This window comes from Ictidomys tridecemlineatus, chromosome 10 (genome assembly GCF_052094955.1).
Source record: "Ictidomys tridecemlineatus isolate mIctTri1 chromosome 10, mIctTri1.hap1, whole genome shotgun sequence".
Taxonomy (NCBI): domain Eukaryota; kingdom Metazoa; phylum Chordata; class Mammalia; order Rodentia; family Sciuridae; genus Ictidomys; species Ictidomys tridecemlineatus.
Window position 1 is genome coordinate 691646 of NC_135486.1, and position 70789 is coordinate 762434.

At 53.3% G+C, this 70789-nt stretch overlaps 3 long non-coding RNA genes across 3 annotated transcripts; all 3 read right to left on the reverse strand.

Moving 5' to 3' along the window:
• Nucleotides 1-4594: 4594 nt before the first annotated feature.
• On the reverse strand, nucleotides 4595-13694 carry LOC144367082 (uncharacterized). The gene is made up of 2 exons (XR_013426292.1): nucleotides 8918-13694; nucleotides 4595-8788 (listed from the first exon to the last, which is right to left on the reverse strand). It is a non-coding gene; the product is annotated as an uncharacterized LOC144367082 (long non-coding RNA).
• A 2260-nt stretch (nucleotides 13695-15954) lies between these two features.
• LOC144367083 (uncharacterized) lies at nucleotides 15955-17281 on the reverse strand. The gene is made up of 2 exons (XR_013426293.1): nucleotides 16384-17281; nucleotides 15955-16249 (listed from the first exon to the last, which is right to left on the reverse strand). It is a non-coding gene; the product is annotated as an uncharacterized LOC144367083 (long non-coding RNA).
• A 1266-nt stretch (nucleotides 17282-18547) lies between these two features.
• Nucleotides 18548-24869, reverse strand: LOC144367084 (uncharacterized). The gene is made up of 2 exons (XR_013426294.1): nucleotides 19128-24869; nucleotides 18548-19034 (listed from the first exon to the last, which is right to left on the reverse strand). It is a non-coding gene; the product is annotated as an uncharacterized LOC144367084 (long non-coding RNA).
• Nucleotides 24870-70789: the final 45920 nt, after the last annotated feature.

Genomic DNA, 70789 nt, shown 5'->3' on the forward strand with positions numbered 1-70789 from the left:
AGTAGGCTTAGAGTCAATATTGAAACACACAAAAATTGCAGAAAATAATAGACACCTCTCATAGTAACATTGAATATAACGGTTTCAACTTGCTAATTGAAAAGACAGACTAGGAGAGAGGATTAAAAACAAGACACATTAATATGTTATTTGCAGAAACACACCTCAAAGGTAAATGTAAAAGGACAGAAAATGATATTCCATACAAATGAAGCCAAACACAAGCAGGTACAGCTACTGCCATATCCAACAAAGTAGATTTTAGGCCAAAATTAATCAGAAGAGACCAAAGAAAGTCTATGTACTGGTAAAGGAAAGAAATTCAACAAGATGACACAACAATAGTGAATATGTATGCCCGCAACATGAAGTATCCCGCTCCTTGGGTTTAGGGCGTTCCCGGTTTAGAACAATCTGGGTTTAGGGTGGTTCCAGGTTTAAGGTTATTTCTGCTGGGAATAGGGCGCATCCTGCTGCCTGAGTTCCCGTTGAGTTCTCGTGGAATTCAGAAAGTATTTGGGATTCAAGCCTGGTGGAGTACGTGAATTTTGCGGGCAGAACGTGAATCTCCCCAGAACGTGTTTGTAGAGGGCTGGTGTGAGTTCGGGAATAAAGAATTGCTGTTTGAATCTACAAAGCTGTGAGTGGCTCGTGATCCTGTGCCCAGCCAGACTGCGGCAATGCAGTTTTAGTAGGCACTGAGTATCTAGCATTGTGACTTCATGTTCATTGCCAGAAGAGTTTCCTTCATTCTGCTTCAAACTTCACACTGTCTGGTCACCATTTTGGAACGTCACATGGCTGCAGGAAAGATTTCTTGTGGCATTACAGAAGGGGTCCTTACAGAAAGGCCGCGGTTTGCACATGAGGTTGTCATATTCCAAGCCAAAGCACATAGTCGCAAACATCCCAGGTCTTAACTGTGCCTCTGTTCAGCCTTTCTGCATCGAAACCCATGTGTGTTTTTATACCTGAGGTCTTTATGTTGGAGATGGGGTGATGCTGATTTCTGTGGCTGGTGGGTTGTATTCCCTGTGGCAGGAAAGAGCACTGCCAACAGCCCTGGGAGTAAGTAGGTCATCTAAACACAGTCCTCTTGGCCGAGCAGCAGCCACATTAGACAGGTGAGGCTGCCGGGGGGCTGCTTGGCCCTGGAGGAATGAGGGGTTCTGGGAAACAGTCTCCCTCCTTTTGCCACTTGGTGTCACTTACAGCTGCTATGCACCCAGAAGAGCAAGGGCAGTGTTCTGGGAAGGACTACCAGGCTGGGAAACCCAGCCTTGACCAGCGTGGCCTGCCGTGAGCTTCTCCAGGGGCAGGCAGAGGTGCCCCGCTGTGCAGGGGCAGAACCAGCCTTGCCCCTTTCTCTGCACCGCCTTCAGCAGGGGCCACGCAGATCACTTGTTTTTCCTTTTTTCTTTCTTTTTCTTTTTTTTGTGAGAATGATATCAAAACAAACAGACGCATTTCAGCCGCAAAGGACCCTAAACTCCACAAAGGGGTCGACTTGGCATTCCTCCTGCACGTTGGGTCTCAGTACCTGGGACGTATGTGAACACCATGGCTTCTAAGTAACGTCTCTGTTTTGCAAGTGCGCGTTGGAGAGCACCGGGGACCGTGGTTCCCTAGACCGTGCTGTGTCACCATCACTAGTAGTTCTGTGGGACTAGAGCCTCATGCAATACTGAGCAGCATTCCTCATGATGGTGGCACGATTTGAAATGTGATTTTGATCACTGAACATGGTTAAAAGCCACAGTCAGGTTTCTATGGATCATGGAGTGAGTGACAGGAGCCGGCAGGCGTGAGCCAACAGGCCTCCTAGATTCTGCCTCTGTAACCCCGGTTCCTGCAGGAGGGGCTCCCCAGCCCACGCCAGCCTTGGTGGGCTTCCACTGGAAGTTTATTTTGAAGCTATTTATTATTCAAATGCAAGAAGAATTCAGGCAAATCATGAATCTCGATCATTAATTATTCACTGGGATTAAGGAATCGGTTATAACCATGTCTCCCTTTAATCCTGTTTTATTAATTTATATTCTTGGCAAACTCTCCTGCTAACCGGATTCTAGCTTCCTGTGGGGACCTTGAGAAAGGACGGAAGGTCCCTGGGGTCAAAGAGCAGCCTTGGCTTTAATTTGATAAAATAAATTAGCATGGGATTATGGGGCTATTAGCATAAACCCCACTGCGCACTGGCCTCCAGGAGGAGGTGGAGAGGCTGCCCACTCCGTCCACTGGAGCTTCCTGAGGAGCTGTCCTGCCTGGCCCTGGCTGGGGAGCTGCTGCTCTTGGGAGCGTGTGCAGAGTGTGTGTTCTCAGAGCGTCTGTCCACCCTGGCAGGGGAAGTCGAGGTGGGCCTTGACCTCAGCAAGGCCCCGCCACAGCGCTCCGTGCAGCGTTCCCCCCAGGAGGAGCCGTGCTTCCTGGGGGACTTGCCTCTGCACTCTGGCTGTGCTTCTGCCCGATGCAGCCTTGGGCTTGTCTGAGAGCAGAGGCCCTCCAGCTGCAGCCTCTGCCCCTCAAGGCCTGCGTCCTCCTCCCGAGGTCGGTCAGTGTCTTCCTTTCCTGGACACGCCTGCACCTGCTGCATGTGTGCTCTTCCTCGTCTTCATGTCCTGGTCACCTGGCTTTGGTTTCTCCCAAAGGCAGCGAGCATACAGAGCTTCCCCTTCCCCAGAGAGGGCCATGGGCCCTTTGGTCCCCCCCCCCGCTTAGATTTATAAATCTGCACATGGAACATAAGACCAGCTCACGCTCTTCCAAAGACCAAAGGTGGAAATGTTGATTCCTTATTCCAGAAACGTCTGCCTCTGGGTTTGCAAATCAATAGTGTTCAAAATTAATTGAATCTATTTTTAAATGTTCTTATAGTTTTATATGTAAAAATTATACTGATGGTTTTTATGTTTTGAAAAATCACATTTTCTCAGGCGTATAATTCCAAGTCCACCACCACTGGTTTTTCTTTTTTAAGAAAATGAAATGTTAGTGTTTAGATTCTCTTTCTGCTGTTACTGGGCCTTATCTGATGACATGAAGTGGGGCCGTCCAACAGGTGTGTGGCCTCGCCCACCCTTGGCAGTTCCCAGTTAGATGGGGCAGGGGCTGAAAGTCCTGGTCCGATGCTTCTGTTGGCCAAGGTTTGTTTGCAGTTTGAACATGGCCTACAGAGACTGGAAGAGTTGGGTTTGGACTAATTTTCTTCCCTCTACTATTGAGGTAAATTTGAGCAAAACGAGAACAAGGTGCCTAGAACCTCCAATTTGTACGTCAGCCTAAACATCATCAGGCCTGTGCCTGGTGGTCACCCGAACCCTGAACACAGCACCCCGTGAGCAGCTCCCAAGGCGGGCCCTGTAGGCGTGCAGTACCCTGGCTCTGCCTTGAAGGTGAGGAGTTTCACTTGTGAAATTTACATAGGCTATGCAGAGTTGTTTCCTACTAAAAACATGGACGGAGGCTCCTGGGAGTCTCTGAGCCTGGTTCCAAAGAGCTGGCTTCTCCATGCCCACTGCTCCCTGGGGTCGTTCTCGGCCACCACCACGGTGCCTTAGTCCCAGGCCCTGTACCAGGCCTGGCGAAGCCACCTGATCTGCCGTTGGTTCGACTCTGAGTGCTGGATCTTAGAGTGGCCGAGCCAGCTGCAGGCCTGGACAGAGGGGGGGAGCCTGAGGGCGGCTACCCCAGCTCTCCCTCGGATCCCGCTGGAGGATGGTCTCTTCATTCACGCTCCTAGAGCTGGCAAAGCTCCCAGTGGCCAGCGAGAGCCAGGAATGCTCTTTCCTTTCTTTCTCTGGCTCCTCAGGGTGCTTCTTGTGGGAGCAAGCGGTTGGCTTTAAGGACCACTCCCGCTGTCAGCAGTCGGCATCGATCTCTCAGATTCTTGTCTGAGAAACCCAGAGTCGAACGGCTGCTGGTCTGAATCCAAAGAAGATGGCCTGAACCCAGGGAGGCTGGCTGGCCCTGCTCCTCATGAAGGTGTCCGGCTGGCAGCGGGTCTTGCTGGCCCTGCCCCACCCGCTGTGTGTCCCTGTGCGGGGTGTGTGCCAGGAGAGGGCTCACAGGAAGCAGGGGGAGCAGGGAGGAGCTCCGGCATGGGAGCCCAAGCAGCAGGCCCTACGCAGGGTCCTGGGCTCTCCGAGTGCCCAGCATCCCCTCCTGAGCGGCCGGGGGACTTCATGCAGCATCTCCATGCAGCAAACCTTGCCACGGGTGGTCAAGATGGGTCCTTCAGGGGTACTGCCGCACTGAGGCGTGTCCTTCCAAGGCTCCACCCAGCACAACAAATCACACTGCTATCTCCTTAAGAAGAATCCAAGAAGGCTTTACTTTTTCATTATGTGGGTGTGACCCTGGAAAAACAGAGAGCTTGGGAGACTCTGGAGTAGAGGAGCTCCGCATCTCTGGAGTTCTAAAACGTCGGGACTCCGTGGGGCACTGCAGCCCGTGCAGCACTGGGATGGAATGAAGTAAATGAAGCAATTTGCTGTAACTGTGCAGGTTTAGATTTGCAGAACTGAAGTTGGAGTTTATTGCCGTACAAACCTCGTGTTTCTGAACTGTACCTACAACATACACAATGGCACTTGGCTCTGTTCATTTTATGTTTTTATTTCAGGCATGATTTCTCTCTGAAACATTAAAGTGGCACAAGTATTGACTTATTAGTGGGAAGGCAGGAGATTTGGAGCAAGAGATGAAGGAAGGAAAACCATCGTCCAGGGCAGGCGTCTGCTCCGGTCTCCTGGGACCCCGGGCACTATGTCATTTAACTTTCTTTTTCGCCCTAATTCTTTTCCAAGAAAATCGTACGTAACTGCTGTCCACTCAATTTTTATTTTGCAGGACACAAGGTCAGTTCTGAAGATGTGCAGAGGCTTAGATTTTACAGAGCTGCCCCCAACGTTGTGGGTCATAAGAGCTAACTGCCGCTTGATGGGCAGCCTGGCTAGAAGACACTGATTTAATTTCACACACATCAATTTCCAATCACCTCTCCAAGTACTCACCACATCCTCTCCTCTGCTCCTTCTCCGTGGAAGGAAAGGCGGTTTTCTTTCCTGACTGTGCCCGCCAGTGCGTCCCAGTCCCACGTCCTAGTCCCGCGTCCTAGTTCCACGTCCCAGTCCCGCGTCCTAGTCCCGCATCCCAGTCACACATCCTAGTCACACGTCCTAGTCCCACATCTCAGTCCCACGTCCTAGTCCCGCATCCCAGTCCCACGTCCTAGTCCCACGTCCTAATCACGGAGGCTCATTTTGACATCCTCAAACATTCATGCAACACCGCGTGCTCCACTCCAGGCCCAGAGCTCCTCCTCCTGCCCCCTGCCCCTCCCCTGCGCTGCAGGACTTCCTGCTGTTTACTTACTTCTTCACTTTAAGTCTGTGCTCTGCTGACCTCTATAAAGGTGGCACTCACGTGGGTGCTCATACATCACAGCGCGTAATTGGATCAGTTCATCCCAGCGTCCCTCCCTTTCCCATCCCCCACCTTTCCCCTCAGTCCCTTCCTCTACTCCAGGGACTGTCCTCCTGTGTTCATGGTCCCCCACCTTTCCCCCTTATTTTTCTCTAGCTTCCACATATGAGAGAAAGCACCCGACCCTTGACTTTCTGAACTGACTGACTTCACTTGACATAATATTCCCCAGTTCCATCCATTTATCAGAAAATGACATGATTTAATTCTTCTTCAAGGCTGAGTAAAACTCCAGTGTGTCTGGACACTACATCTTGTTTACCCATTGTCTGTTGATGAACACCTGGGCCATTCTTTAGCTTGGCATAGTAAATCGTGGCGATGTAAAAACAGATGTGCCTAAATGGTTGCAGTATGCTGATCTTGGGTTTTGCTTTGTTTTGTTGGCTTTTGTATGAATATGGAGGAGTGGGATAGCTGGGTGATTTCGTGGATCTACTCTGACTCGCTTGAAGAATCTCCATCCTGCTTTCCCAAGTTGTAGGGATTTGCAGCCCACAGCAATTTATGATGGAACGTCTCCCCCCACATCCTAGCCAGCATAGATCATCATGTGCATTTTGGTGATTGCCATTCTGACAGGAGTGACGTGAAATCTCAGTGTATTGGTGACTTGCACTTCCCTGATTGCCAAGAATGTTGAACTTTTCTTCATAGCTGTAGGATATTTATATTTCCTGTTTTGATAAATTTCTGCTTAGTCCTTTAGCCCATGTATTGTGTTATTTGTGGGTTTTTTCCCCTGGGGGGGTGATTTTGAGATCCTGGATATTAATCCTGGGTTTGAGGAGCAGATCTTCTCCCATCTGTAGGTTCTCTCTAAACGCTCTTAACTACTTTATTTGCTGTGCAGAAAGAAGCCTTTCAGTTTAATGGTATCCCACTTACTGATTCTCAGTCTGATTTCTTGAGCTTTAGGGATCTTGTTAAGGAAGTTGGTACCTGCTCGTTTTCCTCCGGTGGCTGGAGGGTTTCTGGTCTAACTTCTAGGTCTGGATGCTCTAGAGTTGATTTTTGTGCAGGGTGGGGATGGGGATCGGCTTCATTCTTCTACAGATGGATATCCGGTTTTCCCCACACCCTTAGTCACAGGCCGTCTGAATGTGTTCAGCACAAGGACCAGATGGCTGTGACCATGTGCCTTGGTCTCTGCGTCTTCTCTTCTGTCCCATTGGTCTCCGTGTCTTTTTGGTGCCATTACCCTGCAGTTCTGTGACGACAGCTCTGTAATGTGATCTGAGAGCAGGTTTGTGGTGCCTCCAGGAACTGTCTTCTTTAGCTAATTTTGGTCTTCCACTTTTCCAAATAAATTTCCAAGTTGCTGTTCTTATTTCTGTGAGGAACACGTTGGTGTTTTGACGGGGATTGCGTTGAGTCTGTGTAATGCTTTGGGTGGTGTGGCCATTTAGGCAGCATGAATCCTGTCTACCCAAGACCACGGGAGGCTTTCTGTATTCTGAGATGCCCCATTTCTTTCTTCATTGTTCTACACTTTTCATCACAGACACCTTTGACCTCCTTGGTCGGATCTCTCCCCAGGTGTTTCTAGTTTTTTGAGGCTACTGTGAGTGGGAGCGCTTTCCTGATGTCTTTCTCAGCAGATTCATGACTGGAGAGTAGGAAGACGTTGGTTTCCGATGTCGGACTTGCATTGTGCTACGTTCCTGAATGTGCTTGTCAGCTCCGGAAGTTTCTGGTGGGGGGTGAGCAGTTTTCTTGAGTGAAGTGGAACGGAGGAAAGGGGTGCCAGGAAGACAGAGTGACGTCGTGGCACCACACCCCTGATGGTGGGACTCTGCCGGTCGGTGAGTCTCAGGTATGCACTCGCAGCTCAGCGCCGAAGTGACCTGAGAACCACCCAGATGCCCGTGACAGGGCTTCTCAGTGACGGCCGCTGCTATGTTAAATGTTGTGCACCTGCTTCAGTCTCTCCCTGTTGGCTTCAGTACAAGAGAAAGACCCCTGGCTTCTCTTCCTTCGTCACAGCCTCTGAGTCCTTCACTAATCAGCAAACGTCTCTCTCCCCACTACCTAGAATAAACCACAGCTTCCTTCCACTGCTCCAAGGCTCTCCACGTGTCTTTAGACTGAGCCTTGCGGGTCGATGGGGTCCCTCCTTTCCCCAGAACGTCTCGGTGAGCACTATCCAGAGTGAAGGCTGAGTGATCTGCCTGTGTCTCGGCCCCTTCAGCTGCAGCTCAGAGCGTAAGAGGAAGCCTGGAGCCGCAGTGGGCCCAGGAGGCCAGGGTGGCCGGCTCTTGGGCTAGCACTCTCACACCGAGTCAGCTCGAGTTCCCTCCACTTCTAGAACCTTCTGCAGTCGCCCGCACCTCACTTCCTGTCATCTAAGTCTGCCTGCCTCAGGCTGTTGCCCCGTACCCCCACGGAGCCTGGCCTCAGCTACATCTGGATGAGGTGGTTGCGGTGTTTGAAGCTCCTATGAACACAGGCACTTTATGGACTGATGGCCGTGTTGGGCCTGGTGGTCAGACTCAGCGCAGGGTTGACCTTCGCAGCAAGCCTGCCCTGGACAGGACACCTCTGTGTTGCATGCTCACCACTGAGGGAGACGATGCTCGCCGCTGTCCCTCCCGGGTGAGTCTGCAGACCGCCTTCACAGCAGGACGGATGGCTGGGTCTCAGGCACTGGGGAGGGTAGCCTGGCTCGGGGACTCTCACTCACCCTCTGAGGAGTGGACGGCTCCTTTACCTGGGCGCTGCTCTGCACAGGGCTCTGCCTGCTGCCCCTGAGGCGGCACCTGCAGTCAGATGGCACCTAAGCTGGGAAAGCCTTCCTTTGGCTCCCCCTGGCTTTGACCAGAGATGAAGAAGCAAGGCCTGGTCACGTGGGAGCCTGGGACTCTCTGGTCCCGCTGGGTTGCTCCAGTGGAAATTAACAGAGGCACAGAGGCGTCCTGGCTGGGGACCGGGGCCAACACGCAGGGTTCCTCCCGGGACTCTGGTTCTGACTCAGGCCAAGCGAGGGGCACAGAGACCAGTGAGGGACTCGAAGCTGACTTTACGTAAATAAAGGATCCAAGTCTCGTGGAAGATGGCTGAGAAGCTCTGGGTGGATTTTCTGCTTAATGGCCAGTTCCGTTTTTATGTAGGTTCAGAAACACCTCCCAAAGGCCATGAGATTGAGCTTAGGTCAAGCGTGGGCGCTTCCCAATGATCCACCTGAGTCAACTGCTTGCAGTCAGTGTACCTGTAACCCGCGATCACATCCTGTATCGGCGTGGGGAAGGTCCCCCCCACATCAAATCTCACACGTTCCAGAGAGAATTTCTTTCCATGCATGTACCTAAACAAACAGAATGCAGTTGTAAATATGGAATTAATAAAACTGCAGCCTCATGTGATTATAACAATCATTAAATGATTTATAAAACTGTGTTCGAATCACAGAGGTAGGTTGTGGTTAGTGGCTCACCAAAGGCTCTCGCTCCTCCTTCCACGGTGACAGATCATGACAGGGAATCATCTGCTCCCAATGAGACGCTGCTCTCAGGTCTCCTCCTGCCCAGCTCAGATGGTGTGGCCGGTTGTTGTGGCTGGATCTGGAGGGTCGCCCAGAGGCTCTGTGTTGATGTCCCCAGGGCCACGTTCAGGGTGGGGCTTGGGGAAGCCATGGGATCAGCAGCAGAAAGGTGAGACACACTAGTTCTAGTGAGTGTGAAGGAAGGTGAGGGGTGTCACTCCAGGGCAGGATCCGTCTGCCCGCTGTCTCACCCACTGCCTGAGTACAGAGTGCTCCCGGCCCTGGAGAGTGGCCGTCCTGAGAGACACTGAGAGAGCCCTGAATCCTGAGTCTCCACATGGAAGAGAGCCGATTCCAACTAGGGCTGCCCTGGTCAGATGTCACGGGCAGAGAAATCAGGCCATCGGGCAAGGCCTGACATGAAAAATCTGTGCACTACAGACCCAGAGTCCTCCCGGCTCAGGAGTCAGAGTGACCAGAGTTGACCTCAAGAGACTGAGCTTCAGAGGGAAGACAGAGTTCCAGAGGAGACGCCCCGTGACTCCCAGGGCTGTGGGTACCAGGCCCAGCGTGGTAGATCTCATCCTGCAGACTCTCGGAGTCCTGAACTGAGGGTGGTAATTGAAAGGTCAGATTGATGAGACCAGCTGGGAGATAAGATTCCTATGACAGGTTGATGGATACCCCACTATCAAGGTGTACTTTTAATCATAATCTCATTACTTTACCTCTGATGGCCGGACTCACCTTGCAAGAGGAATTTGGTTCTGAGAACAGCCGCTGGGGCCAATGGAGGGTGAGTGAAGTTGCAGAGAGAGGGCTCCAGGTAAGAAGGTGAGCAGGAGACTCTCGGCAGAGTCCAGGGGGCAGGGCAGGGGCCTGAAACCTGACACCGCGGCTGCAGCCCCCTCGCTGTAGGACCAGGAGGAAGTCATCCGTAGCCCTGAGTGTCATGGCGAGAAATGAGGATTTAAACTTAATAGCAAATAGATCCAGCAGCGCAGCCTTGTAGAGCCGTGGGGGAGTTTGGTTCTTAGCCCAGAGAGAGCTTAATAGAAGTCACTAATGAAATCGTCAAGATGCAGACATTAAACACTTAAATGGGCCGCTTTGCCTCGATTACAAAGGGCTCTGTCTCTCTCCAAGCACCACCTCCAGGTACACAGCCGAATCTTCACTCCAGAGGACGCGCAGCACGCTCTAAAGAGCAAGGCCACGGTCTGAGTTCATCCTCTCTCCCTTCCTGGAGGGAAAACCACAAACAAGGAACACAGGATGGAGAAAGGGAAGGCCTGGATGGACTTGAGGTGGGTGCTTCAGCAGCTGCTCCCCACAGCCGTCACCATGACAGGGTCCCGCCGTCCTAGAAGCCAGCAGCAGGAGCATCCTCAGAGCATCCTCAAGCCAGGGGGCTCCCAGCTCCCCAAGGCCTGCCTGTGGCCTGCCCCACTGCAGCCAGGGAGCGGCAGCTCCGCTCTCAGAGCCAGTGCCCAGCGGCTCTCCACCCACCTCAACTGCAGGAAGCCCGGCCCAGAGCTGGCGACATTCTCCAAGAGAGGATCTCACTCTACAGGTGAAGACACTGACATCGGGACTCTGGGGACACCGGAAGAGCCACTCTTATGATCACTATGATGATGATGATATTTGAGTGACACACAGGAAAGTGTCTTTGCCCACGTGTGCCTCTACACCTCCACTCAGTCACCCCGAGCACACCCAGAATCTGCTCCGAGTCCTCCACCGTTCTGTGTGCCGTGGTCTAAAAGTGAATCTGGCACATCCCTGACATTAAGAGGGTCAGATAGAATCATTTTACTCTTTTCTTGAACTAAATTTCTAAATTAAAAATGGAGAAGAGGAGATATCAAAATCACCCAGAAATCCACAGAGTTCCTCAGTGTAGAAACGCTGGATTTCTCAGTGAACCCTCCGTCTTTCTGTTTTTAAAATCTACACAAAGAAAACAAGGTGGCTCCAGGCTGTTTCCTTTCCACAGTTTGAAAAGAACACTCCTTTGAGTCTGGGGATGGGATTTAGGCTCTGCCTTCCCCTCCGCGGGTCCCTGCCTGCCTCCCCTCTGACTGCAGGAAGGAAAGTGGATTGGGCTTCAGCCGAGGACAGCGTCCGGGGAGTCACCACAGGGTGAGCGGCTGTGGTGCCCACTGCCCGCTTCCTGGTCCCAGACAGGCTCCAAGGACAACTCCTGGGCTCCGAATTGGGCACCCACACGACCCAAGCTTTGGCCTCCTCCGAGAGCTGGGCAGTGAGGGGCTGCCACCTGAGGCCAGGCAGTGGACATCACGCCTGGGGTCATGGTCACCACTGAGCGCAGCACTGAGAGGGCATCGGATCCGAACCGGTGCTGTGAAGAAATGCGAAATCCAAAGAACAAAGACGCGTCTTCTGTCTTCCTTTCTGCATTTCAGGATCTTTCAGGGCCAGCATTAAGGACGCTCTCTTTCCTTACCAGCCCTCCTGCAGCCTGTCGAGTCCATTGTGTGACAGCCTGTCCTTGGTCTGACCAAGACACCTGACCAGGGCAGCTGAGAGGAGGACAGGTTCACTTGGGTTCTTGGTTCCAGAGGTCTCGGTCCACGGTCGGCCAGCTCCATTGTTCTGGGCCTGGGGTGAGGCAGCACACCCTGGTGGAGGGAGCTCTCAGCTCCCAGCAGCATGGAGCAGGGGAGAGAGGAGGGAGGGGCTGGGAGACCACCTCCCAGGGCACATCCTGGTGGAGGGAGCTCTCAGCTCCCAGCAGCATGGAGCAGGGGAGAGAGGAGGGAGGGGCTGGGAGACCACCTCCCAGGGCAAGTCCTGGTGGAGGGAGCTATCAGCTCCTGGAGGCTGGGAGCAGGGGAGAGAGGAGGGAGGGGCTGGGAGACCACCTCCCAGGGCATGTCCTGGTGGAGGGAGCTATCAGCTCCTGGAGGCTGGGAGCAGGGGAGAGAGGAGGGAGGGGCTGGGAGACCACCTCCCAGGGCAAGTCCTGGTGGAGGGAGCTATCAGCTCCTGGAGGCTGGGAGCAGGGGAGAGAGGAGGGAGGGGCTGGGAGACCACCTCCCAGGGCAAGTCCTGGTGGAGGGAGCTATCAGCTCCTGGGCTGGGAGCAGGGGAGAGAGGAGGGGAGGGCCGGGAGACCACCTCCCAGGGCAAGTCCTGGTGGAGGGAGCTCTCAGCTCCTGGAGGCTGGGAGCAGGGGAGAGAGGAGGGAGGGGCTGGGAGACCACCTCCCAGGGCATGTCCTGGTGGAGGGAGCTCTCAGCTCCTGGGCTGGGAGCAGGGGAGAGAGGAGGGAGGGGCTGGGAGACCACCTCCCAGGGCATGTCCTGGTGGAGGGAGCTATCAGCTCCTGGAGGCTGGGAGCAGGGGAGAGAGGAGGGAGGGGCTGGGAGACCACCTCCCAGGGCAAGTCCTGGTGGAGGGAGCTATCAGCTCCTGGGCTGGGAGCAGGGGAGAGAGGAGGGGAGGGCCGGGAGACCACCTCCCAGGGCAAGTCCTGGTGGAGGGAGCTCTCAGCTCCTGGAGGCTGGGAGCAGGGGAGAGAGGAGGGAGGGGCTGGGAGACCACCTCCCAGGGCATGTCCTGGTGGAGGGAGCTCTCAGCTCCTGGGCTGGGAGCAGGGGAGAGAGGAGGGAGGGGCTGGGAGACCACCTCCCAGGGCAAGTCCTGGTGGAGGGAGCTCTCAGCTCCTGGAGGCTGGGAGCAGGGGAGAGAGGAGGGAGGGGCTGGGAGACCACCTCCCAGGGCAAGTCCTGGTGGAGGGAGCTCTCAGCTCCTGGAGGCTGGAGCAGGGGAGAGAGGAGGGAGGGGCTGGGAGACCACCTCCCAGGGCATGTCCTGGTGGAGGGAGCTCTCAGCTCCTGGGCTGGGAGCAGGGGAGAGAGGAGGGAGGGGCTGGGAGACCACCTCCCAGGGCATGTCCTGGTGGAGGGAGCTCTCAGGTCCTGGGCTGGGAGCAGGGGAGAGAGGAGGGGAGGGCCGGGAGACCACCTCCCAGGGCACGTCCTGGTGGAGGGAGCTCTCAGCTCCTGGAGGCTGGAGCAGGGGAGAGAAGAGTGGGTGGCACTGTCTGGAGGTGCAGCGTCACCCACCACCAGGCAGCAGCACAGTTGTGCCCATCAGGGCATGCCAAGAGAAGGCCCTGGGCTGCCCATGGCCACCATGAATAGGCTTCCTGACCAGGTGGCCACCCCAGGCCCAGAGCAATGGAGCTGGCTGACCCTGAACAGAGACCTCTGAAACCAAGAACCCAAATGGACCTGTCCTCCTCTGAGCTGCCCTGGTCAGGTGTCTTGGTCGGAGCAAGGACAAGCTGTCATTCACAGACACCCAGGCCTGGCTCTGAAGGGTGCAGTGTGCGGCGTTGGCCACGCGGTGCTCCCGTGATCCCCAGGCAGACCGCCACTCCTGGGAGTCCCTCTCATGATGACAGCCTCTGCTGTCGGAGCCCTCCTCCTCCTCCTGAATCACCTGTGCCAGGACCAGCCACAGATGCCATCAGGCCACCCAGGCCATCTCGGGCCTGGCCTCATTCATTCAGCTTGAGGTCCCTCAGTGCTGGGTTCACCTGTGGGTGACACTGGGTGGCCTCGTCATTCTGCTGCTATGGGCACATTAGATGTGGAAATCTGTGCCCCGGTCGGTGCATGGGTCACACTGCCGCCCCTGGAGTGCAGCACTGGCCCTGGGCTGGATTCCAGTGCCACCCTGTAGTAACTGCCGCTCCCCCAAGGGGCCACTGTCCAGCAGCCCCCGCCCACCCCACCCCCGTGCAAAACCCCCTCCCTTGCGCAGCCTTCAGTCGGCGGACCCAAGCTGGCATCTCGCCGAGGTGTTGGTCGGCGATTTCTCCATGGTTGGTGTTGCAGAGGACTACCCACGTGCTCCATGACCAAGGCTGTCAGGAAGCCAAGCTCAAGCTCTGCCAGTTCTTGGCGGGCTGTCGCCTGGTTGCTAATTCGCAGTGTTTTTCTAGATCCAGACGTGCGCTCTCTGTCAGCGTGTCTTGCAAATGCATTTCGTCCCAGCTAGTAGCTTGTTCACACCTTCTCCTAGTTACTGTGCTCTGACGGATGTTGTTCTGATGAATTAAAGTTATACGTTCTGTACGTGTGTGCCCATTTCTTTTTATGTCCTAAGAAACGTTTGCTTACTTTCAGGTCACACACAGATTCACTGATGTTCTCTTCTTAAAGCTCTAAATGGGTCATCTCCAGTTACTTCTGGGTGTGGTCTGGGGCAGCGTCAAGGTGGTCGGTGTGGAGCATCTGTGTGTTTCTTCACATGCACGTAACACGCTCACAGACATTCATAGGTGTGTGCCTTTGCAAACTGGGGTGACATCTTGCTCTCTTTAGCTCTGCAAGTTAAAAGCACACTTGATTCCTCTTAACTGATGGATTTTCAGGAGCACAGGTGGGATCGGGCCAGGGCTCCTTCTTTCAAGGCATCAAAGAATAAGCAAACAGGGCTAAGGAGCAGTCTGGAAAGTTTTTGGAGCTTTGGTAAAAATCAATTCTACCAATCAGTAATTTCAGAAACTAGAGGAATGGCCGCAGGTGACAGTATGAAGCTGTCCTCGTGTTAGGGCGTTTGACTTAAGAAGTATCCCGTTATTCTTCAGGAGTCTTTGGAGGTAGTAGGGAGAGAGGGGTTATGTGTAGGGGAAAACACGTTACGTGTGGTGACTACGTGAAGCTTGTAAACCAGAAGCTTCCTCACGTGGACACGCAGCCAGGGAGAACCAGTCGCCCCTCGCCCTGGGCTCATAACTTGGAGGGAGAGAGAGACAGGTACAATCCTGTCCATGCCGACGACCTTTTAGAGAAAACTGTTTAAATCAGAAGTGGTTTGTGGACATGGGTGATGATGCAGTATCTGAGTTCGCCTCAGGTGACTGCAGTGCAAGGACGATTTTGATTTTGTTCTCAACAAATTTGAATCTATTAATTTGGGGGGAGCTTCCGGAGGGGCCCTTGCCACGTTCAGTCCTGGCTCATCTGCACCAGCTGCCCTGCGACCAGGCCCCGCGGCGGTTTCTAGCTTTTCTTCATCTCCTCGGGGTGGAGTCATGGCAGAAGAAGTGGGTGGGAGGCCTCCGGTGGCTAAGCCACACCCAGGAAGAACCTGGAGGACCTGGTGGGTCTCCCACGTGGGATTCTCTACTTGCTATGCAGCAGGGTGTCTGTGCTTAGATGAGGTTGAGAAGCCTCTTCAACGCGGGGAAGAGGTTTCGCCTCAGAACGTCTCAGTCTCCAACCTGGTGAAGGTCTGTGAGAACAGCCACCTCTCAAATGCGCAGGATCGCAGAGCGTCCTGACGTCTTCCGGCACAGTGGTCCTGAACGGTCAGGCGAGGGACGCTACTCGGGGCCCACCTGTTAGGCCGTCTGGGGCCACCTCCCACCACCACCTCCCACCAACCCCGTGCCCTCAGGAGCTTGGCTCTGCTCTGAAAGCCATTCTCTGTCCTGACACCACAGCTGTGAGGACAGACCCAGTGGCCCCCATGGAGAGGCCTCTGCCAGACCCCCTGCAGCCCCCACCTGCACACCCACCGGCTCGCCAAGTAATCCGCTCCTCTCCCCGAACCTGCAGGAAGAGCCAGTATGTAAATTCCAACCTATTTTTAAGGGTTATTTTCACTCGAGTGAGATCTATCAAGGAAGGAGGGTTATTTTTACAGCACACAGCAACTGCTGATCACCATGGCAACCGGCCTGGCGAAATGCAATAAAGCATCCCTCTGTTATCGTAAACACAAAGGGAAACACTGAAACCTAAAGAAAGGCAATTATTGCAGGGAAGGCAGCAGCTCGCCGTGGAGCGTCTGCCTCTCCAGGCTGGACGCGCGTCCTGCCAGCCCGTCCAGCCCTGGGTCCGCTGGTCTAGGCCCGGCCAGGGCTGGGATGAGGGCGCTCCAGCAGAAGCCAAGTGGCTTTCGCCCCTCACTGGCAAAGCCACGCATTACTTCAAACCCATGTGAACTTTTTCCTTTTTCTCATTTCTTAACTCGTGAAATGGGCTTAGAAAACAGAGACATTAGGGGAGGAAGCGTCCCTTCAGCCTGGTTTTCTTTAGGGGAACATTGGAAGAGCAGAGCAGTCTGCAGAGATGACAGGGTGGCTCCGTGTCTTCTCCTCTCTTCATCGTCCTCACCAGGGAAGCGGTGGGTTCCGAGCTCAGCGGCGGACTCCGTCAGCGCCAAGACTCACAAACCCGGGCAGCAGAGAGCACTGGGAGACTGGCCCCGACTGCGTTCAGCGTGGTTTTGAGGCCCAGGCTGTAGATGAAACCAAGGCCCACGAAGGCTCAAGTTAACCATGAGCTGAGCAGAGTTGTAGGAAGCGCTGGGCCGAGAGTTAAATGCCTGGGGAATCTTGGCGAGCGATTTTAAATTGAGGGCTTGTGCCTCACCTTCCTCTCCCACCTGGAGAAGGAGCTTTCCTTCCCTGACAGAATCTCCTCCAGCTAGACGGTCCATCTGCAGCCCTCTGCAGCCATGATCCCTGCCTCATGCTCCGCGGGGCCGGTCCACGGGCAGGTCTGCTCTCCACCAGGCCTGTCCCTCGGAGACTCCCTGCCGACTAGGCTCAGGGACCTTCCTGGTTTGCGTGAGACTGGAGGGAATGACACCACTTGAGAGGAGACGGTGAAGACCCACAGGTCACACATGACATCTGTGGTCCCAGGGGCACGTGCCCAGGCTGAGCACTCACAGGGACACTGCAGTGACAGAGCCAGCCTTCTGGTCTGCAGCCCTTGCTCAGAAGTACCTTCCTCCTCTTTGACTTCCGGGTTCCCGTGTGTGTGTGTGTGTGTGTGTGTGTGTGTGTGTGTGTGTGTGTGTGTGTGTGTCCACCGCCTTGGGGGCAGTCCTCACCCCCAGAGGGTTGGGCTTACTCCAGGACCGACCTCTGCCAACAGTGTACTCCATTGTGCTCAATACTTGTTCATCAAGGCTCGCTGTGTGCCGTGGTGACAGCAGAGAAGACAGCACACGTGTCCTGCGCCCTGTGCTCCTGGACTTGGGCTGCGGGAAGGGTAGACAGGGAACCAGCCCAGCATGAGGGCCGCAGGGCAGGGTGTGGCTCTGAGAAGGACCCCAGGCAGGAGGAAGCCAGGCACAGGATGCAGGGAGGGAGCGGGGTGGAGGGAGGTGGTGGCTCACTGTGCCTGGCTGGACGGAAGAAGGCAGGATGCAGGGTACGAAAGAAAAGCAGAGTAAACCCCGCTAGGCTCCTGGTGGGCAGTCCCCCCACACCCCGTGGCCTGGCTCCTGGTGGGTGGTTTCCCTACACCCCTTCCCCACCAAAGCCCGGCTCCTGGTGGGAGTCCCCCCACCCCGTGGCCTGGCTCCTGGTGGGAATCCCCCCCACCCCGTGGCCTGGCTCCTGGTGGGAATCCCCCCCACCCCGTGGCCTGGCTCCTGGTGGGAGTGCCCCCCCCACCCCGTGGCCTGGCTCCTGGTGGGAGTGCCCCCCCCACCCCGTGGCCTGGCTCCTGGTGGGAGTGCCCCCCCCACCCCGTGGCCTGGCTCCTGGTGGGAGTCCCCCCACCCCGTGGCCTGGCTCCTGGTGGGAGTCCCCCCACCCCGTGGCCTGGCTCCTGGTGGGAGTGCCCCCCCCACCCCGTGGCCTGGCTCCTGGTGGGAGTGCCCCCCCCACCCCGTGGCCTGGCTCCTGGTGGGAGTGCCCCCCCCACCCCGTGGCCTGGCTCCTGGTGGGAGTGCCCCCCCCACCCCGTGGCCTGGCTCCTGGTGGGAGTGCCCCCCCACCCCGTGGCCTGGCTCCTGGTGGGAGTCCCCCCACCCCGTGGCCTGGCTCCTGGTGGGAGTGCCCCCCCACCCCGTGGCCTGGCTCCTGGTGGGAATCCCCCCCCACCCCGTGGCCTGGCTCCTGGTGGGAGTCCCCCCACCCCGTGGCCTGGCTCCTGGTGGGAATCCCCCCACCCCGTGGCCTGGCTCCTGGTGGGAGTCCCCCCACCCCGTGGCCTGGCTCCTGGTGGGAATCCCCCCCCACCCCGTGGCCTGGCTCCTGGTGGGAGTGCCCCCCCCACCCCGTGGCCTGGCTCCTGGTGGGCAGTCCCCCCACAGCCTGGCTCCTGGCTCTGGAGAAGGAGGTGCTTGCTGCCCTCCCCACCACTGTCGGGGCCACCTCACTTATGTATCTGCTCTTCTTGGTCAGCTCTGGAAGTAGGGTGCTTGCCCCTGGTCCACCTCAGCTCTGACCCACGTGGTCAGACGTCTGGGTGTCTCTCACACAGTCCCACCCAGGGCTCCCCTCCCTCCCTGGCTGGACAGCTGGGTCCCCTCTTCCTGGGAGCCTCAGGCCACCTTCTGGGGAGGAGAGAGGAGTGAGCCAGCCTATCCTGCAGCCCTCGTAGGCTTGGAGGAGGTGACTCAGGGCCCCCAGATTGGGTGGGTTTAACTGGCCTCGGTTGGCACCGCCTCCTGCCCCCCAAGGTCAGCCAGAAATAGTGACGTGTTGACAAAAAGAAAAATGACAAGACAGAAAAGGAAGTATTGAATCTATGTGTGTATCTGGGTGTGTACCAATCAGCAAGTATCAGCAGAGCAACCAAGAGAGAGAGTGTGTGTGTGTGTGTGTGTGTGTGTGTGTGTGTGTGAGAGAGAGAGAGAGAGAGAGAGGCAGAGAGAGAGAGAGAGAGTTAAAAAGAAACAGAAAGATCCTTGACTGATGTGCCTAAGGCTCTCCTCGGGTGGTGGGGTTGTGGGTGCGCCCTCTCCCTGCCCCTCACGTCCGGGCTCAGCACTCCCGGGAGAGAGGAGGAACCCCAGCTCTTTGGTGACTGCCCCCCTGGAGCAGACTGGAAGCCACCCAGTGGAAACCGCTCTCAGCTTGTCTGCGTGTCCGTTCTGGGTCCTGGAGCTGGAGGAACCTGCCTGCGTGCCCCGGGCTGCTGCTCTTCCTGGTGGGAAGAGGTGCCCAGAGCTTCTGGGGCATCTGGCTGCTGGACCTTGGTCTGGGCATGTGCTGTGAAGCAATCACACCCTTGGCCCTGGAGCTGAGGTGAGGCCAGTCTTGGCCGGGCGTCTGGGTCTTTGCCTGTGGGGTGGGTGACAGACCACCAGGGTGGAGGGTGACACCAGGTTTCCTGCAGCCCACACCAAAGGTCAACCTCCACGCCGCTCGCCTCACCCGTGTCCCCTGTCCTCCGCTGGTCCTTTGCTCCTCAGGGCTCAAAGCAGGAGTAGCGGAGCCCTCTGTTCCTGTCTCGACCCCCGTCCACGATTCTCCAACCGCCTGCGAGGGTTCTTGGCGGCTCCTCAGGTCCTGCAGCAGCACAGGCTGGGCTGAGGCTTTGCCAGGGTGGACGCCTCGCGCTGGACCTCCCCCAGTTCTGCGCTCGTTCCCACCCAGCTCTCTGTGCAGCCTCTGGACCGGCGGGGTTCCGCCTGCCCACAGGGCCTGTGTGCCCGCGCCGTCCACCCTCTGTGGTGACAGCAGCATGCTGCAGCTGTTGGCTGATGGCAGCACCTCCCGGCTTCCGCAGGGCCTGGCAGACAAATGATGATTCATCAGGGTTTTCTTCAGACACCCACCTCATTAGGAAGCCATATCCCTGACTTTCCAATTCCAAACGCTCAGCCAGTGGGAAGAGCCTCCTTCCCTACCCCACATCACACCGTCCTTGCCGTGACGTTCTGAGCTCCTGAATTCGCAGCATTGTGACAGCAGCAGTGGGGAGTTCTGCCGACGTGTTTCTCAGATATGCTCCCAGCTGTGACTCTGTGCTACCCCGGGGCTGTAGCTCAGAGGCAGAATGCTTGCCTCACATGCCCATGGCCAAGCTCAGTCCCCAGCACTGCTGTTGTCACCAGATCTGTGGTCTGCCTCCTTTATGTTCTTCTTTTCATCCACCAACATGGTGGCCTCATGAGCAGAGAAGGCAGCTGTGGGTTACTTTAGTTTACAAACACTGTCATTAACCTCCAAAATTTAATTCAGGACTGTCTTAATCAGTTTCCTATTGCTATAACAAAGTACCCAAGGCTAGGTGCGTTCTAGGAAAAGAGGTTCACTGGCTCTCGATTTTGAAGGTCGATAGCCCCAACACCATGACCCCAGCTCTAGAGCAGCCCTGCCTAGATCTGTCACGTCGTCACGGCTGGCCGTCTGTCAGGAGCACATGGAGGGAAGATCACATGAGACAGGCAGCCAGGGCAGAGGGAGGGGCCATCTTGCTCTTTTCTAACAGAACTCACCGGGGTCCCCTGGTGAGAGAGGCCCCCCACCTCTTAAAGGCCCCACTTCTCAGCCCCACCCACTGGGGACCCAGCCTCCACCCTGAATCTGGGGGTGACAAGCCTCCCTTGGCTATGGCCCCCTGCGCTGGTGGCCCTCCTGACCCGTTCCTCCCTGCGCTGCGCCTGCCCTGCTCGCAGCACCTGTCTCAGCCACTGTGGGGAGAGGAGCCGCCTGGAGCCCAGGCGTCCGCGGGCAGTGCGGGGGTCCCCCAGGCCAGGAAGCACAGGGGCGGTCCTCAGAGACACCTGTGCACGCCTCCGCCCAACAGGGACCCTGAGGGGGCCTCCCCTCCCCCTCACTGCGGAGCCTCTCACGCCCCAGCCTCTCCGTGGAAACCCCTGCCAGGTCCTGGGGTCTTCCTGAGCAGGACCTCAAACTGGCAGGACACTTTTTCCTCCTGGGGACAGGTTTTCCTCGGAAAACCCTCTTGTCACAGCCTCCTGTTTTGGACAGGCACGTCCCCTTCTGGCCACTCACCTGGGCTTTCTGCATGTAAGTTTCACTTTAAACATTTTTTTTAAGAGAGAGGGAGAGAGAGAGAGAGAGAGAGAGAGAGAGAGAGAGAGAGAGAGAGAGAGAATTTTTTAACACTTATTTTCCAGTTTTCAGTGGCCACAACATCTTTATTTTATGTGGTGCTGAGGATCGAGTGCGCTACCTGAGCCACATCCCCGGCCCCTCACTTTAAACATCTCCTACGATTTCACATGGTCCCTCTCCCTGAATCCCCAACCCCACAGCTCCACAGACTGTGGGGCCACCAGCCTCCTGAGTAGTTAGTTCTCCAGCCAGTCCACGGTGGGTCTCCCCTCGGGACCCCTGCAGGTTCTCCCGCCTCATTCTCCACCGATGGCGGGAGGAGAACCTCCACACACCGGCAGCAAAGGGCCCAGCCGGCGGCCTCTGTCCTCAGTGCACCGCGGCCCAGCCCAAAGCCCGTCCTCCACTCAAGCTCCAGACCTCCACTGGCCTGTGTCTTGGGGACCTCTCCTTGGCTCCCACCTCTCTCCTGTGCCCCAGCGTCCCTCTGGCTCGGTTCCTATCTGTGCAGAGACATGCCCCTTCCACCCTCAGGAGCTGCTCATTTTACCCTTTACAGAAAGTCTCCTTCAAGTCCGGTCCCCAGGCTCTCCACCTCCACCCTAGTCCTCCCCTCTTTCTTGAATCAGCTCAACTGGGATGTTATCATTCTGTTTCAATAGAGAACGTCACCAGGTCTGCCTCTGAGTCATTTGACTTGACTCCAGAGCATTTGACACAGATTTCCTGGTCACTTATGAATCGGTCACCTTCCTGGACCCCGGGACACCACTGTCCCCACTCTCCTTCTTTCCCACCACAGCTCCTCTTCCACTGCCACCTTGTGCCAATTTCTTCATTTATAAAGTGGGGTTAGTAGCAGTACCTGCCCAGGAGTATTGTGAACACTCAGTGAATTAACATATTTAAGTACTTAGAACACTGTCCACTCTAAGGTAAGTACTATGTAGGTGCTATCATCACTGCCACCTCCATGATCACACTGTCACCACCACCTCATCACCATCACTCTCATTATCACCACCTTATCACAATTGTCACCACCACCACCAACATCACTATCATCATCACCATCATCACCACCTCCTCACCATTGTCACCACCACCGCCATCATCACTATCATCATCACCATCATCACCATAAACATAATTATCACCACCATCATCACCATTGTCACCACCACCACCAACATCACTATCATCATCACCACCATCACCATCATAAACATCATTATCACCATCACCACCACCTCATCACCATCACTATCATTATCAGCACCATCATCACCATTGTCACCACCACCACCAACATCACTATCATCATCACTGTCATTATCACCACCCTCACCACCACCTCATCAACATTGTCACCACCACCACATCATAACTATCATCATCACCATCATAAACATAATTATCACCACCATCTCCACCACCATCACCATCACCATTGTAATCATTACCACCACCTCTATCACCACCACCACCATCATCATCACCTCCCTGGCCACTTAAATATATGCTGAAGTGTCCCTGGGTCAGCCTCCAGAACCTCTTCTTCCTATCTGCCTTCATCTCTTCTGGAATAATTTCTTCAGTTCTATGACTAACTACCAGGATTTGCTTAATAATCCCCAATTTCACATTCTTGTCTGTTTCCCTTATGAGCTCCAGACTCATATATTTAACTTTTCTACTAGAAATCGTCTCTAGATGATCAAGACCCATTTCAGACTTTCCCGTCAAGCTGTATTTCCCATGATCTATAACTTCTCAGTCGACTACAACTCTGTCCCATTGCTGAGGCCAAAGCCTCGAAGTCTCTTCGTGCCTCTCTGTCCTGTGTGTTGAGATCCATACGTTACCAGAGCGTGTTAACTGTGACCAATAGGATAGTGCAAATACTCAGGTAGGTGGTGAGCGAACGCAGGGTCAAAATCTGGGTCCTGGCATGGCTGGCCGGCATTCCCTCAGCACTCACTCGGGTGGCCACTGCCAGCCCTTCTGTTATTCCTGTCTCCGCTGACAACCAGCGTTTGCTGCTTAGCATGCGGATGTCAAATGTGATTTTATTGGTGAAACGAGCAACCTATTAATTAGCATGATGGATGTTAGAAATGGGCTGTCTTTGTGAAATTAAAGCATTTAAGATGCAAGGATTGGCTTTCAGATTCCCCCACTGTAGCCGTCAAAGATCCCTGAGAGGCCTACACTCGGCAGCCTGGGATGCACCCCTTAGGTCTCTGTCCAGCCAGTGATTCTGAGTGCTGTGAGTCCCGCCCCTGCGTGGAAAGGCCGCCGTGCCCGCCTGGTCATTGTCCACAACGGCAAGAGCTCCACCTAGTCGGCGGGTCTAAGTCAGTCCGTGATGCACTTGGTGCCTGTTGCCAAAGGACTGTGGCCAGCCAATGACTGTCTATGCCACAGTGTGGCCTCAGATCTTTGTTTATTATAAGCAGATATTTCGCTCTGCGGTTCTAAGGAATTAGCATCCCGAGCTCCAGCGGTCTTCCGTGGTTACAATCACCCACGTTGCACGGGTCACGCGGGGATCAGCTCAGGCCGCCTGTCTCCTACCCCTCCGTCTATCAGTGAATCCCCCTGGGGCTCCAAGCAGCGGGAAGGTCTGGTTCACAGCTGTGATCCTAGTGCCTAGGCCTGGTCTGACAGGGTCAGCAAGTGAGTAAATAAGAGAAGATGTTGCTAGATAAGCACTTCTCCCTCCTACAAAATAAAATCCAACACTTGGGCTTTGCTTTCTTCTCATGGATTTGAAGCCCTCTCTGGTGTCTTCACTCCAGGTGTGTCCCCAGCGGCCTGTGGGCAGCCCTTGGGAACCCTGGCTTCAGGAGCGCTCACCTGGTACCCAAGTCGGGGACGGAGCCCCTGGATGAGCTGCGTGGCCCTCCAGCTCCTTCAGTTAGGACCTGACGTGGCCTGTTGACCCTGCACCTCAGGGAACGCGGACAGCCCTGCAGCTGGGCCCCGCAGCGGCCCAGGGACGGCCGCCCTGGGTCCTGGGGCCCTGGTGGTCTTAGGAGGCCGCGGCTGGTTTCTTTTCTGCGTTTCTCTCACTCGTGTCCATCGGCTCCTTCCTCACTGGCTGCCCCAGGTCCTGGGAGACGATGTGGCCCAGCTCATCACCGCCAGGCCACCCAACCACTGCACAGCACTGCTGGCTCTTGTCAGGAATCCACCCGGATCCCGCCAGCTGTGGAGAGCAGAGGAGAGCGCAGCCGCAGAGGGCGCCGTGGACACCCTAGACCCTGGGCTGCAGGGTCCCGGTAAGAGTTGTGCGCAGCCGGCCCTGTGGGCAGTCCCTCCAGCACCTTCAGCTCCTTCAACTCCTGCTTAACAGAGGTCCGGCTGGACCTGGGGACAGGAGGCAGAATGACCAGATGCACACGTGACCCTGCCCGCCTAGAGCTTGCACCCTGCGGAGAACAGGACAGTGAACAACCAAGGACAGGACAATGAAGCCACAGCAGCATGTGGGTGGCCAGTCTCCTGCAGGAGGAGGCAATGCAGAACAGAGCTTCCACTTAGAGGTGGACAGCCAGGCTGGAGGACGCGGGTGTGGGTCCCGCAGTTTCCGAAGGGAGGGTCAGGAAAAGCATTCCAGGCCACCTTCAGCAGGCAGTGCAAAGACCCTGAGGCAGGAGCCTCCGGGAAGTCCAGCCATGGGCAGGGAGGTCACGGAGAGTGTGAGCAGCGTCACTGGCCACGGGTCAGAGGTGATGGGTCCAGCTCTCTGAAGCTCTGTGGGTGTCATAAGGGCCCTGGTGTCTGTCCGGCAGGGCGTGGTGAGTCTCTGGAGGATTCTGTAGAGTGGAGAATACAATGATGACCTTGTGGAGAGGAAGCAGAGGTTAAGCCAAGGAGCCAGGAAACCAGCGCAGAGGCTCCTGCAGGGAGAAAGGCTGGAGGCTTGGAAGCAGCCAGGACTGGACCAGGGAGAGTAGGGGGTCCACCTGGAAGGGCCCCCTGTTGGGGTCCAGCAGCCTAATCCTGCCCCACCCACAGAGACTCCCAGCTCTCCAGAGAGTTCTCCAGGACAGTCTCTCACGCCAGACCTGGGGTGCAAGGGGCCAGCCCTCGGCACCAGAGTGGAAATGACTCACACGGGAGTGGCTGGCTATTCCAAGGCCAAGGACAGCCTCTTCCAAGCCTGAGGTCGGGGGGGGGGGGGCGCTGCTGCTGGTGCTTCCTCTCAGTGAGCCCTCCCTTGGGGTCTGGTCGAGCCAGGCAGAGACACTGCCCAGCCAGGAGGAGTGCACTCAGTGCTCGCCACGCCCTGCTGTCCACAGAGCACGTCTGCTCCGGCCAGGTGGCTGAGGAAGCTCTCTACGAGAGCCCCAGAGCCCAGGCGTCTGAGCAGCCCAGGGACGAGGACGGGCTCCGCGTCCATCAGGAAGCCTGGACTCTGTCCCCTCATCTCTTGCAGGGAAGGCGAGGACCTGTGCCTTACTCCAGCAAAGACCAGAGACCTGGGAGGGGTTAGGGCAGAACTGGCTCTGGCTGGAGCGGGCAAACAGTGAAGAGGACAGTTCCTCGGGGTGAGAGCAGGCTCCTCGGCCATGGCAGGGGAACAGGTGGCCTCGGGTGTGGTGATGACAAGTGGGGACTCTGGGCCCCAGGCAGCAGGCCAGTGCCAGAGCTCTGGGGAGGCAGGGTGCCAGGACCTCTTGATTGGGCAGAAAAAACACACCCATAACACCCTTCTTGTGTGTCTCTGTGTTACCAAGAGACTCCCAGGGGACTGCAGAGATCGAGGACCTCTTCCAAGACGCAGCGGGGACCTGTCTCCCTTTCCACCTGCTCACCAGCCTTTCCTGGTTTCCCCCCATATCGGCCCCACTGTTCCTCCACCCCCTGTGACTGCAACAGAAATGCCATGCGGAGGGCACAATGAGACCAATAACCTGCTGAAAACCAAGCACTGAAACTCGTCCTCCTGCCTGTTTGATGCCCATCAGGGTCAGGTCTCCACAAAAGCCGCTTGGAGGCTCTCCTGAGTCCAGGCGACTCTGTAGGCGACGATGGGCCAGTGCCCCTTTACCCCATCTGTAGACTACGATGGGCCAGTGCCCCTTTACCCCATCTGTAGACTAGGATGGGCCAGTCCCCCTTTACCCCGTCTGTAGACTACGATGGGCCAGTCCCCCTTTACCCCGTCTGTAGACTAGGATGGGCCAGTGCCCCTTTACCCCGTCTGTAGACTAGGATGGGCCAGTCCCCCTTTACCCCGTCTATAGACTACTATGGCCAGTGCCCCTTTACCCCGTCTGTAGACTACGATGGGCCAGTCCCCCTTTACCCCGTCTGTAGACTAGGATGGGCCAGTCCCCCTTTACCCCGTCTGTAGACTAGGATGGGCCAGTGCCCCTTTACCCCGTCTGTAGACTAGGATGGGCCAGTCCCCCTTTACCCCGTCTGTAGACTAGGATGGGCCAGTGTCCCTTTACCCCGTCTGTAGACTAGGATGGGCCAGTGCCCCTTTACCCCGTCTGTAGACTAGGATGGGCCAGTGCCCCTTTACCCCGTCTGTAGACTACGATGGGCCAGTCCCCCTTTACCCCATCTGTAGACTAGGATGGGCCAGTGCCCCTTTACCCCGTCTGTAGACTAGGATGGGCCAGTGCCCCTTTACCCCGTCTGTAGACTACGATGGGCCAGTCCCCCTTTACCCCATCTGTAGACTAGGATGGGCCAGTGCCCCTTTACCCCGTCTGTAGACTAGGATGGGCCAGTGCCCCTTTACCCCGTCTGTAGACTACGATGGGCCAGTCCCCCTTTACCCCATCTGTAGACTAGGATGGGCCAGTGCCCCTTTACCCCGTCTGTAGACTAGGATGGGCCAGTCCCCCTTTACCCCGTCTGTAGACTAGGATGGGCCAGTGCCCCTTTACCCCGTCTGTAGACTAGGATGGGCCAGTGCCCCTTTACCCCGTCTGTAGACTACGATGGGCCAGTCCCCCTTTACCCCGTCTGTAGACTACGATGGGCCAGTGCCCCTTTACCCCGTCTGTAGACTAGGATGGGCCAGTGCCCCTTTACCCCCTCTGTAGACTACGATGGGCCAGTGCCCCTTTACCCCGTCTGTAGACTAGGATGGGCCAGTCCCCCTTTACCCCGTCTGTAGACTACGATGGGCCAGTCCCCCTTTACCCCATCTGTAGACTAGGATGGGCCAGTGCCCCTTTACCCCGTCTGTAGACTAGGATGGGCCAGTCCCCCTTTACCCCGTCTGTAGACTACGATGGGCCAGTCCCCCTTTACCCCATCTGTAGACTAGGATGGGCCAGTGCCCCTTTACCCCGTCTGTAGACTAGGATGGGCCAGTCCCCCTTTACCCCGTCTGTAGACTAGGATGGGCCAGTGCCCCTTTACCCCGTCTGTAGACTAGGATGGGCCAGTGCCCCTTTACCCCGTCTGTAGACTAGGATGGGCCAGTCCCCCTTTACCCCGTCTGTAGACTACGATGGGCCAGTGCCCCTTTACCCCGTCTGTAGACTAGGATGGGCCAGTGCCCCTTTACCCCGTCTGTAGACTAGGATGGGCCAGTCCCCCTTTACCCCGTCTGTAGACTACGATGGGCCAGTCCCCCTTTACCCCGTCTGTAGACTAGGATGGGCCAGTCCTCCTGTACCCCGTCTGTAGACTAGGATGGGCCAGTCCCCCTTTACCCCGTCTGTAGACTACGATGGGCCAGTCCCCCTTTACCCGGTCTGTAGACTACGATGGGCCAGTGCCCCTTTACCCCGTCTGTAGACTAGGATGGGCCAGTCCCCCTTTACCCCGTCTGTAGACTACGATGGGCCAGTCCCCCTTTACCCCGTCTGTAGACTAGGATGGGCCAGTGCCCCTTTACCCCGTCTGTAGACTAGGATGGGCCAGTGCCCCTTTACCCCGTCTGTAGACTAGGATGGGCCAGTCCCCCTTTACCCCGTCTGTAGACTAGGATGGGCCAGTGCCCCTTTACCCCGTCTGTAGACTACGATGGGCCAGTGCCCCTTTACCCCATCTGTAGACTAGGATGGGCCAGTCCCCCTTTACCCCGTCTGTAGACTACGATGGGCCAGTGCCCCTTTACCCCGTCTGTAGACTAGGATAGGCCAGTCCCCCTTTACCCCGTCTGTAGACTAGGATGGGCCAGTCCCCCTTTACCCCGTCTGTAGACTAGGATGGGCCAGTCCCCCTTTACCCCGTCTGTAGACTACGATGGGCCAGTGCCCCTTTACCCCGTCTGTAGACTAGGATGGGCCAGTCCCCCTTTACCCCGTCTGTAGACTAGGATGGGCCAGTGCCCCTTTACCCCGTCTGTAGACTACGATGGGCCAGTGCCCCTTTACCCCGTCTGTAGGCTACGATGGGCCAGTGCCCCTTTACCCCGTCTGTAGTCTAGGATGGGCCAGTGCCCCTTTACCCCGTCTGTAGACTAGGATGGGCCAGTGCCCCTTTACCCCGTCTGTAGACTAGGATGGGCCAGTCCCCCTTTACCCCGTCTGTAGACTAGGATGGGCCAGTCCCCCTTTACCCCGTCTGTAGACTAGGATGGGCCAGTGCCCCTTTACCCCGTCTGTAGACTAGGATGGGCCAGTCCCCCTTTACCCCGTCTGTAGACTAAGATGGGCCAGTCCCCTTTACCCCGTCTGTAGACTACGATGGGCCAGTGCCCCTTTACCCCGTCTGAGGGCTACGATGGGCCAGTGCCCCTTTACCCCGTCTGTAGACTAGGATGGGCCAGTGCCCCTTTACCCCGTCTGTAGACTACGATGGCCAGTCCCCCTTTACCCCGTCTGTAGACTAGGATGGGCCAGTCCCCCTTTACCCCGTCTGTAGACTACGATGGGCCAGTGCCCCTTTACCCCGTCTGTAGACTACGATGGGCCAGTCCCCCTTTACCCCGTCTGTAGACTAGGATGGGCCAGTCCCCCTTTACCCCGTCTGTAGACTACGATGGGCCAGTGCCCCTTTACCCCGTTTGTAGACTAGGATGGGCCAGTCCCCCTTTACCCCGTCTGTAGACTACGATGGGCCAGTCCCCCTTTACCCCGTCTGTAGACTAGGATGGGCCAGTGCCCCTTTACCCCGTCTGTAGACTAGGATGGGCCAGTCCCCCTTTACCCTGTCTGTAGACTACGATGGGCCAGTCCCCCTTTAACCCGTCCAGGAAAATGTACCTGAAGTTAAACCTCCAGAAATGGCTCTTCCCTTTGCAGATACAGTGTCTACAAGACTACATGCTCTTTCCCCTATGTCAAGAGAGTTTTCTGGGGGAGAAATTCTGGGGGTTTTTTTGTTGTTATTGTTGTTTTGTTTTGTTTTACTTATTATGATCATTTCCGTCTTCACCACTGAAGACAGTGCTCCTGTAACAATCAGTCATTTCATGGTTACCATCAGGCGTTGGGCAAAGCCACAGGGTCAGTCACTGGGTCAGTCTGGTAGGGGCTGTAGGTGGGTGTTCCTCGCAGCACCCTGGGAGAGGGGAGCTGCTGTGCCCTGGCCTGGTCCCCACCAGCTTTGGGCACTGAGGCAGTGCACCATCTTCTGGGTACTTGCTTCTCAGGGTAAATGAAGCTCCGGGTTCAACCCCGCCTGACCGTTCTTCAGAGCCCAGACCCAGTGGCAATCGCTCCAGCAGCGACTCTCCAGCGGTGGCTTTCCTAGCTGCAGGGCACCCACGGCTAGCTGCAGGGCACCAACGGCTAGCTGGTGAAGCACATCCCAAACACACCTGCCCGTTTGACTTCCCACGGCAGCTCGCTGTGCACAAGTCTGGCCATGATAAGAGACATCAGTAATTTTTTGATCATTTATCAGCTCCCATAAGTAAGCTCTATAAATCACCAAGCATGAATTCCCATTCATTCAGATGATGGTTTTGAAAAGCTCATAAAGGGTAAAAAGGGAGGGGTGGAGAGATGGGCGATAGGGAACTTGAGATCCAAAAGGACATGCTCCTTGCCTCGGTTCTAAGTTGGCTTTTCGTAATTCGTCCTAATGTTCCATCCAAGCACTGAAAGGTCACAGATTCTTATCTCTCAGCCAGGTGACATGTCGTTCATCACACACCTGCTAATGTAAATGCTTTGGGTGATTCCAAACAGAGCAGGGAGGGATCCTTCATCCCAGCCTCTCTTTTCTTTCTTCTTTCTTTGCAATTTTTTTGTTAATACATTTTTTTAAAAGAGGAGTGTATGTTCGTGCACATCTTGAATTGCAAGTAGTTGAAAAGGGTTTCTAATGATCCTTTCCGTATTACAGCGTGGTTCATGAACACGGCCTAGTGACGTCCACACCTGTGGAAGGAGAGGAACTGTGAGCTGGTCTGCAGGTAGATGAGATCAGCTGGTTCACTGAGTCAATTGGGCCCCTCAATTTTTGAAAAGAAATCAATGATATTTTCTCCAAATAATTTTTCCTACCTGTTCCCACAGAATTCTTTGGCAGGATTTTCTCTTGCTGTAACTGGCATTCCTCAGGCCCACGTCATGATGACTCTCAGAGATTTGGGGGTTTCTAGAACACAGGGATCCCAGGGATGATTTTAAAATCAGCTTGCCTTTTCTTTGAGAGCGTTTTCAAAGCACATGACCATCTCAAACTTAGTTAAATAGATTATTGATTACAGATCTTTTTTTCCCCATGACCTTTTTTAAACCACAAGTTTTTGTTAGATTGTCCATGTTTTCTTAAGCCAACAGGAAAAAAGGCGGGGGGCGGGGAGATTTCTGTAGGCAGAAGGTGCCTGTCTGATTCTTTTACATTTCCTCTTTGGCAGAATGATTTTTGTCTATCTAACCAGACAGCCTACATGTTCACTGAGCACCTGGCTTTGAATCCAGTCCTCACCTGAACACTGTAATAATCTTCAAATAATAGCATCACTACTTATGAGTATTTTTTATGTACCAGGATGGCGCTAAGCACTTAACACACAATAATCCTGAGAACTATTGTCTGCCAGAGGTGCTATTATCCCAGTTTTATAAATGAGGAAACTAAGGCTCAGAAGACCTAAGATGTCAGCCGAGATTACCAGTAGAGCTTGGAGTTTAGTCGAGGTGTCTGACTCCAAAAGTGCTGGTCTCTGTCTGTGCTCTTCAACACAGGGTGTGGGGCCAAGTTCTGTGTATCAGAAAGCATCCCACGTAGTAAGCATCGTGCTGTCTTAAGGAACACCAGGCCTTCCAGCCTGTACGCGGTGCGTGGGGGTGTGGAGAGCCACACATCTCACCTGAAAGCCGCTGTGTCCGACTGTGCTTTTCTCTTTCAGGAACTCGGCAGTGCCCACTGTCCTGGCCATGCTCGTAGCTGACATTGGCACGCAGGTTTGTGATGTGGAAGTCACGTCTATTCTGTAATCAGAACATCTCCGTGAGTCAATCTGTGGGCAGCAGGTGCAGTTTTGCAATGTGCCTTCTCACCTGCCGGGGAAGCCATGGGGCACCAGAAGCACCGAGGACGTGGACTCATGTGGTGTAGACTGTGAAGGAGTTAAAGGTGCACACTTGCTCTAAGCCAGGCATCCTGCAGCCTTCACTCGGAGGCCAGCCTTCACTTGGGGGTGAGGAAGCGTAACCCAGGCAGGAACTCGGGGCAGGTCAGAGGGTGCTGGCCCCGTGGGAAAGGCGCACACACCCCAGGCAGGGCAGTCAGGGGGGCTCGGAGCCCTCAGAGCAAGCCCCGTCCTTCATCAACTGTTGATGACTCTTTTCTTCTCTGCCTTCGGGTGACTCTCCTGTCACCCCTGGTCCACCTCTGGAAATTTCCAAGAATTTCAACTCTGTGCTCGGGGCGAGGGAAGGGAAGGAAGAAATGGTTCCCATTGTTGGTTTTCAAAATAGCACCAATTGTTTCTTTTCCTGTTAGCGTGTTCTTGGTGAAAAATCTATAAAACGCAGAAAAGTACACAGAACACAAGGAATGACAGAATCTGCACATTCAGAGGGGAGGGCCGTTGGCGTGCGGCTGCTCATCTGCAGGGGCTTCCCTCCTCGCGTGGAGAGACTCTGCCTGTGGTGAGGCACCCAGCTGTGGGCGTGATGTGAGGGCAGGTCACACCACCCCGAGTGGCCACACCACAGTCCCCTGGGCAAGCCCACTGCCTCGCACGGGTTGCTCTCGGGTGTAAGGGAAGGACTTGGTGGGTCCCTACTCTGTTCACACTCACACCTACACATGCGCTTCTGTCCAGCTCTGGTTGGTGGTGCTGGTTGGCCCCGGGGCTGGAAGCACGGGAGGCCAGCCCCTGCACTGGGCAGCACCTGCACCCTCCTCTCTCCCTGGGACTCTGTCCCTTCATTTGGGCCCAAGGCCAGCCCCTCTTGCCAGCTCTGGGGGACCACTGTGGCAACACTCCACTGACCCTCAGCTGTCTCCTGAGCTGGCCCCTGTAGCCAGGAACGAGCCTGTGAAATGTGACGATGACATCCTCCGACGTGGAGGTGGTGGCTCAGTGAAGGGCAGATGGCCATCTCCTCCCGCTCTGCTGCCCCTCTTCCCCAGACAGCGGTCGGCCTGTGCTGCGTCAGGGCCATCTCCTCCACGTAGACACTTGAAGCAACACCATCCACCGGAGCTGGCTGGGCCCGTGTCCTCTCCAGGCTCAGTCACATATCTGTGTCGGCTGGCTGGCCAGAGAGCTGCTGACAGGTCACGGTGGACCCAAGCTGGGTCTGCCCGCCTGGAGCAGGCTTTGACCGGGCACCTGATTCTTCCTAAGAGCTTCTCACCTCCAAGAGGTTGGTGTGCACTTTTTCATGTATCAAGGTTCTAAGCACAAGGTTTTGTGCCTCTGGGATAAGCCATATTGTCAGCCAGGTGTGACGTCACCTGACGCAGCCCTGCCCTGGAGAGGCAGGCTGCCCAGGCAGGGGCAGGGGTGGGCCAGAGAGGCTCCGGCTGATCCCGGGCAGTGGACCTCGTGCAGTGCCAGTGTCTGGGAGCAGGTGTCATCTGAAGCCAGCTTCAGGTTAGGTTCTGGCCCAGGCTCAGGGGTGTGGCCATCGCCTCCCACCAGCAGTCTGCATGAAGCCCAGGGCTGATGCAGGGAGGGCCAGGGCAGCACCAGCAAGAGGAAGAGCAGGCTGTGGAGGAAAGAAGAAAACCGCGCCCAGGAGGCTTGGCGGCTCTCGGTCCTGAGGTTACAATGGTGAGGATTCGCAAGGAGAGGTTTGCAGCTAGCACTGGGCCCCGCCTGTGGGATGGCCCCAGGAGGTGAGGGCAGGGGCCAAGGGGTCGAGCCCATTCAGGGAGGCTCAGGTGAGGCGGGGAACTGGGCAGGAGAGGGGCTGGGAGCTCACTACGCAGTCCTTCCGCTAGGGCTGAAAGCTGGAGGGACAGGGCCTTGGGATAATGTCCCAAGCTTGCTTGTGTAGCCCAGGTGTCTTCCTCTCCTTTGGGGACATCTAACTGCCCAGTGCCCTTCCTGTCCCCTTAGCAGAGTCACTGGGCTCTGGGTGAGAGGTGCTGAAGATACAGCGAGGATGGCCTGGGTCTGAGCCTGGGTATTAACTAACGCTTCTTCGCACTCCGCCCCTTTCCTAACAAAAAAAAGCACCAACACACACTTGACCGGGTAAATATGATGTTTAAGTGAGAATATTGACGCAAAGGGTTTCCGTAAGGAATACTGTCAGAGATCCTGGATCCGCGCTGTCTCAGTCACCTATTTTGTAACTTGGGCAAATTAGAAATGTCTTTGGACCTCAGTTTCCTCTTCTATGAAATCAGGATTCTGTCAACTTGTGAGGTTCAGAGAGTCCAAAAATAAATCACCTCTAAACATAATTGGGGTCCACAGCCCGTCTTTTCTGGTGCCCTGGAGAAGTCTGGCTGTTAAGGCGTAAGGGTTATTAATGAGCCGTGCACTCCTGACCTCCTGGGGGACAGTTCCACCTGAGGTCGGCAGGCGCCTTTGCCCGGTGGGGAAGGCGCCATGTGCAGCTCTAGGCTCCGCAGCACAGCACCTGCCCTGGTGACTTCGCGCCTCCCTTCTACAGATGCCTCTGCTTCCAGAGGGGAAAGGAATCGTCCTTCGGTCTGTCTTTCTGTATCACTGCACACGAGCTTCGCAGAGCTCCTCCCCAGGTCTCTAACACATGCCCCCAGTCCCTCATCACAAGAGGGAGCCCTCACCGTCTGCACTGAGTCACCTTGGCCCGGCTGCCTTAGGACTGTTTCCCAGGCATTTACACCATCCTCTCCTGACAGGAGGCAGGGCAGCCGGCGGGAAGTGCTTTCCAGGTTTCATGCTGGACCCGGGAGTCTTTTTATTTTTCCTGCTTCTCTTCTTGTTTGCAACTGGTAATTCAGGGGTGGCGAGATCCGCCAGGCTGAGAGCCGAGGGTCTGAAATGCCCTTCCCAGAGGACCGGCGGATGAGAACCTCTCCTTCGCAGCCACCACCAAGCCCAGCCTCCCCGGTGCCCTGGTGCGGTTTCCTGGCAACCATCAGATCTGGAGCCTCCCTGAAAGCCCTGCACAGTTGCCACGGAAACCCCAGGGCTTCCCTAATGAGCTACAGGTTGAGCTGCAGCTGGGGGGTGCAGTGGATGCACTTCCTGTGGGACCCCCGTGAAAGGCAAACCAGAGCATCCTTATCCATTCGCCTTCTGCCTCCGGGCCTGGTGGGTCTGGGAGCACTGGGTTTTCCTCATTCTGTGGATGAGCCACCGTGGGCCCCGGAGCATTGGAATGTCTTTGAAATCCTTAGGGGAACGCCGAGTCTCACAGCCAGAGAAAATGGAGCTACCCAGATGTTCTGGGACAAGCCCAGTTTCAGATACTCTGTCCCTGTCTCCACGGGTATAGTTATATTTGACAGTTTATTGTGTGACCTGATTTCCATTTGTTATCAGGGTGGTGACAGTGTGGGATGTTCAGGGAGCTAGTTGGCTATTAAAGGAGACAAGGTTTGACTGGAAACTATTTGTTAAAGTACAGCCCACATGAGTGGAAACTCTTCTTCTCACAAGTCAACATCTGTTCATTCATTGCTCCATCCATTCATTTGTTCATCCATCTTTCCATTCATTCATTCACCCATCCATCCATTCATTTGTTCATCCATCCATCCATTCATTTGTTCCTCCACCCATCCATTCATTTGTTCCTCCACCCATCCATTCATTTGTTCCTCCACCCATCCATTCATTTGTTCCTCCATCCATCCATTCATTTGTTCCTCCACCCATCCATTCATTTGTTCCTCCACCCATCCATTCATTTGTTCCTCCACCCATCCATTCATTTGTTCCTCCACCCATCCATTCATTTGTTCATTCAACTGTCCATTCACTCACCCATTCATCCACTCATTCGCTCACCCATCCATTCGCTCACCCATCCATCCATTCATTTGTTCCTCCACCCATCCATTCATTTGTTCCTCCATCCATCCATTCATTTGTTCCTCCATCCATCCATTCATTTGTTCCTCCATCCATCCACTCATTCGCTCACCCATCCATCCACTCATTCGCTCACCCATCCATCCACTCATTCACTCACCCATCCATCCACTCATTCGCTCACCCATCCATTCGCTCACCCATCCGTCCATTCCTCTGTTCCTCCACTCATCAGTTCTGCACACTCACCACCTTCACCACTTGAGTGCTCTGCACAGTTCTTCCACCAGGGAATGAAGCAAAGAGCTCCACTTTGCCGGAGCCTGCGTCCCTGGAAGACAGCTTCTCAGTGCACACACAAGACAAGGGCTTGCCTCCAGAACACATAGAGCTCAGCACAGCACTTAAAAAGGTGTGTGGCTCCATTAGAGAGACACTCCAGGAAGAAAACTCACAAACGTCAGCCAGCACAGGAAGCCTCAGGAGCCATCAAAGGAACCAAATGACAGCGCCAATGATGCATCAGGATAGCGCACTAGAAAGGCTAAAATAGAGACCAGCGGCATCAGGTGCTGGCAGGATGCAGAGGCCCTGCCACTCTGATGTCCTGCTGGTGGACGCCGTGGGGCGGGAGCACCTTGAAGCCTTTGGGTAGTTCCCTAGAGTATGGGCAGCACCCACCCCTCCTCCAAGTGGCCCCCGCTGGGCCTCCTGATTTGTGTGTGGATTTCAGATGCAGGTAAACTGGTCACAAATCGTCACTGAAGAGCCCCCTTGGGACCTGCACATTTCCCTAATGTGAAACATCCATCAGTGAAAAAGAAAAGGTCGACACAAAGAAGGGAAAGGGTCTGGGGTCTCAGAGATGGTGCAGTGCCCTAGCCCTGGGCCTCTTGGGTCTCCTGAGAGGAAAACAGCTGGCCGTTTCCTGGCAGGAGACCCGCCAGGCATGGCGGAGGCGTGGGAGTCCTCATCACCTGCTTCCCCACGCCCAGCATTAGGAGAAACGCACGCGATGGGGTGAAATTGACGGCCTACGCACAGGTGGCACCAGGCCTTCCCAGAGGGTCGCCACCCCAGGCCTCGGTGCCCGGCCCCTGCCGTTTGACTGAGATCAGCAAGACGAATGGCTCAGGAAAGTCCCGACGCTGTGGCCGGTGACAGCTGGGTCCCTTTCAACGTGACCTGTTTTGTGTAATTCTAGACGAGTGTCTATTTTTTTTTTTCAGGGAGGAGGGAAAAATTGGGAACATGTTTTCCCCCTTGAGGAAATGTGACAACATCCTGTCTACGCCACCAGGAAGGGAGGCTCTGGAAGCGTGATGTATGGCACATTGTTACATTTTGGAAGAGTTCACCACCTCCCCAGGGTATTTCTGTCCAATGACAAACCTGCCAGCCGTCTCCCCAGGGGTGTGGGTCCCAGGGCAGTCAGTGCCTGGCCCCCAGCTGTGCTCGGTCCTTCCCTGCGTCTGAGCCTCCCTCCCCCAAGGAGAACACTGCAGGAGCAGCACCCCAAGGGGGAGGGGAGGGGAGCCCCACACAGCCCCAGGAGGGAGTGGGGGTCCCCAGCCCGGCCACCAGGCCACAGGAGAGAACGTGAGCTGGAAAGGTGCCTTTGCTTTGGGTGACAACAGGCCATCTCAAGACAAGGCCGCCCTCTGTGAGCAGGAATAACACAAGGGTGTGGTGGGAAAGCAGACCCAAGACCCCAGGAGGGAGGGGCAGAAGCCAGAACGCAGCACTCACCACCTCTCCTGACGTCTGAAAGGTCTATCAGAGCCCGCCTTTGTCCTGGGAGCTTGCTCACTTGTCCTCTTCTGTGTTTTACTTAGTTCTCTGCTTGCTCCGATCTAGCCCACGCTGCTTCCTTCATGATACGTCACGATGCTGGTGCTCCTATCCTACCTAGCATGGATGAGGTTGTGAGATATGGCTTAGATACAGATTAGTGAGTTGATGGAGTTGACTCTAAAATATACTCCCTCACAGTACACAGCAGCCTCCGTCTCTGTTCAGATGTTTTTTTTTCTTGTTTGTGTCTTTTACCCTGGCTATCAAGGAGTGGTCCCTGGTCAACAGAGATCACTTATTGTAAATTCTCCTGCTTAATCCTCCTTAGCCATTTGATTTTCAATTTCACTTTCTACCAGTGGGTCTGAGAATGGCTTGGGACCTCTTCTGTAACTTAGGGAGTTCACTGTTTGCCGTTAATTAGCCTGGGACGCGTGCCTGGATGTCCTTCTCAGAACACTCTTGGTAGCACACATGGCTTTTGACAGGAGAAGTCTTCCAGAACGCCAGATAGGTGTGACTCGACTTCCCGGTTGGCTCTCGGAGGGTCTCCCTGATCTGAACAACTTGCTGTTTGACTGGAGGTGGTTCAGAGGGTACTCCTGGTTGCCTCTGCTCTTCGTTCATTGTTCTGTGGGTAACATGGGGAGTGCGTGTAAGTCTTTCTCATGGCCTCCTCTGACTGTTCCTTAGGGGAGTACTCCCTGCTCTTGTTGTTCCTATTCTTTGTGCACATCCTGCCCAACCCCAGAGTCACTCGGGTCTAGAAGGGTCTATCTTGAGTCTCTCCTGGGTCCTCTGATAAACTTTTGGTTGCTCTCATATTCTGATTGTTGCTGATTTCATCATGAAGCTATGAAAACCCTCTGAAGGGCTCTCTACCAGTATCTCCACGTCTTTGAGTCAGCCTTCACCCATGGAATCTCCTGTGGTTTGCTCCAGAGTCATCATTTCGCACAGGCAGAGCTGTGACACTCGTCTCCTTCTGGGCAGAACCTGGTGGAGGCGAGCCTCGTCCTGTGGCTGTGCTGCCTAGAATACTGCTCCTTTCTCTCCGGGCTGAGGGGTCAGCACCAGTGTTTACTCCAAGACAAGGCACTGTCAAGAGGGCACGCTGTTCCTTACCAGGCCCACGGGATCAGAGTTGTCTGAGCAGCTTCCTCCTGGCAGTAGCTTAGAAAAGAGCTTGCTAAGTGGGCCATGGCTCAAATGCCAGACTCTTACATTCTAACAGAGATAGAAGAGGCTTTCTGTAATCAACATTTCTCTGCTTATTTATGACCTTAGGACACACCCCCAAGTCCTTAAATTCTTAGGGACATGGGGGGGGTGTCACATGGTTTTGTTGTTGAGAAGCGAGTCCTCTGCGCCCCTCTCTTCCCTTCCCATTCTTGAAGACATGCGAGTGTGTTCTTTCAGGATAGTCTACCCCACTCCAAGTCCTTGGACTGCCACTCCACCGTGACCCTGACCCCTGCTGCACACTCCAAGTCAATTCAGGCTTATCTCCCTGGGAGTCTTTCCGACATTTCTTTCTGGATATCTATTTCCCTGTCAAAATAACATCACAAAGATTAGGCTCTTCATCTTGCCACTATAAACCATTGCTGAACCTTTTTTTTCCTGTTTTATTTTAATCCCATTAATCTCTGTTTTCCTAAAATGTAGTTTTGACATAGAAATCAATTCAAAATGATATTTTTAATGTTCATATGTCCCACTGTGGCAGATATTTGGGTAGCAAAGTTGAATAAGATTTGTTCACTACATTTGATAAATTCACAGTAAAGTGTAGACTTTTAAAGAAATTATGATGTTTTTGTGTGTTTACGACCAAAAGATGTCATAGGAATATGAACAAGGGAGCAGTTGTGAATGCACAGGGCCTTTATTGAAAATAAGGACGACAAATCCTTTCTAAACCCAGGACTCCTTTGACCATCTCTGTCCTTCCCTTCCAAGACTTCAGATCTGCCCTTCTTGATTCTGAGTTCCGTTCGCTGACCACATGGCTCCAGCCTCGGTCTTCACCCAGGGCCACCTGCTCCTGCCTCCCCACCACTCGTGGTCCCTGGGGGAGTCGTGAGCCATGTGCTCTGGGGGGGCTCCCCAGGCCCCTGCAAGGACCCAGGAACAGGACGCTCGTGTCATCAAGTCACGTCCCTCTCTTGGGCTGGGATCCTGCTGACCCCTTTCATGAGGGGGGAAACACTGGAACACCTGCTCCCCTCCCGTTGCCACTGTGAGCTCCTGCAGCCTGGACAACCACTTCCTTCAACAGTCCGTCCCTGGCCCTGGCTTTCCGTCTCCTTGACCAAGTCCTCCTGGTGACCAGTAGTGCTATCTCTGAATCCTGAGTTTCCCTCCCTCTCTTTCCTGCCTCTGCTGACGGCTCTGCCTTGTAAGTCCTGTCCAGCGGTGTCCTCCTCACCTCAAGCCGGCCCTTCCCTGAGACGCCTTCGTCACCTGTCATTCCACCTGGTGTCGTAACCTAGCAAGTGCCACCCCCTGGTTCCGTCTTGCTCCGTACGCTCTGGGGGCTAGTTTAAAGCAGTCTCTAACCTGGGCAAACCCAACTGTGCACCTGATTTTCACTGGCCCTCGAGCAACGTGATATGGCTCCTCCTCGCTTTCCTCAAATCTTCAAAAACCTTCTCATTCTTAGTCCCTCACTGACAATTTCTCTTCTAATTTTTTGAGAAAATGATAGAAATAAGCAGGAAACGGCTTCATTTGATCGCCATCGTGTTGACTAGCCCACTGGGTGTCGAGAACAGCTCCTAGGGCACCCCGTCCCGTCATGGACAGGGCCAAACACAAGTCAGGTCATGCTGCTGCCTACCTTGAGACCTTCCCCTGGGGTCTCGTTCCCTCAGGAGAAAGTGGATTCCCTCACTGGGGCCCAGGAGTGCCTGTGTCCGGTCCTTGCTCCGTGTGTGACCCCAAGGCCTCACCTCCCAGCACCACCCTGCTCGCGGCTTCAGCCACACGCACTCTGCTTCTGGGGGTGCCAAGTGCAGCGCCCGCAGAGCCCCGTCACTGCCCGGTTCCTCTGCCTGGAAGCAGGTCCCCAGGCCTCCCAGAGCTGCCTGCCCCTCGTCCGTCAGCGGCAGGATGTCTTCTTAGGGAGACTTGTGGGCCACCTAACGTGTCCTCTAACCTCCCGCCACCCTTCACCACACCCTGCCCTCTCCTCCTGCCCCTCCGGGCTCTTCCACTTGTGACTCCAACAGCTCAGCACCAGAGTCGCCGTGTCATGCATCGGTGGCTTGTCTCCTTGTTATCTCAACGTGAGCTTGAACTGCTTTGTTAGCCAAACATGGGAGGTAAAGCAGGCCAGAGGACAGCGGGCACCAGCTCCGGCCCACGCCTGATCTAGGCACTGGAGACGCAGTGGAGACCAAGGGCCTTGACCCAAAGGACAGTCCTAAAAGTGCCACCCGCCTCTGTCTGTGGGACGTCCTATGGGAACCTCGGCTCCTCCTGTCCCTCACCCCCACATCGGACACTGTCCTGGGAAGGCTGCCTCCAACAGCCGCTGGCTCTTGCTGATTCTCTGCCTCGCAGCTGCTCCCCCGTGGGCACCCACAGCCTCTCTCCCTGGATCCCAGCAGCCGTTGGCACAGGTCTCCACCCTGGCTCTCCCACGTCTAGCTCAGGCTCCATGAGGAAAAGGAGCTCTTCATAGAACAGAAACAAGTCACTTCCACTAAACCACGCAGACAACTCTTCTTTACCCCAGTAAGGAGCACAAAGCCTACACGTCTTGGAGAATTCTCTTTGTTGTGCTCAGTAACGTTCTCTCCAACTACTTCCTCTGTGTCACTCTGCACCTGGCGGCTCTTGTCACATGGCCTCCGCCAACAGATATTCAATAAACAAGTCAATACATGCACACGCGGTGGCACAAATGGCAGTCGATGACATGTACATACTTTTTGCCAGTTGACGGAAGTATTGGCCCTTTAGTAAATACTTTGAATTATGATGATAAGGCTTGAAAAGTCATCTTCCACAGCCCGGTGACTCTGCTAATGCCAACGCTGGGCCATTGTCCTTATGCTGTTCATCTCCTGAGCCATTTCAACGTCTGTAGCCCTGAGATCTTTCCCTTCTCTTTCTGAGAACAATGGCCTATGAAGGCTCCTGGTGCCGCTGCTCTGGTAGCGGGTCTCTGCCCGTCCAGCGGTGCTGGACATCGTGCAGGCCACCTCCCACTGCTCTGCACCCAGGTCCCCAGGCCTCTGACCCAGGGCTTGCTGCCTTCAGATGCCTGGACCTAGAGCTGCATGGCCTCCTCCTTCCCCAGCTCTCAGGGAAATGATTCCACTGCAAAATCTATCTTTATGTTTCAATCGAATACACTGTTTCTACAACACCTCATCTGCAATAGTAGACGCCATCCGTTTACCCTGACCCCCAAGCTGAGGTAGAGTGGGGCCTGGTTACAGGGTTGGCAGCTGCTGCCAAGGTGTCGTTTCCTAAGCAACCTGGAAACTTAACCACATCCAAATAACAAGGAAGGGGTTTAGAGGGAAAGGGAGGTAGAGATGAGAAAACACAACTTGGTGATGAGTTATCACAGAGATTTAAAACCATAGTTATGCACTTTAGACTTTAGAACCTATTGAATCTGCTGGACGGGCCTCGGGTTTCGGCAGGAGAGGAGGCCACAGACCTTAGGCAGCCTGCTGGGCCAGCGGCCGGGAGTCCAGGAGTGTGCCCCTTCTGAGCACGTCCTTGAACTGGAGCTCGAGGCGGGCAGTCTGGAAGTGAAGCCTCGTGTGCATCAGGCGGCTTATAGCCACACTCAGGAGTGCTCGGGAACTGTGCAGAGTCGGGCCTGCGGCTGCGTCACATTCTGAGCACAGACTTGAACCGCTGAGTTTTCCTGTTGGGAGTCTCAAGATCCAAAGGACCAGGAATCCGATGCCAAAGTCGCCCAGATGACCGGCAGGCCCTTCGTGAGGAGGGACGAGGTGTGGCTCCTGCCCTGCCTGGAAGAGCTGCCGTGGTGCTCGTCCTGGGCAGCGCTGACCAGTCCTGGTGTGGAGCCCGAGCTGCCAGCCTGTGGGCTCCACCGTCCACCTCCACCTTCATCTTCTTGTTCACTTTTCCAGAATGATCATCTGTGTTTCTCCCCATCAGTTTCCAGTTCCTGAAGAAGAGACCTGAGCGTGGGAGGCGTGTTTCCCCGGCCGGGATCCGCTCTCCTGACTTCGCCTCTTCCCTGCGTGCCTCCCGTGTGGACTGTGGGCTGCTGTGTTCACTCACCAGACGCCGGGATGAGCAAGTCCTCCTTGTCCCCACACTTGACAGTGAAGGCCGCAGTCTTGACTGTCCTCTGACCACTCCCCCTGAGACAGGAGGGGAGCCCTGGCCTGGGGGGCACAGGCCACAGCCGCCCGCACTGGGAGCCTCTCCAGCGCTCAGGCGTGGGAACAGCAGAATGTGCTGCTCACCTGGAGCCCCCTTACTGGAGACGGCAGAGTGCGCCAGCCCAGCACTACCCACGCACGCCTATGGCCACGTGCTCACCTTCCCACAGCACGCCTGCGGCCACGTGCTCACCTTCCCTTGAGCACGCCTGCGGCCACGTGCTCACCTTCCCTCAGCATACCTGTGGCCACGTGCTCACCTACCCTCCAGCACGCCTGTGGCCACGTGCTCACCTTCCCTCAGCAGCCTGCGGCCACGTGCTCACCTTCCCTCAGCACGCCTGTGGCCACGTGCTCACCTTCCCTTAGCACGCCTGTGGCCACATGCTCATCTTCCCTTGAGCACGTCCTGTGGCCACGTGCTCACCTTCCCTCAGCACGCCTGTGGCCACGTGCTCACCTTCCCTTAGCACGCCTGAGGCTACGTGTTCACCTTCCCTCAGCACGCCTGTGGCCACGTGCTCACCTTCCCTTAGCACGCCTGTGGCCACGTGCTCACCTACCCTCAGCACGCCTGTGGCCACGTGCTTACCTTCCCTTAGCACGCCTGTGGCCACGTGCTCACTTTCCCTCGATCACGTTCTGTGGCCACCGCATCGTGGACTTTGAATTTCCAGGTTCTCATCTGGGAGCTCATTTTCTGCTTCCTTTTGTGGAAATTCATCTTTATTTCCTTAGTGGGAATTCTTAGAGACATACAACCATTACTGTCACATTGTCACTTTGAAATTGTCCCCGGGTGCATGGGGCTGTCCTTAGAGCCACTGAAGAGGAGCAAGCACCCCTCCTTCCCAGGGGAGGGTTCAGAGCACTCTCCCTTTTATCTGTCCAAGCAGAGTAGACGTTCCTCCAAAGTGCGGTTTTCTTCATATTTCCCCTTTTCAGCCCCAATTCAAGCCTGGTTTGGAATTCCAGGTGCCTATCACGTGTTTGAAGAGAAGAAAGAGCTGAGAACTTTTCCAACTATTGAACAATATTCCTGAATCAAATTCAGTAGAAGATCTCCATAGCTGTATTTATGGTAAAAATATCTGCAGAAGCCTACGGTAAACACGTACAGCTAAACATGACCCAGACAGAACGGTGCGCTTAGGTCTGGTATTGGGGAGCGCATTCGAAATGAGGAAGCTAAGGCTACCACACAGACCCCAGGAGCTGGGCATTAAGAGAGGGCCTTCTGACCCAGGGGCCCAGGAGAGGAGACACAGCGCGAGGTGCCGACCCAGCCAGGCACCTCAGGGTGACTTTCCTTGTTGGGCCTGCTCTCTCCTCTCCCTCCCACCCATTGCCCACCTCATCCTCTTTACTCCCTCTACAACACACGGACATAGTTCATCTCTAATTGTTTCAAGATAATCAGAAACAAGCTGTGAAGTTATTGAGGTTTGTGGCCATGCGTCCAAAAGCCCACTCCGCCCACCGCTATAATGGAGTTCAAACTGTGGCCACGTGGGAGCCGTCTTCCGCTGGGCATCGGCCCCGGGGGAGCCTCTGGTTAGGCCTGGCAAGCACCCAAGCACTGAGACTGGACACATCAGTGACGTCACAGGAAAAGATGGGTCGAGGTGGAACCTGTGCACAAGACCGCATTGGCTTTACCACTGCAGAAGTCAGAGCAGCCAACCCTGTCTGTATCCCACAATTTCTCTCATTTCCTCTTTAGTCAATGTGGCTCTCGGTTCAGATCCCATCACATCCCTTACAGTCTCAGGTCTGTTGAGGCACTTCTTCAAGCTACAGCTTCCTAGTTTATAAAGTAGGGAGAATACCCGCCTTATAAGCTAATACACATAATGGTTTCAGCAGTGTCTATCACATAATAAGTGCTCAAGAAAGGTTAGCCATATTAGCTATTAAAAGTAACACACACTTGCTGTAGAAAATGTGGGAAGTCTAGGAAAGGTGGTACACCATTAAGATGGCTAGTAACAACTCAGTTTAAAGGTCTCCACTGTTAATACACACAGAGACACACAAAAAATATGCCAGGCACTTATATATTTAAACCTATATTTGTGTGTTATTGTTTTGTGCAGAATAATTCACAAAATGCAGCAACACTGATCTGCTAAATGTGCATTGATTTGCAGCTGGTTACCAACTGGTTAGTTTCTAGAGTCATCTTCAGACTGAAGAATCTAAAATGATTTGGGGAAATGCAAGCTTTGTGGGTTTGTGTCAATTTCAGGCTGAAAACCAATTACAGGAAATATTAAGTAATAGTCACTCAGTTTAAACTGTACTTCTTGTAAAGATTTCCAAACCCTCTAGAATCACGTGTCCGACCTCTCAAAGAGAACTGTGTGTAGCTGGATCCCTACCAGACCTTACCATCAGGCTGACTCAGGAAGAGCAGCCGAGTTCCCGTGTCCAGCTGGACAAGGGGGAGCGCTGGAGGTGGGGAGAGGTAGCTGTGCCGAGACCCTTCTCGGGTGGCGTCCCCTGGGCCTGGTTCCTGGACACAGGGCCTGGTCTCATCAGTCTTTGCTGACCCCACCTGTCCATGCAGCCCTCTAGTTATTCTGTGCTCAATGAGCACCTACTTACTACAAGCCCCACATATGTCAAAGGCCCGGGGCGACTGACACCAGCATGGCGTCTCTGCTTCAAGGCAGCTTCAAGGAGCTGAGCTGAGAGCAGAGGAGAGAGCTCATGGTGCTGTGAACTGCACCCCGAGGGGAGGGCGCTGTGGAAACCCGTAGGTCAGAGGTCTCCCTTCACCCAGGGCAGGACGGCAAGCGGGACGGAGCCTGAAGGGACTTTGGAAATGCACCGCACCCACAGCCATCGGGGCCACCTGTGGGCTCACACGGGACCCAGACGCTGGGCCTCGGGTTCTACACAGCTGTGCTGCTGGGGTTCACGTGATGCCTGTCGATAGCGGACATTCAGTGAAGTCGGCTCTTCTTGACTGGTGCAGCTCTGTCACCTGATTCTGTGTCCGGGAGCACTTTCTCTTCTGTGCCCAAGGGCAGGTGCCGTGCTCTCAAGAGACTGTTATCGTAACTCTATCCCTGCAAGGGCCGTCTGCCCTGGGCACAGCCAAGGACTTGTGAGTGCCCGGGAACCCCACAGGGAGGCAGACCGTGGGCCACCCTCCACAGGCACCTGCAGGAGGCAGGCAGCCGTCACGTGCCTTCGCCACACCTCCTGCGAGTTCACAGAAACGGTTCTGTTTTCTTTTCAAGGCCTCCTCCTCTTAGCGGTCCCTGACCTCTCTGCTGTTCTGAGCCATGTGTCACACGTGGTCATAGAAGTAGCACCGTCACAGGTAGGGACGTGAAGTGAGAAGCCACCAACCCGAGAAATAGAAGAAATCTGTAAAGGGGCACAGAGAATCCCCGTCCAGTGGGACGCGATCTCCATCTCAGCAATGGTTGTTCCAAGTCCTGTTCCAAAATGGTGCCAGGCTGTCACGGCGGCCGTCAGTCCTGCCTCTCACTGACGCAGTCACTGATGGCTGCCACCCGTGCCCCGACTGTGGGGTCAGATTAGAGCCCCAGTCATTGGGAATTTCCCACTATTTCCATGAAACACTCAAAGCCCATCACTACGATCGTCAGCCACAGTGAATTCAAAAGCAGTGGCAACCTGTGCCTTCCCGATGCCACCAGACGAGAGGCCAGCTGTCGGAGCTCAGTGTTCTCCTGCAGGCACCACACGTCAGAGGTGGTGGCCCGGAAAACCAGGGGCCGACATGCTGAGTGGACAGGAACTCAGGGAACCAGACAGACAGGTGAGCATTTGGTGGCACTAGGTGCCTTTACAAAGGTGTCCTGTTTCTTTCTTGTTTCTATTTATAAGCCAAAAGAAGTGGCAAAGCAATGGTGGCAAAGGCCACTTTCACCCTGACATGTTAGTCACAACAGAAGGTGGCCGTCACGACATTCTTGGGATGAGCACTGTCAACTCTTGACTTTCAATGAGCGCATGAGATGGAAGGCTGCGGGCTGAGAGAAGCCAGGTGCGGCCTGGAGCCCCAGCCTCCTGTTAGGTCAGCAGAGACCAGAGCTGAGGGGCAAGGACGCTGAGCCACCAGCCTCTGTGGAGCTGCCTTCGGTCCTGCACCGTCACACACCAAGAACAGGGCAGGACACTGCAGGTGCGAGGAGTGTGAAAGAGAAGGGTCTTCCCCTCGGCACACCTGGACAGCTCCGGAATGTTCTTTATGTTTCAACAGGTGACACCAACTCGGGGACTATCTCAGGCATTTTAGTAAAATCCTAGATGTGGATGCAGTGGCAAGTGTGCACCGGTCCCCTTAGCCGACAGGTGATCTTCCCAGGCATGTCCCACACTAATGCCACACGCGTGAAGGCACACACAACAGCGTGCTTCATACTCGCTCTCCTCACTCCATTCAGGTCCTATTTCACATGAGGATTTCACAGCATTTCTAGTTCATGAACAAATATGAAATTAAATCACACTCTACAGACTTTTCTATCATTAAATTGTCTTCTGTGGCACCCATGGTGCATTAAATGTTCTTGTATATTTATCTGCTTGTTGACTTTCGGGCTAAGCCTCCAGAACAGCATGCATCTTCAAAAGTCCACGTATTTTTATATCATCTCCATATCTGTATCTTATCGAACTATTCAAATCGCCTTCTAAAACGTGTGGTCCACTTTACATTCCCAGTGCTATATAACAGAGCATTACCAAGGTTTTGAATCCTGGCAAATAGATGAAAAATGACATTTTATCTTGATTTTTAAAATCATGAGTGTGGCTTGCTGTCCTCATATACAAGCTTTAGCAACTTACATTTTTTCATTCATCTGCTTTGGATTCCAAACTCTTTTTTTTTTTCCAATTGTGTGGATGGCTTCCTCTTCTCCTTCCTCTTCATCTTCTTCCTCGTCTCCTCCTCTTCTCCCTCTTCCTCTCCCTCACCTCCACCGATACCTCCCTCTTCTCCTCTTCTTCCTCTCCCTTTCCCTTCCCTCTCCTCCTCCCCCTCCTTCCCCTTGTGCGGTTTTACATTTCACACATCATAGAATCCCCCCATTTAATGTATTTAATAGTCATGGGTATATTCACAGATGATGGCATCATCACCATCTAATTTTAGAACATTTCAACACCCAAAGAATCACACACACATCAGAGCCATTCCCCACTCCTCTCCACCCACCCCTGCCCCACGTGCAGGGGAGCAGCCCACTCCCTGTGTGGGGACATGGCACAGTCTGCACAGATCGCACAGCGGAATCTCACCGTGTGTGGTCGTTCATGGCTTCTTCCACTTAGCACCACGTTCCAAGGTTCATGCGCGTAGTATTTAACTTTCTTCTTGGCTGAATTACGCCCCACGTGTTCTCTGTGCTTTATTACCGCTGATGTCCCTGGTGGATGCTCATTGGTAGACACTGGGTCCTTTCCTCTTGGGGGCTCTTGTGAATAAAGTTGTTGTAAACCCCGAGAGTTTCTATACGGATGTATTTTCCTTTCTTTTGAGTCTGTGCCCAGCAGTAGAGTGGTCAGACTGTACGGTCAGCGTGGGGGAGGGGAGGAGTGCCTGCAGACTCTTTTCCAAAGCAGCTGTGCACTTTGCACTACTGTGATGTCTGAGGGCTCCAAAGTGCTCACGCTGCTGTCACTGTGCCTGTCCTTCCTTGTCCTCCTAAGTTTGTTCCCTGGAGGCTGAGGGTAGCACCTTTTCACATGTTGATGGGCTGTTTCTGCATTTTCATTAGGTGACTGCCTATTCAAATCTCTGCCCATTTTAACACAACAGTTATTAGTCCTTCATTGTCCGGTTCTAAGTGTGACTGATGTGTTCTGGACACAAGATCACTTCAGATACAGGATTTGCAAGTGTTTTGTCCCATTTTGTGTTTTCACACCCCCAATAGTGTCCCTTAACAAAAGGACTTTAATTCTGTTGAAAAGCAGTTACTGTGTTCTTCTCCCACTGCATCCTGGGTGCCACATCTGAGGAACATTCTCACCCAGCATAATAAAATTCCCATGTTTTCCTCTAAGAATGTCCGAGTTTTTGTTGCACTAACATCTCTGATCTGTTGGGTTAACTATCGTGTATGGTAGAAGGTAAGGAACAAAATCTCTTGCATGCAGATAGCCGGTTGCCTGAATACTACCATTTTTTATAAACACTGCTATTTCCCCACTGGATTGTTTTGACACCCTGGTTGAAAATCAATTGATATTAAATGTGAGGGTTTATTTCTACTCTCAATTATACATCACTCATCTGAAGGTTTTTCTTATGCCTGTACCACTGGGTCTTATTTTCGTTTGTAGTACATTTGAAATTCAGAAGCATGAAACATTTTTACTCTCTTTAAAAATTACTTCCATTCTGTTAAGTCCTTTGCATTTCCACATGAACTTTAACATCAGCCTGTCAATTTCTGTAGAAGAACAAGATGGTTGAAATTTTAAGAAGTTTTTCACTGAATGTGTAGATCAATTTTGGGAGTGTTTTCATCTTAACATAATCCAACACGAGATAGAATACCATGTATCGAAGACCTCTATAATTTACTTCAAAAGGCTCTTTGTTTTTCAGTGTATAAGTCTTGCATTTCTTTTTCTAAACTTATTAAAATTCTTTCTTTCAGTGTTACTGTAAATGGAGTTCTTGATCTTTCTTTTGGATTGTTTAATAATCAAGTTCAGAAAGAAAACCAACCTTTGTATTCTGATCTGACGTCTGATCACCTTGATGAATTCCTGGAGATGGTTTTTGTGGAATGTCACATTGTCTGGTATTCAAGGTCATGCAGTCTCTGCCTAGAGACGGTTCACAGCCTTTCAATACTGATGCTATGTCCCTTTCTTCCTTTTATTTGCCCTCCTTTTCTCTCCTCTTCTTCCTTTCTTCACCCTTTTTGGCCTCGACTAGAAATCTCACTTTGGGGTATGTGCATTGTGCATGTGAACGTTGCTGAGAAGGGGGAGTCTCATGCCGAGTGTCGTGACCACAATTCAGAAATGCACACCATTAAGAGTGATGGAAGAATCACTTGCAATGCATATATTAAAATAAGACCCACGAATCAACAGAAGATAGAAGGGTTCTAACAGAAGACGTCCTAGTGACTAGTTATATATGGAAAAGTTTTGAATTCCATTAGACATCAGAGAAAGGCAAACTAAACTCACAGTGAGTCCAGTTCACCCCAACAGAGTGGCTGAAGTCAAAGCACCAGCAGACACACAGCCCCGTAGGAGGTGGGTGGGAGTGAGGCCTGTTGGTGGACCTTGCAGAGCAGGCACCCTGGGGGCCATCACTGCAGGCCAGAGGCTGGGTCAGGACACCATGGACAGGCTCCTCTCTGTCCTGGGGCTGGAGGCTGAGATCAAGGTCAGCCGAGTGGTGCCCGTGAGGCTCCTTCAGGGGCTGCCCACGGCCACTGTGTTGTGCGCTCGCGGGGCAGGGGCGTCCTCGTGCCTGCTCTGCTGCATTCCTGGGACAGGCTCCCTGGTGCTGGGTGTGTTCACTTTGATGTGTCAGCACACTCAACTTGCCAGCTGTCCATCGGGGCCAGTGTGCACGCTCACCAGGGGTAGCGTGCATCCTCCCCCAGAGAAGGCCTCCGCTGCCCTCGTCTGGACCATCCTGATCACCCAGAGAGAGCTGAACTCGGCCCCGCCTCTTCTGTTGTCTGGAGGGTTTGCGAAGCGTTGGTGCTGATTCCTTGAACACTTGGAAGAAATCAGAACTCACGGCATCTTCAGCTTTCCTTGGTCGGAGGTTTTAAACACTGACCCAGCCTGTGGACAAGGGTCCACTAAGATGCCCAGTGTTTTCCTGAGTCGTCTCCACTGGTCCCCACCTTTCCAGACGCGGGCCACCCATCTGTTTTCTGGAAGTGGGCCTGGAGTGTCCTTGTGCCTCACCCTGCTTTGTCATTTCTGGGAATGAGGACGCTGCTCATTTCTATGCTCCCCATGCTTGAATTCTGAGACTGGAACCCTTTTGTTTTTTCTTTATCACAACATTAAATCAATGCTGCTAATTATACAGATTTTATTGAAGAATTGTTGTGAACTGTAGGCAATTAGAGTTCAGGCATAAAACAACTTCAATTTGAATTTCGGATAGTCTTCCTATAAATTCTCGGATTGGGATATCTCAGTTTAGAAGCTGGTTCTGTCACTTGTGAGGGGTGTTAAATAATAATGAGGTCGGAGAGGCTCTTCTGGGGTCCTTCTTCTCCATCCAGCCACCCTAGAGGAGGGCTGGTGGGTGCTTATTTGGTGTGCTATCAGGTTTGGGGCTTCTCAGTTGTTGTCTTCCAGGACTTTAGTTGATGTTGCTTTTCTTTCTTGGTCCTTGAGTCTTCAGTAGTCCCTCAAACTTGCTGCTCCTGCAATCCTGCCTCCTGTGTGTCACATCACACCTCGGATCCTTTCTTTATTTCACCTAAAAAATAGGATGTAAAAAGAACGGGCGCTCCATTTTCTCTTAATCACAGCACTCCGTGCCTTGATGCTGTGGCTCTGTTCTCTGCTGCCTTCCTAAATCGTGCCGCACAGCACTCGGTCTCCTCTGCCCCACGTCCAGCACCACTGGGTCCTCCCCAGGTGCTCTCCATTTCCACGGGTCCCCTCCCCGCCTGCCTGCTGACTTTCTCCTTCCCTCTCTCCTTCTTCTCTCTGCTTTCTCTTTCCTTTTCCTCCAACAAGGCATTTAAAGAACTTCTCCTGTCCTATTTCTCAGCTTATCTACATTTCTTCTTGGAATGAGAAATATTTTCATAGTCTGTCACCTGATGTGAAATTCAGGTTTTCTCAGTGATTCTGATAAACGTGTCTTCAACTTACTTAGGAGGTCTCCCTCACCACGCTTGCTCTGCAGGACTGGCACCAGACGCCTGGGCAGCAGACTGTGCCCACTCACCAGTGGAGATGGCCGGGATGGGGGTCAGCTCCTGCTCAGCTCCGAGAGGCCGTTTAACCGACCCTGCCCAGCTCCCCACGGTGAGGAGGCCCAGGGCTCCCTGGAGGGGGTCCCTGGGCCCTGAGGTCCCTGTGCTGCTCTGCCCTGCAGGTCCTCTCGGCTGTGCACCTCCTGGTTTGGAGGACTCTGCCGGAGCTGTCTGCTGTGCACTTCTTTCCCAGTGTCTCACGCCAGGCCTTTGCTCATCTTGGTGAGGGACGGTGGTGCCTGGAGAGCCAGGAAACCCTCTCCACTAACCTCCCTCCAGCTGCTTTTCTCTGGGGTGCTGAGGGGTGTGCCCTGCTTCTCGGGCACCTGCGCTTCTGACCCTGGGGACACCTGTTTCCAGCACTCCCAAGGACCGTCATTGCGCAGGTGGCCCACGCCCCTCTGACCTGGTGCAGGGACCACCGGCCCAGTCAGCAGCTGGCGCAGGCCGGTGACCACGCCTTGGTTTGCCGTGCGCTCCCAGGCAGGTGCTCTTCTGGCCTCGTTGGCAAACTCAGCCATGTCTTCTTTTTTACAGATTTTTATTTTTCTGTGGAGTAAATTTTAGGAGGTGGTGTAGAATAAACATTTTTCTCCTCCATCTTTTACCAGCAGCCTTGAAAACGGACACGTTAATCTAACGTTACACAGAAGGACGAGCATCCTGCTTCCTGGATCGCCAAGTGGAAACTGAGATAGATTTTAGAGTTCACTTAAAAAGAGCAAACTTCTAGTCTTGAGTGCCACTTGGGAAGGGGAATTTTCCAAAGGAGAGTCCCTGGTAGTAAGGGTCCTCCGTGCCTCTCTGGCTGAGCTGGTGCACCCCTAGGGTGTTCTGGGCCGTGTGCGGAGGTGCCAGGCCACACAGCACACACACACAGTCTCCCACCTGCCCCGGACATCTGCCGTTCAGCTTTGACATAAAGCGAGCCCAGGGTCTCTGAGGACAGGCCTGCTTGGTCACCTGAGGGCCGCTGTCCTTGGGTTAACCTGCGGCCCGGCCTGGCTCCCGACAGGAGGCTTCACCCTGGACCTCTCTGTCTGCACCAGCCTCCTGGGTCCTCTGGGGAGTCGGGCCTGTCTTCCCTGAGGCCTCCTGCCCTTGTCAGCCCGTCCCCTTCACTCGGTGTTCCCTGTGACATCCTGGAGGCAGGGCCAGCCGTCCAAGCCTCGTCTGTCTGACCCAGCCAGAGGTTGTCAGGTCCGGGAGAACAGCCGCAGCCCTGCCACTGCTCCGGTCACGAGCTCACAGTGCAGGCCTGGCTGCGTGAAGGACCGCCGGCACAGGCTGCTTCCAGGGTCATAAATTTGCACTGTGATGAGACATCACCAGCTGCTGCCGACGTGGATGGACTCGCTAAGCTGCTGCGCCCGCTCTGACTTTCTCCTGGCTCAGAGGAGTGGGGTCCACTCAGCTTTCCACTCGTGGTGAGGACGTGCTAGTCCAGATGGGAGGTGCTCTTTTGGGGGGCAATTATGTTTCCACCTGAGCAAGCAGCGGTCACTGTCCCCAGGCTCAGGTGCCCTCTGCCGCATGGCTTCATTGACACCTGGGACGCACTTGTTCCTCCCTGAGCAGCTGCAGTGGCAGCTGCTATCAGGGTGTGTCCTTGCATGCTATGACCGGGTCCTTACGTCCCCTAAGTCTTTGGCTTGGTCTCATCTATGATCTCAGTGATTTTGAATGTCTCAGTCTCTGTTTAACGCCCCGGATACCGCCGATCACAAGGAGCGCTCCTGAGTAGGTCTAGACGTGGACGACCCTGAGCCCCCAGGTTTCTGCACGCTGCCCTCGTTCCAGACTGACGGCAGGAGGCCATGCAAGTGGAGGAAAGGACAGACCGGGACCCAGCCCTCTGCTGAGCCCTTGCACCTCTGGGCAACCGGGAGCTCATTGTCTGAGCTGGTGTGACCTCAGTGCTTTGGGTGGAGAGCCGGGCGAGATTTGGCAGAGCCTCCCGTAGAAGCAAAGTGGTCTTTACGGTCAGCGGTGGCAGTTCTTCTCTGCAGACTGCTCCCATGCTGAATCCCAGTCTTCTCTTATAGAACTGGGGTGACAGGAACAAGGCACCCTCTATCACACTGTCGTTTACAAGATGCATCCTTTAAGCTCCTCGCCGCTAGTCCTCTCGACGGTCTCTGAAAGGGGTCCACCAGGGTCTGGCTCCTGCTTTTATGTCTCCGGCGTTTTTCTTCCTGTTTGCTCTCAGCAGCAGGATGGGGATTGTTTTATCAACCGGCCCTACTGAGCCTTTGGTTCTTACGTGACCAGCAGAGCGAGTGAGGAGGCAAGAGAATAGGACACAGGATACAGTTACAATTCCACGGGCCACTTCAATTTTCAGGAAAAAAAAAAAAAAGACATGAAACCAAATGTCTTTTTTTTTTTCAGTTTGTAAAATAAAAAACCCTTGTTCTGTAATTTGGGCTCTTCTTAATACCTGAAAAAAATTAGATCCAAAAGCTGCGTCCCAGCAATGATTTTTACCAGGAATCCAGCACCATGTGACAATACTATGTGACAACACTATGTGACAACACTATGTGACAACACTATGTGACAACACTATGTGCACTTTCGCTTATGGACGCCGGCTTAAACCCCACTTAGGACAGGCTCTCAGAGCAGTAGGCTCCACCAACTTTGAGTGGGCCTCCCCACTCGTCCCTAGAGAACCCACGCGAGCTCCGGGGCCTGGGCGGGTGGGAGGTGACGTAGCAGGGAGAGGTCTCCTGCTCGCCCACCCTTCCTGGGGGATGCAGCAGTGTGGGCTTCCCCCGCAGTCAGCTGGTGCCAGAACCAGCTCTCCATCACTCACGTGCCCCTTGCTCCCACAGCAGCTGCAGACGTGTCCCGAGCCCTTCCTGGAGGCTTCCTGCTGCCTCAGGCTGTGCGCACACAAGGTCCTCCAGAAGACCCCCACTGCCTGCTGCATGACAGGGCAGCGGACGTCGACAGCTCCCGACTCCTTTGCTCTGCGACTTCACTGAGGTAGAGATTCTGGCTGCCGAGGTCCAGCTGGGAGAGCCTCAGCCTCCACGCAGAGAGGACCAGGCCACGTTTTCAGTCATGAAGCATTTCCAGTAGCTCAGGAAACAGGAAGAAGACACTGGTCACGGAGGAGGCCACTGTGGCACGCAGGCTGCGTGGCCAAGAGGAACGAGTCTCCCGAACGTGGTGGATCCCACAAGAGAGCCTGTGGCCGCCCCCTTGTCCAGATATGCAAATGCAGGGAAACTGATCCACGTGAACATCAAGAATTCAAAGAGGGAAGCCTCGAGGCTCTGGGGGACCAGGGCTGGTCTAGTGTGACTGCTGATCCAAACGAGCTGGGTTAAAAGGGGTTAACAGCCCTCTGCCGTAACACATGATTGGTCTTTATGAGGTTGGAGCTCTTGTCTGTTTGAGGCCTACAGATGATGCTAAAGAGCCAATAATGACAGCAATTCAAAGCAATCTAATTATGCAAACGGGAGGCTAAACAATTTCATCATCCTTAAATTAGATTGTCCTAATGAGATAAAGACACCAATTAATCCTGAATTAATTTCAATAGCCTATTTCAGGCAAACACTTTAATATGCAAATGTAAATGAGAAACAAAGCCTACTGTAGAAGCCAGAGTTCAGAACCTCTCCCTTCGCAGCTGCAGTGGCGTAAATAGTGCCTAATGAGTTTGCACGGAGAGACACACCAGTTGAAAATTTTAGACTTCATAAAGCACAGCCGGTGCCTCAGGTACGCTGGATGTATCTGCAGCCAGACGTGGCGGGAAGGGGACTTCATGAGGAGCATTGTGGTGTGTCACAGAGTCCTACATGTCCTTCTCCAGGCAAAATCCTGGCAGTCCATGCAGCTAAGTCCTCAACTGTGTGTGTAAGTGTGTGTGTCTGTGTGTATGCACGGGGGCACACATATATGCATATGTGTGAAGGTATGTGTTGGAATACATGTATCAGTAGGGGTGTGTGCATCTGTGTGTTTGCGTGTGTGAGTGTGTGTGTTGGTGTGTGTGCATGTGTAATTACATATGCATGCGTGCCTGTGTTGGTACACGTGTGTAAAAGAGAGAAAGACGAAGGTGAGGTGAAGAGTGGACTCGGAGGTAAGGAGGGGCAAGAAGGGATGTGCAGACACTTTTTAATGAGTTTATACATAGAGAGCCAAGTTGTCATAACGTACACCTGGACAGAAGTCTCTTCTGGACATAAAGTTGATTTTTAATTAGCGACCACTTAATCATTTTAAATTAGCCATTCCCAACCCATTTAATACTTCTGAAAAATTAATCTCCTAAATAAGACATGGGAACTGATTCAAAATCTTAGGTGCCTATGCCGAATCCAAAAGTCTGTGATTTTAATGGTATCTGGCTGGAGGGTTTTTTGATGGGCTAATTCCTTTTCTAACAAGCAAAACATCACCCCGCAATAGCTCAGCAATAATTTCTTTTGTCTAAAAGACAAACTGAGAGTTGATACTGGGATTGAATTCAAACTAAAATAAGAACAAAGAATAGTATTTTTTAGGAATGTGCACATTAACTTAAAATGTGACCAGGTTCAATAAGTAAGAATGAGGACCAATTTCCTAATTCCTATGACATGATAATGGAAGGTGACAAAACCAGGCCTGGGGCTAACATATAAACTCAAAATGACAGAGAAATAACTGAACAATGTTTATGTGGATAAAATGCATTGTTTATTTGAAGTTTAAGTTTATCTGGGTGGCCAGTGTTTTCATCTGATAACTCAGGCAACCTTAAAGGTCACATTCATAACAGTTGTTCAACAACGTTTGTCCAACAGATCAAATGGGCCTGGATCACACTGGAGAGCCACTTGCAAGGACAGCAAAGGAGATGCATCTGGGGCCGTTTCATGTTTAGGGTTGGATCGTTTCTCTGGTAAGAGACAGAGCTGATCACATATGACCTTCCACTGGAGATGCCAGATGCCACCACAGTCCTGACCAGGTGTCCTCAGCTGGGTGGCCATCACACAGGACCTTCCCGTAGGAGATGCCACCTGGGTTTGTCCAGGGGGATAGAGTTCCTCAAGTCCTTGTCACTGAGCCTCAATGGGTTTACTCATTTCTAATACTTTTTCCTCCTTTGCCTAAACCTGATACTCACTAAGGAAAGCTCTTCCCCATGCGGAGGAGGCAGATGGTAGTGGTTGACAGACCAGGCCTTGGGGAGGGCAGGCCTTTCAAGGCTTTCCTCTGTCAGGAAACTTCAGGAATCTTCCTAAAACTCTGAGCTTCCATCACTTCATCTGCACAGAGGGAGCTTCTCCCAGGTCGTGGAGGCCTGAAGCAGCAGAGTGGTGCGTGAGTCTGGCGCCCACTGTGCATGCTCGTCTGTGACCTCAGATGGAAGATGGCAAGGGGCTCGCACATGCAGGAAGCAGGGAGGACTCAGGGTGTGTGGGCAGTTCTCTGTGACCCGTCTCTGTCCACGCTCCTGGTCTGGAGCTCCTGGCCCCCTCCCAGAGGGTCCTCATGCACTCAGGTGCCCCCTTCCATCCTGTTCTTGCCTTGACTAATTTCAACAAAAAGAGATCCATAAAGTACATCAGTCTGCATGAGATTTGGGCTTCGAGATGCTTCTTAGAAGTAAACTCCCTCATGTCCAAAGCTCTGTCTGAGGGGCAGTCAACTGCTGAGCCTTCTGGCTTTGTCTGAACAGCTAAACCGTTTCCCCTTATCATTTGTCTTGAGCTCCTCCAACATAAAATCTGAAAATCCTATCACTACTGTTAAAATTCTGATCCATTTTTAGATGGAGTGACTTTATTTTATGCTTAAAACTTGTGACCCATGGCTTGACAGCGTGAGCTAGCTTGAGGGAGGACAGGACAGGCTCTTGGGTTGGAGCTCAGAACTGAGGTGCACGTACCTGTGCCTCTGGGACAGTGTGGCTGAGGGCCTTCACCTTGGTCCCAATTTCTCTTGCACTGGTCTCTGGAGTGAAGTTGAGTTAGAAATCCCATCTTAATATGCGATCCCAGTCAACGAGCTTGTCGAGGCTACACCTCGGGCTACAAGTCACCAGACTGTGCGTCCAGGATTCAAAGATGAACGGGAAAGTCCTCAAGAGTTTCCGAGTCTAGGAGAGGAGCACACCCACTAGGATCCCCTGCAGAAGGGTGTGGACGCAGGTGTGCAGAAGGAGCCGATTGACACAGCCAAAGGAGCGTCGGAGTCTCCCAGCGGGAACCCGGGAGGCCCGTGAGAGCAGCCTGCAGCCAGCCAGCCAGGCCAGGCACCAGGAGGGCGGCCCAGGGTTAGTCGTAGCAGCTGAGCACAGATGCCACCAACGATGGTCTCCCAGATCCTAGCTGACATTCCCCTGGGCCTCACGTGAGCCCACAGGAGGCCAGCGCAGCCCCATCCCGGTTTGTGCTCTTCCTTATCTTCTTTCCCCTCGTGGGTCCAGTGAGTCGATGGCCTTGATGTTGGAGTCTGAAGAAACAGCAGTGTGACTTGGGCTGAGGTCAAATGGCGTGTCACTAGGTATTCCCCCACTTAAGAAAGAAAGTCCGTTCATGGTGCACGAAGCTGCTTGGGCGGGTTGCTGTGGGTCACGTCCGAGTGGTGTCATGGTGCCCTGTGATCACCCCGACTGTCCTCCTCTCGCTGAATGAGCCATTCTGTGAGTCAAAGTAAGACCAGGACACACTTAGGCCCCCGCTACAATCAAGTGTGAAAACAGCATGAAGGTGGTCTGTGAAATAAAAGCTTTCTAAAAATGCCAATATTTCCTTTTTTTACATGATAACAAGCAAACGTACTGATGGCTTTTCTAGAAAGAAGAAGAGCTCAGACTTGATTTCACTGCCCCTCACAGGGCATCAGCCTCAGCTCATTTCCTTTCACACCCACCACCCTGGTCTCCCTTGCTCTTCGGGCCCTCAGGACCTGGGATTGAGGTGAGTCGTGCTTCAAGCACAACACGATGGTGAGATGAAGTGGGGTGATAAGAGGTCACACTCCCTGGCCACCAGAGCAGAGAGACTGCAGTTTGATCAACCTGATAAACCGCAGCGCTCCTGGTGCAGCTGCTGTACCAGGCTGAGCAGCCTGAAGCTACACCCAACACCCGCCTCGAGAAGCCAGCTGTCCCAGCCGGAGGTGGCTCTGAGCACTGGACAGTGTCGCAGCAGCTCGGACTCAGTATTCTCAAGGTCCTGTGCTAACGGCGTCCGGCTGTGACTTTGATTCCTCGCCTAACTCTTGTTGTGTTGGTCGGGGCAGGACATCGCAGGGACGTCGGTGGTCACCATGAGGCACACACTGGCACCCTGCCAGGAAAGCAGAAGTATCGTCTACAGGTTTCCTGCGTAGCATTTCATTGCTTTTCCTTCTAAAGACTTTGTTATGGTTTAGAAATGAAATATCCCCCAAAAGGTCACGTGTGAGACAAAGCAAGAAAGTTCAGAGGTGAGGCGACTGGGCTGAGGGCCTCAGCCTGGCCAAGTCTCTGACCGGCTGAGCGGAGGAGCTGGGCCAGCTGTGGGAGGCAGGGTGCGGGGACAGGCGGGTCGTGGTGCGTGACGGTGGGTGTACCTCCTGCCCTGCTGAGGGGAGCCTTCTCGGCTTCCGGGCTGCCGTGTCCCGGCGGTCTTCCCCCACCCTCCCCTCCCCAGGCTGTCCTGCCTCATGGACCCCAGCAATGCAGTGGCCCTCTGTGGACTTCAGCCCCAAGAAATTTTTCTTCCTGTATGTTCTCCTCAGGTCTTTTGGTCACAGCAACAAAGAGCTGCCTAAAGCAGTCCTATCAGTGCTACCTACCAGAGTTTGTCACCTGAAATCAGCACCTCAGAACCAACAGTAGGCACACAGTGCATGACATATTTACCATACACATGTCCATATATTTTACTTATCGACACATTTGTCAGGCCAGAGAAGAAGACGCCACCTGATGAAGATCAGAGTGTAAACACCATGATTCGTGACGGAGAAGAATCACTGCCACACTCAGCTCCAAGGTCCCCTCGTCGAGGAGGCCGGCTCTCTCACCCAGTTTAACTCAGCTCTTCTGGCCCGGCCCTCGCCTCTGGCTGCTGGGGTTGGCCCTGACACCCTGATATCTGCTTCTGACCCACAAGATGGGAGCTATATCTGCTTCTCTGTCCCAGGAGCCTCTTCCAGCAGAAATAGATTTTTCGGGATTTGCTTCTCCGAGGCCTGGTCTGGCTCAGGGCGGAAGCCTGCCGTCCACAGATTCCAGGGAGTGGATGGGTGAGTTGATAGATATGTGAATGTGAACATGCAAAAACACGAAATTAAAGTGTCGGACACTCGGCTGGAGCTGTTCAGTAAGGATATTCTAAGTACTGCAAGACAGAGTGCTGTCCCAGAAGACGTCTTGTCATCAACAACTCGGGAAAGTGTTGGGGATCTAAATGTGACCTCCACATGGAGCCAGAGAGCCGAGGAAAGATGGCTGGGACAGCTTGAGCAGGATTGTGCTAGTCCCTCAAGATGCAAAGGGAGGGGATAGTAGCCCAAACACAGGTGGCCAGTGGTCCATGCCTCAGAGGCTTTTCCTGCATCTAGACTGAGACGCCCACCCTGAGCAGGCAGGGGCCAGCGTCCCTCTCTACAGCAGTGAGCACCAGCACCAGAGAGAGAGAGGACAGCTGCAAGTCCAGCCATGAGTGGGAGACACTCGGCTGTGGGATCCGCATTTAATATTCCCAGGACATTGAGGAAAATGTCTGGCAATTCAACTCTTTTAGGGAAGTAGCTGGGGCTGGTGGAGCAGGTGCAATGCTTTCTTTGGAATAGAATTGGTGAGTTCCTCCTCTCCCCCTCTATTGGGCCATTCTTCCAGCTTTGCATCTGCCTTCAGACTTTTTGTGCACAAGTGTGTGCGTGTACACACACACACACACACTCACTCATCAACTTGCTCCAGTATTGTGAAATCTCACCATTGCCTGGCTCCACAGAACCACTGGAACCTAACAATTTAGCCCCCCCAATGTTCCTAAAAGCCGGAGAGGTAGGCCTACTTCTCAGAAAGCACTGCACAAATGCACGCACAGGGATTACTCAGGGAACCAACGAGATTAGTACGTGAGGCCAAGTCTCAGAAAAACCCCAGTCTCAAGTGGAGAGGGCAAGGAGGAGGTACCAGAAGCAAATGCTAGAATGTCAGGAAAAGAAAGAAAGTACGTTGTTACATAACCCAGGAGAAGCCAGGGGCCTTGGGCGGAAGCTAAGGAAACGTAGTGATTGGGAAGATCAAGGAAAGTGTGCAGAAGGTCAGTGTGACCTTCAGAATGGTGTCCTGTCCTCCCAATCTGGTGATTGAGGTGGACAGCAGCCTCTTCATGTGGCCACAAAGGCTCCGCCTGTCCAAAAGCACCACTGCGGTGAGAGGGAGGAAGTGCTGCCCACAGTGTTGCCACACAAGGTCAAGTTCATGGTCAAGATGAGACACAGTAGCTGCTGCTTCTGGGGCTCTTGTTTGGACCTCCCTCTCTGGAAGCCTCCATCCAGGACGTTGGCGGCCTTCCTGAGGTGGGTCCTTTTAGTTAAAGCCCCTCTCTGATTGGGATAGACCACTTGTGCCGTGACTTTGCTGTGACGTGGCTGCTGTACAGATGGTCAGGTCTGGGATACCATGGACCTAGTGGTGGCTTTTATGACCTGAATGCACATAGAGAGTTTGCCAAGTCACAAAATCAGCATTCCGGTTTTTCCATAAGCTTCGAAGGGCAGCACTGCACTGGCCATCCCTGTGTCCAGGGGTCTGTGGCCTCAGGTACTCACAGGGTTCCCTCAGGTCAGGAGTCAGCCTTCCTTCCACTCACGGCAGCAGACGGGGGCCTCTGAGGTCAGCTCTGCAGTCATGGGGCCACTGTCCACTCTGACACTCCAGATCCTAGAGCCTCGCTGAGCCAAGGCGGCAGCTTCACTGGAAACAGGGCACACACTCCGACGTCCTGAAGACGGCCCTTGGGAAACAGGCAGTGCCCAGAAACATCCCCCGCTTCCCGTCCCAAAGGAGGCCCTCGTGGAGTCCTTCTTCCCGAAGCCCAGCCACACACAGAATGCTGAGCATAATGCCATAGGCCACCAGGCCATCTCCCTTGGTCTCATCTTGGCCAGCAAATGAACTGACCGATGGGGACGTGGAACGGCACGTCGTCGTCGGGGGAACAGACAGTGCAACAGGCTTCATTCTGGCCACGTGGCCCTTAGCATGCGCTGCCGCCGGCCGGAAGGAAGGAGAACTTGTGGAGGGGCCTCCAGGCGACCCCTCCCCCTAGGGGGCCATCTTAAGGACAGACTTGTGCCTGTGTGTACAGCAGGGAAGGCAGGCTGGGCAGACGTGGGGGTGCCCCTGGGGAACGTGGCGTTGGGGCAGCGTGTCTCCTGAACTGAGGCTCTCTAGCTCACACTCAGCCTCTCACCGCCGGCCTGAGTGTGGAGATGAGACCTGAGGTCTCGGGCTCTCTCCTTAGCCCTGAGAGAGGTGCTCTGGCCAGAGCCGGATCGTTCCTCGGTGGGTGCCATTGATGGTGAAGGATGATGCCCGCGCCCAAGGGCCAGGCCTGACTGTGCTTGGCGCAGCTGGGAATGAGGTGCTGCTGGACAAGCTCATCCTGTTTTCTTCAGGCATCTTCAAAGGTAAGAGAGGGACATAACCGTTCTGAGACGTGTACTCCCCAGTGCGATGGTTCAGACCCGCTGAGCGACAATGATTTTACGAAGATTTAGCCAGAAAGGCGAGAGAATACCTACCAGTTTTAGTGGCTGTCATGGGATCCAGATGACTTTAAACCTGCTTTGAGAAGCAGCCAGAGGAAGGGTTGGCGTTGGGATGCGGAAGCTGAGGGTCTGGCTGGACTCCCGGGTCCAGCTCTTGGACAAGCCTTTGCCTCCTCAGTAGCCTCAGTGCAGAGCGAGGTGAGGGCGGCTCTGCTCTAAGGCTGCAGTGAAGCGGAATGCAAAGGGCCCTGGGCATGTCCCACCTCCACCCTCCTGCCCTCCCTTCCCTCTCCCTCTGCACCCCAGCCCCCTGCCAGCCAGAGGTCCAAGTACATTTCATTTTCAAATAGAAGTCCCCTAAAAAGCAATTAGGCTGAATCTTGGGTTCCAGACGGTGAAGACGGTGCAAGTCCTGAGAGCACTGTTACGATCAGAGAATTTCATATCCAAAATCTGCACTGAGTTGGACAGAGGCTGGGGAAACAGCTTTAGACCCTGCGGCGACCTGCTTGTCCCGGCTGTCCACTCAGCTTGGGTGAACTCTACCTTTGGAATAAGTGCTCTGAGGTTTGCAGGCTTCTTTTCCTGATTGTTTTCAAATGCATAAATTGAGGTTGACACTATGGTGTCAGGAAACTCAGAACCAATCTTAAACTTGGCCCAGGAAGAGGATGTGTTTTGCCTTGCGATGGAGCACAGCTACCTGGTACAGCACTGTTAGTTCGTTCTTTCTTTCTTTAAATATTTTTTAGTTGTAGATGAACACAATGTCTTTATTTATTTATTTTAGAAAATATTTACTATTTTTAGTTGTAGGTGGACACAATACCTTTATTTTGTTTTTATGTGGTACTGAGGATCGAACCCAGTGCCTCACTCATGCTATGTGAGCACTCTACCTCTGAGCCACAACCCCAGCCCAAAATACTTATTTTTTACACAAATTGGTGGGCCTGTCCCTAGCTGTGCCTAAACTGTGCAGGGCAAGCCAGCATGTCCGCAAAAACCATGTTACGAGGGAGCAACCCTTATGACGAGTTGTAAGGAAATGCCCTGGGTTGCAAGGGGACATCCTCCTGTTACCAGGGAAGAGTGCCTGTGTCATGGGGAATATCCCGTGTGGTAAGGGAATGACCCTTTGTTGTCTTTTAGCTCATTCGTGATTTAATTTTATAAATTCTGATCCCAGAGAGCTCGTTCTTGTGGGTAGTGTGGTCTTTTAAGGCCACTCCATTGTCCCCAGACGTGATGACACAGCTTGGCAGTCCTCCACTCTCTGAGATGCCATGCAAGCTCACCCTGAGGTCCAGGAACTTGGTTCTGCTGGGGGACTCTGCACATTCTGTCTCAGTGGCTTCCCACTGAGGAGCCAAGACCACACGTGGTACTTCGGGCGTCTGCCGCCTGCCGACTTCCTCCCTGGTCCACCAGCTCCTACATGTCTACATTTTCCACAGGAACTAGGACATCAGCTCTCCAGCTTCATAAGAGCTACTCACAGTGTTTCCTTGGGAATCACCTGGAACCTATGACTTAGCTTAACGAGAACGTTTGGACCAAGCACAGGGATTCTGCTTTCTCCACCAGTGAGTTCAGGAGTGGGTCAAATTTAACACAAGACCTCAACATATTTTGTGAATGGTTTTGTTAAGACTTCTCACCTTCTGTCTTTTTTCCTACAAGTGAGATTTTCTCTTCCATTATAACTTCAAACTTCCGCTGACTTTATATATAAGTTTATATTTTATATCATACTAAATTCTTTGTTTAGATTTCTTCAGCATGGATTTTCCTTCCACATAACATCAGATTGATAGAGTACCTCTTCTCTTAGAATTCTTATGCCTCTTTTCTATCTGCATTGGTTGAGTTTTCCAATACACTGTTCAGTACTAAGAGAGGTGGTGGAAAACTTGACTTTCTCTTGGTCCCAGTGAAAATACTCCTGTGGTTTTCCCATTAAGAAAGATGTTGCTTTAAAATTAAAGAAATATCTATCCATTCCTATTTCCTTAAATGTTTCCATAATGAATATATTGAATCATTTTAAAGCTCTCTCAGCATGAATAGGAGATGATCATGGTTTTTGTTCTTACGTGTAGCAAAATGATAAATGATATACTATATTTCCTAATGCAGAATCATGCATTACTGGTTTTAAATTCCCTTTAGCTATGGTATATTTTTTTAAAGATATGATGTTGGATAGTTTATTTAAGATTTTTGTAGCAACGTCATTAAATGCTACAACTCGATAATTTTGTTTAGCCATATTTGACCAGTTTAAATATATCAGTGTTATCCATGTTATTCTGTGTATTTATCAGTGTTATCAGTGTTATTCTGTGTATTCTAAGCTTTGAAATAATTTATAGATTAAGGAAATCTAGATTCTAAGCTATTTGGACCTGGTGGTTTTGCTTATATATTTGTTTTTGTTTGGCTTTGTCTTTGGTAGACTAGCTTCTTGGTGGGTTCAAGATGGCAGGTTAGAGGAAGGTTCCATTCTAGTTGCTTGGGGGCTTGGGTTGAAGCTGCAGGAATACTGCTTCTCAGGGAGGTGGGTTCAAGAGGATTTCACAAAAATTTCGTATCAGACAGTCAGAGTCTTAGAGACTCAGACATTCCAGTGCATTGAACAAAGAACAAGAAAGAGCCCACCATGTCCTTGCTGGTTGTGGTGATGGTGACGGTGATGGAGAGGACGGATATACAACACAGAGAAGTACCACAGACAGATATGGCATGGGAAATCCTGTAGGTCAGAAACCAGCTGATCCAGAGGCTGCACCCCAGACTGGTGTTTGAAGAGTGCCCTGTTTCTCAGTTGGCAGTGAGAAGCTGAGGCAGGAGCCATCTTGAGGATACCCACTGCAGCATACAGCTGTGGGGGTCCAGGAGAATAGCAAATATTGCCATACCGCCCTGGTGAGCACCCACCGCATGACCTAGGGTGTTCCCAGCAGAATGCGATGGAAACATGTACAAGATGGTATTCAGAGGGATTCAAGTCAGGAAAATGGAGGGGAATGTAACTCACTTTCCCTTTGAGTCTGATGGCTCACTTGACCAGGTGAGGCGGGTGAGGAATCTGAACAGGCAGGTGTGAACACACTTGGGGCCTGGGCCGGGGAGGGCTGTGTTCACGGGCAGCAGGGGGTGTGAAGGATGGCTTCCTTGCCCCCCTAGCAGAACTCTTGGGAAGCTCCTGAGATTTAGACTCCCAAGACTGGCAACTAGCAGACCTCCAGGTGTGTGTTGGTCAAATCTCTCCAGGGCAGATACCACCCAACGAAGCCCGAGTCCTGACTGGAGCTAAGCCCCACCAGAACTTCCTTCCCAGAACTCTGCAGCTGTCCACCCCATTCTGTGCAGACAAACTCCAACTGACGGTACTTGCCATCCCTCCTACCCCATCCTGGTAGAGGAAAGCTGGGAGCCACCCCAACCTGCGGTAGTCTTGGGCACCAGCAGGCAGCTCATGAGCCACACAGAAAGGAGGGTGAACTGCCCCAGCCCTTGTGTTCCCCCCATCTCCCCTGCTAGTCCAGAGCCCAGGAGGAAAGAGGAGGGCAGATGGGCATAGGACACCCATCCTCATCAACCGTTCCGACCACTTCAGGGGAGACAATTCTTTACTTCTCCACGAAGAATCTTTTGCCTGCTCTCTGCTTGTTCTTCTGCTTTTGGTTTTCTTCAGTTTGGGTGGCTCTGCTCTGGAGTTCTTGCTGCACTGACGGTTTGTGGACATATACATGTTTGTTTCTTTTTTCCTCCTTTTTAGCATTTGTTAAGGATAGTTGTTGTTTATTGCCTTGTCTTTTGAAGGTTAGAGTTTGGTTTCTTTACTTTGGTTTTATTTTGGTATTGTTTGTTTCTTTTTATCTCCTTTCTTTTCTTGTTAAAAGCAAAAACTTTTTTATTTTCTCTTTCTCTCTTTACCTGTTTTTCCCTATTTTTTCAACTCCTTCTTTGTAATTCTTACTTAGTATATCTTTTCTGCATTCTCTCTGTTCACATTTTCAGATGACCCACTGCATGACATCTCCTTCTCCTGTGATCATGGACCATTCCTGACACAGGTGACCCACTGCATGACATCTCCTCCTCCTGTGAGCATGGAGCATTTCAGACACAGGTGACCCACTGTGTGACATCTCCTCCTCCTGTGATCATGGACCATTCCTGACACAGGTGACCCACTGCATGACATCTCCTTCTCCTGTGAGCATGGACCATTCCTGACACAGGTGACCCACTGCATGACATCTCCTCCTCCTGTGATCATGGACCATTCCTGACACAGGTGACCCACTGCATGACATCTCCTTCTCCTGTGAGCATGGACCATTCCTGACACAGGAGACTCACTACATGACATCTCCTTCTCCTGTGAGCATGGACCATTCCTGACACAGGTGACCCACTGCATGACATCTCCTCCTCCTGTGAGCATGGAGCATTCCTGACACAGGTGACCCACTGTGTGACATCTCCTCCTCCTGTGATCATGGACCATTCCTGACACAGGTGACCCACTGCATGACATCTCCTTCTCCTGTGAGCATGGACCATTCCTGACACAGGAGACTCACTACATGACATCTCCTTCTCCTGTGAGCATGGACCATTCCTAACACAGGTGACCCACTGCATGACATCTCCTCCTCCTGTGAGCATGGAGCATTCCTGACACAGGTGACCCACTGTGTGACATCTCCTCCTCCTGTGATCATGGACCATTCCTGACACAGGTGACCCACTGCATGACATCTCCTTCTCCTGTGAGCATGGACCATTCCTGACACAGGTGACTCACTACATGACATCTCCTCCTCCTGTGAGCATGGAGCATTCCTGACACAGGTGACCCACTGTGTGACATCTCCTCCTCCTGTGATCATGGACCATTCCTGACACAGGTGACCCACTGCATGACATCTCCTTCTCCTGTGAGCATGGACCATTCCTGACACAGGTGACTCACTACATGACATCTCCTTCTCCTGTGAGCATGGACCATTCCTGACAGAGGTGACCCCCTGCATGACATCTCCTTCTCCTGTGAGCATGGACCATTCCTGACACAGGTGACCCACTGCATGACATCTCCTTCTCCTGTGAGCATGGACCATTCCTGACACAGGTGACTCACTACATGACATCTCCTTCTCCTGTGAGCATGGACCATTCCTGACAGAGGTGACCCCCTGCATGACATCTCCTTCTCCTGTGAGCATGGACCATTCCTGACACAGGTGACCCACTGCATGACATCTCCTTCTCCTGTGAGCATGGACCATTCCTGACACAGCTGACCCACTACATGACATCTCCTTCTCCTGTGAGCATTGACCATTCCTGACACAGGTGACCCCCTGCATGACATCTCCTCCTCCTGTGAGCATGGACCATTCCTGACACAGGTGACCCCCTGCATGACATCTCCCTCTACTGTGAGCATGGACCATTCCTGACACAGGTGACCCCTAGCATGACATCTCCTCCTCCTGTGAGCATGGACCATTCCTGACACAGGAGACCCACTGTGTGACATCTCCTCCTCCTGTGAGCATGGACCATTCCTGACACAGGAGACTCACTGTGTGACATCTCCTCCTCCTGTGAGCATGGACCATTCCTGACACAGGTGACCCACTGCATGGCATCTCCTCCTCCTGTGAGCATGGACCATTCATGACACAGGTGACCCCCAGCATGACATCTCCTCCTCCTGTGAGCATGGACCATTCCTGACACAGGTGACCCACTGTGTGACATCTCCTTCTCCTGTGAGCATGGACCATTCCAGACACAGGTGACCCACTGTGTGACATCTCCTTCTCCTGTGAGCATGGACCATTCATGACACAGGTGACCCACTGCATGACATCTCCTCCTCCTGTGAGCATGGACCATTCCTGACACAGGTGACCCACTGTGTGACATCTCCTCCTCCTGTGAGCATGGACCATTCCTGACACAGGTGACCCACTGCATGACATCTCCTCCTCCTGTGAGCATGGACCATTCCAGACACAGGTGACCCACTGTGTGACATCTCCTCCTCCTGTGAGCATGGACCATTCCTGACACAGGTGACCCACTGCGTGACATCTCCTCCTCCTGTGAGCATGGACCATTCCTGACACAGGTGACCCACTGCATGACATCTCCTTCTCCTGTGAGCATGGACCATTCCTGACACAGGTGACGCACTGTGTGACATCTCCTCCTCCTGTGAGCATGGACCATTCCTGACACAGGTGACGCACTGTGTGACATCTCCTCCTCCTGTGAGCATGGACCATTCCTGACACAGGTGACCCACTGCGTGACATCTCCTCCTCCTGTGAGCATGGACCATTCCTGACACAGGTGACCCACTGCATGACATCTCCTCCTCATGTGAGCATGGACCATTCCTGACACAGGTGACCCCCTGCATGACATCTCCTTCTCCTGTGAGCATGGACTATTCCTGACACAGGTGACCCCCTGCATGACATCTCCTTCTCCTGTGAGCATGGACCATTCCTGACACAGGTGACCCACTGCATGACATCTCCTCCTCCTGTGAGCATGGAGCATTCCTGACACAGGTGACCCACTGTGTGACATCTCCTCCTCCTGTGATCATGGACCATTCCAGACACAGGTGACCCACTGTGTGACATCTCCTCCTCCTGTGATCATGGACCATTCCAGACACAGGTGACCCACTGTGTGACATCTCCTTCTCCTGTGAGCATGGACCATTCCTGACACAGGTGACCCACTGCATGACATCTCCTCCTCCTGTGATCATGGACCATTCCTGACACAGGTGACCCACTGCATGACATCTCCTTCTCCTGTGATCATGGACCATTCCTGATACAGGTGACCCACTTCATGTCTTCTTCTTCTCCTGTGAGCATGGACCATTCCTGACACAGGTGACCCACTGCATGACATCTCCTCCTCCTGTGAGCATGGACCATTCCTGACACAGGTGACCCACTGCATGACATCTCCTTCTCCTGTGAGCATGGACAGTTCCTGATACAGGTGACCCACTGTGTGACATCTTCTTTACCTGTGTATATGGCATCTGCTTGAAGCCCTGTCTTGGGTGTTTACTTTCCTTTAGCCCCAGTTCTGTAAGTATGATTCTGAGTGACCATGTGTTGCTGTTGGACTTTGAGTTACTTGGTCTGTTAGTCAGAATCTGGGTCACCATATGTAGATTGTGACTTTTTTTCCTTCCTTGATTTCAGAATGTAGAAATGCAATTTTTTGTATACTAATTTTATATCCATCCAATGAAAAAATTATTTTATTGTGACCATATTTTACTTATGGATTGATTTTATTTTCTGTGTCACATCAACTGTAAATGCTGACAATTCTTTCTTTAGTTCAAACTTGTATGTTTTAAATATCTATTCTTGTCTTATTTTGCTAGCTAGTACCTCCAATAAAATACTGACTCATATTAGCTTTTGAGAAGATTTTTAACACTCCAAGCTTAAAAATGAGATCATTTTGTAAGTATCTTTTACCAAGTTAAGAAAGATTACTTCTACATGTAGGTAGCTATCTATTTTATTTCATTTTATTGTTTCCCAAGTGATTGCTGAATTTCTGTTGTCTCCTTTGAAATAATATTCTCTGTAAAGCAATTAAATCTAGGAAAATCTAGTTTATATGTTCAGATATACTCTTTTTATATTCCTGGGAGAAATGTATTAAACCACATTGTTTTATCTTTATTTTTCTAAACTTCTGGATTTGAATTGTTGATATTATATTTTGGATTTTTATTTTCCCTTAGACCCAGTTCTAGATGTGCAATTATGATTAAATTTATCTATAACTGTTCCATCTCTTGCTGGTTTTAACTGATTTTCATTTCAAGGTTACTCTCATCTCAGAAAATAGGTTTTAGTGCATTCTAATTCTGTATTATCTTCAGCCTCTGAAGAGAATTTCTGCATGAATCCAGAATCACCCAGTCCATGAAAAGCTGGTGGAACAACGTCTGGTGGGAATATTTTCCTCCCGGTCTGTGATGCTAGAAAACTTTTGTCATTGCTTGCAAGTGTCATGTGCAGTTTGTACACACGAATGCACGCATGCACACACACGCGCGCGCGCGCGCACTCACACACACACACACACACGCACGCACGCACACCCCATGCCTCCTGCTTCCCAGAGCTCAGGCCCCCAGTCAGCTCTGGCAAGTGGCAGTACTGTTCACGTGCCCCTCACCCCTGCTGCTATGTCCCTCTGCCTGTCTCACATTCCACACAGGTCCCACTACTGATCCAGCCTTTCATGCTCCTAACATCTCTTCTGTGTTCTCCTACGAAAAATGATTGAGCTGAAAAATGATTCCAGTGCTTATTTAGACCATCTGCTGATTTTAATCGGAAATTATGTTTTTATTTCTAAAAACCATGGTTGATCATACTTAAATAACTTGTTTCTAGTGTGCTGTTTCTGCTTTCCTGAGGTTCTTTTTAGTTCCACTACATTCCGCACAGGGCTTGATAGTGAGGCCCTGCCTGTTGCAGTCCTTGACTTTCAGGGCTGCGTCTCTGCCATGCCCTTTGTCCCTTCTGCTCTTGGTGTCTCACTCCTGTGCATTTCAGATACTTTTTATGTGTGCTCACAGGCTGCAGAGTGCGTCTGGAAAGCCTCAGGGGACCTCAATTGAAGGCCCTTCCCAGCAGAGAGGATGGCCTGCCTTCTCCTGCAAGCAGAGGCGGTCCTTGCCTCAGACTCCACTTCTCCTCTGAG